Source organism: Rutidosis leptorrhynchoides, chromosome 7 (assembly GCF_046630445.1).
Source record: "Rutidosis leptorrhynchoides isolate AG116_Rl617_1_P2 chromosome 7, CSIRO_AGI_Rlap_v1, whole genome shotgun sequence".
NCBI lineage: Eukaryota > Viridiplantae > Streptophyta > Magnoliopsida > Asterales > Asteraceae > Rutidosis > Rutidosis leptorrhynchoides.
The window spans coordinates 93,817,157-93,889,245 of record NC_092339.1 but is presented as its reverse complement, the minus strand read 5'-3'; the positions used below and the strand labels follow the sequence as shown (position 1 = coordinate 93,889,245).

At 34.0% G+C, this 72,089-nt stretch overlaps 5 protein-coding genes across 7 annotated transcripts; 2 read left to right on the top strand and 3 right to left on the bottom strand.

The window, feature by feature from the left end:
* Positions 1–22,938: 22,938 nt before the first annotated feature.
* LOC139858771 (uncharacterized) lies at positions 22,939–24,418 on the top strand. 2 transcript variants are annotated; one of them, XR_011763079.1, is made up of 4 exons: positions 22,939–23,298; positions 23,393–23,617; positions 24,128–24,220; positions 24,320–24,418. XR_011763079.1 is itself a non-coding variant. In XM_071847607.1 (3 exons), exons 1-3 carry the CDS (start codon positions 23,053–23,055, stop codon positions 24,167–24,169), a joined length of 513 nt encoding a protein of 170 aa, XP_071703708.1. In that variant the 5' UTR covers positions 22,939–23,052; the 3' UTR covers positions 24,170–24,406. The 2 variants fall into 2 exon arrangements, 1 of the variants encoding a protein (XP_071703708.1); XM_071847607.1 differs by having other exon boundaries at positions 24,128–24,406.
* Positions 24,419–24,582: 164 nt separating this feature from the next.
* On the bottom strand, positions 24,583–26,995 carry LOC139858706 (uncharacterized). The gene is made up of 3 exons (XM_071847542.1): positions 26,546–26,995; positions 26,117–26,455; positions 24,583–25,346 (listed from the first exon to the last, which is right to left on the bottom strand). The coding sequence occupies exons 1-3, from the start codon at positions 26,831–26,833 to the stop codon at positions 24,855–24,857; spliced, it is 1,119 nt and encodes a 372-aa protein (XP_071703643.1). The 5' UTR covers positions 26,834–26,995; the 3' UTR covers positions 24,583–24,854.
* Positions 26,996–28,195: 1,200 nt separating this feature from the next.
* On the bottom strand, positions 28,196–31,150 carry LOC139859446 (uncharacterized). Its single transcript, XM_071848238.1, has 6 exons — positions 30,930–31,150; positions 30,697–30,825; positions 30,551–30,600; positions 30,273–30,370; positions 29,695–29,982; positions 28,196–28,675 (listed from the first exon to the last, which is right to left on the bottom strand). Exons 1-6 carry the CDS (start codon positions 31,148–31,150, stop codon positions 28,196–28,198), a joined length of 1,266 nt encoding a protein of 421 aa, XP_071704339.1.
* A 15,988-nt stretch (positions 31,151–47,138) lies between these two features.
* Positions 47,139–48,900, top strand: LOC139858012 (scarecrow-like protein 15). Its single transcript, XM_071846871.1, has one exon. It carries the CDS (start codon positions 47,208–47,210, stop codon positions 48,594–48,596), a length of 1,389 nt encoding a protein of 462 aa, XP_071702972.1. The 5' UTR covers positions 47,139–47,207; the 3' UTR covers positions 48,597–48,900.
* Positions 48,901–49,712: 812 nt separating this feature from the next.
* LOC139856923 (G-box-binding factor 1-like) lies at positions 49,713–55,985 on the bottom strand. Of its 2 annotated transcripts, none has more exons than XM_071845635.1 (12): positions 55,673–55,985; positions 55,050–55,199; positions 54,906–54,956; positions 54,752–54,832; positions 54,558–54,647; positions 53,297–53,463; positions 53,100–53,154; positions 52,922–52,970; positions 52,622–52,839; positions 52,147–52,224; positions 50,043–50,168; positions 49,713–49,929 (listed from the first exon to the last, which is right to left on the bottom strand). In XM_071845635.1, exons 2-12 carry the CDS (start codon positions 55,104–55,106, stop codon positions 49,867–49,869), a joined length of 1,035 nt encoding a protein of 344 aa, XP_071701736.1. In that variant the 5' UTR covers positions 55,107–55,199; positions 55,673–55,985; the 3' UTR covers positions 49,713–49,866. The 2 variants fall into 2 exon arrangements, with proteins under 2 accessions (XP_071701736.1, XP_071701735.1); XM_071845634.1 differs by having other exon boundaries at positions 52,147–52,227; positions 55,673–55,982.
* Positions 55,986–72,089: the final 16,104 nt, after the last annotated feature.

Genomic DNA, 72,089 nt, shown 5'->3' with positions numbered 1-72,089 from the left:
ATGGAAGTGGGTGGCATGGTGTTGTCCGGTTGTTCACGACAGAAACAAATCACATGAGCAGGAGTGATGGTCCATCGAATAAATATCGAAGAGAGAGAGAGTGGCGGTTTTTGGGGTGGTTTTAAGTGTTGACCGACGATGGTAGTTCCCGGTGATAGTATGGTGGTTCGTGATGCAGGGTGGCCGGAGGTGAAGATGGTTCCAGGTAGAGGTCAAGTTGTGAGCGTTGGATTGATCATGGTGGTTTCTCTCAACAATGGGTGGTGAAGCTATGATGGTGGTTTCAAATGAAGGTGGTGGCGACGGTTTCTTAATCAATATCGAAGAGAGAGATGGATGTAAGAGAGAGGATGTGAGATTGTTGTGGGTTCACGGTGGTGTTTGGTTATAATCAGAAAAAGAAACAAAAAATAGATATGAGAGATGGAGAGGATGAGAGAATAAAGGGTCTGAGATGATTGTGATTGCAGTTGGATGATGATGCAGGTGGGTCGTGGTGTATCTGTAAAACAGAAATAAAATACGGTGGTTAAAGGGGTAGATATCGGGGTTGATTCAAGGTTGGGTGACGGTTGTTCATGCCATAAAAAAATGATAGTCGTTGGTGTTTTATGTTTGAAGAGGGTGGTGTTTAAACCGGAAATTAATAGCTTGAAAAAAATTAACGGTGTTCATGGTGTTTGATTCAACATAAATCTAATAGTAATGGGTTGTGGTTTGAGATTTATCGGGCAAGAGGTAGTAGCACAGCAATTCGATGATGGGTTGAACAATAGACGAAAAATGATAGCGGTTCAAGGGTGTTCTTGTGTGGTTTATGATGTTCGTTGAAGGTGATGATGGTATACACTAGGCGTTTGAAGTAGCAAATGAGAGTTCATGTGAGTTTCCTTGGGAAGAATTAGAACAGAAATAAAATGGTGGCAGATCATCAATTATGTAATGTTGTATATGCATATATAATATATAAGAGATAGTTGTAGTAATATAATAACATGCCAGTTGTAATGAAATAGATAGATGGATTCTTTGAGTGAAAAGAACGGGTAACAGAAAGTAAAGAATCTCAATCTCATTCATTCAATAACAATATAATAATAACACCAATAGTAATTAAACACTCCTGTGACATTTAGTTTGTAGTATACTACCGACACTTTATGCCGGATGGCTATATCGTGTCCATTGCTAAACAGCTAATGTATAAAAGTGTTCAGAAAAATCCCAAACTTCTAGATTAAATATAATTAATTATTTCACTCATTAACTGTTTGAAACCTGATCAAAAAGATTCGATAATTATTTATTTTCTGTTCCAATTAATGTGTACGGAGTACTAATATTTAAACTTAAAAATGTAAAAATATTTTTAACAAATCTAAAATCTTCGTAATCAATTTACAATCCAACTTTTATTCAATCCTTCATAAACAAGTATAATACCTATATTAAAACTAACAAAACATCAACCGATGTTACTGACGTTTACTAATTAAGTTCGAAATCATTCATTTTCCATTTACTCTCTCTATATATATAATCAGTTTTAAATAACAAGTTTTATCACATAAATATATATATATATATATATATATATATATATATATATATATATATATATATATATATATATATATATATATATATATATATATATATATATATATATATATATATATATATATATATATATATATATATATATATCATATATTTTTAAACAAATAGATTTAATTTTATTTTATATATTTACAAGTAGTATTTATATACATATATATATATACATATTTATTTACAAACAATTGTTCGTGAATCGTCGAGCATAGTCAAAGGGTAATTGATTACATGAATATAGTTTCAAACTTTTCGAGACTCAACATTACAGATTTTTACTTATCGTGTCAAAATCAATTAAAGATCAAGTTTAAATTTGGTCGAAAATTTCCGGGTCTCTACAGTACCTACCCGTTAAAGAAATTTCGTCCTGAAATTTGATCGAGGTTGTCATGGCTAACTATAAAAATATTTTCATGACGAATATGAGTTGATAAATAGAGTTTTATCATTATTGAGTAATATATATAAAACACTTTGATTACGCGAAGAGTATAAGTGAAGCTATCGTAAGAGAGTGAAATGAGTAAACGTATATTCGTTTTAACCGATGACGTAATTATGATTGATTTCCGGAATTTAAGGGATTTAAAGAAAAATTTTGTAAAAAGATTTGGTTCTTCGGCGATTAAGGAAATCAAGATCTTCTTTGATTAAATACTATAATCTGTTTCGATTGCTCTGTCGGATATTTCACTATAAATCCACCCTCTTCTTTTCCTTATTTCCCATATCTCACATCTTCTATTCTTTCTCCTCAATTCATAATTTAAAACATTCGTTAATATGCTCCATCCCATTCTGATCCTTGATATTCTCTTAACTTTCATATCTGTCATTCTTCTCTTTCATCTACCGCCGGAAGATTCGATTTACTTCTACTATAATCTTGGATTTATAGTGTTTCTAGTTCTCTCGTGCCTTTATATTGCTATATGTATCGACATATACGGTTTATAATTTCTGGGTGGTTGTTGTGTTTTTATATCTTCCCTTATACTTCGATGTTCCTGCTTCTGTCTTCTATAATCATTGTCATTTCCAATTCAATGCTCTCTCCTATTTGCTGCGGTTTATACCCCCATTTACACTTCGAAAATTCATTCTTTCGTTTCCTCTTCTTGCCATTAAGCATCGCATGTAATGGTCCAGAATTTGTAGGTATGAAGTTTTGGATGAACATAGTTAATGTATTAAGAAGGGAATCGTAATGGCACGATCTTGATTTGGTAAATTACCAGAATATCCGAAAAGATAGAACTATTAATAAGATATGTTCTTAATATGCTTAGAGATTGGGTAGAATGTAAGAGTCGTGTAACATGGCACATGATGATGGTACTGTGAATCATCACATTCCATTAGAAACTCAGCATGAATTACTGATATAATCACGTTGATCAAATGTCATTATATTATACTAACTCATGCATCAGTTTCTAACACTACTTCAAAAACATTCATATTTTAAATTCGAAGGTTCGCAGAATATAGAAACTAAAACAGTTTCCTTTTATGATATAATACGGATAGCGCAGAGAGATAATTAATATCGAACGAGAATATTTATGAAGATATCTTCAGAAATATTGAGGATATTAGTAAAGAAAGGTACGATGCTATCTTAGGATTTCAGAATCAAATTGTGATGAAGAAATTCATTCACGATGATTTTGAGTGGTTAAGAAGTAAGGTATTCGCTAAAGATTTCATCAGAAACAGAATCATCAGGATTCTTAATGTACAAGTTTAGTCCTTGTGATTTGTTTAGAGACTCCTTCGTAGTTTGCTCAATCAGTTTTCAGTTTCAAACTTTTTATGAGCTTTGCCAACATACAATTCTTTATCATCAACTTTTGGCTGTTGAGGTCGTTTACAGTTTTTGTTGCTTCATTCAACATTTTTAAAATTCAGAGCATTAATTTGCAGACTGGGTGCTTTTCAGAATTTCAGAATGGAAGATCATAGTTCTAAGAGATGAATGTTATATGGATACATATAACTGTTGATGTAGAAATGTTGCGAGACTCACAATACAGATTTGCTGATTCCCGATAATTGGTATGGCAATTCTTGTTACAAGATGCGGATGAGTTCATGATAAGACTTCAATAGATAAATATAGTGTTTTGCCGAAGAGATTTAAGCCAAGGAGCAACGAGGTTACTGGTACGTCTGTTGGTAATATGATGGAATATAAAAGGTTCCCCGGTAACGATGACGAAAGGCGAACTTATATATCAAAGTTATAATAGAGTTCATTCGAATGAGAAGTCAAAGTTGATTTGCTGAAGCTGTGATGAAATTGGCTAATTTGAAAAGAAATTGCAAAGTTAATTTCGGTAATAAAATGCCAAAGGAGCTAGCACAGATACGTTTCAAACGTTTACTCAGATTTCGAGTGTTTTCAGGTGCATAACTATATGCATAAGTCTTTTCTTCCGTAGATGAAGTGCGGTTTGTTCATTCTCTCGATTGAGATGTTTTCAAGAATCATGAAAGGTTTGAACGTAGATTATAATTGTAAAGATTTAAACGAGGTTTAAGATGAAATCAAGTGGCAAACTTGAAGAATTGTTTAGTTTCATATGTTATAATCAATATTTTAATTCATTTTAATTGTCCAATGTTATTAGTCCTCAGTAGATAGTCCACAGTTGATAGTCCAATAATTCATATATAGTTTAATATATAATATTCGAATTAATTAATACATATCGTGACCCGTGTACATGTCTCAGACTCGATCACAACTCAAACTATATATATTATTGTAGAATCAACCTCAACCCTGTATAGAGAACTCGATCATTACTGCATATAGAGTGTCTATGGTTATTCCAAATAATATATATAGATGCGTCGATATGATATGTCAAAACCTTGTATACGTGTCCTGATATTTAAAGTGCGTAAAATAAATAACAGGAATTAAATGACGATAAATTATATGCGTAAAGTAAATAACAGAAATTAAATGACGATAAATAAAATTGCGATAATTAAATTGCGATAAATAAAAGGTAATACGGAATTAACAGTTAGCTAGGAACAGTTAGCTAGGATTTCGTTAGCGTGGATTCTTAACAAAATTTCTCATAGTTAATTTATTTGTTTCTAACAAATTTTATTTTGTCCAACGTTTTCTTCATTATGCCACTTGTTGGATTCTGATAGATCAAAATCCCAATATGAAATTTGAATGAAAATGGTCATTCTGTGGTGAACGAATACGTATGTCTGTGGATGTAAGTAGGATAGTAAATGACTGTTGAATCAGATTTGAAGAATGTACAATGTAACTTATTAATGTGAAATCTAAATATTCCTCGGATATTACCTACCCGTTAAAATATTTTCACCATTAACAGTTTGTACGAAAGAATTTTTAATTACAATCTTTATGAAAATATATATACATATATATTTTCTTCAGATATAATCGTGGATTTAATGAGTTAATATGATATTAATCTCATTTGATTTATCGTTAGAACTAGAACACATAATTTCTAAAACATTTAGAGATTACTTAATCGCCATGAAGAACGAAGATAATTGATGTAGAACGTCATGTAGAACGATGATTATACTCAAGGTATAGATTGAGATGTTGAGGCATGTGATATTGAAACTTGGGTTGTTAGTGGTACTGTTGGTGCCGGTGATTTGGATGAAGATGGTACGTTTTGCACCATATTTTCCAAGACTACAACTCGTGCGCGAAGTTCGTTAACTTCTTCTATTACACCGGGATGATTGTCGGTTCGGACGAGCGGATGAATGAGGTTTAGAATCTGAGATAGTATATGATCGTGATGAGATACTTTGGAAATGAGAGAGAAAATGGTGTTTCGAACAGGTTCGCCGGTAAACGTTTCAGGTTCATTGTCAAGAGGTGAATTCGGTTGGTGGAAGGGATCGCCTTCTTCGCGTCTCCATTGATTAAGTCGACTACGAACCCATCAGATGAATTGGGGATGGATGATTGGCTGATTCATTCTGGTGACGCTGCTTCCGGAGCTTAGGTGAATATCCATGTCGGAATAGCTGTCGGAATAACTATCGGAATAGCTATCGAAATCTGAGGGACTCGAACTGGTTGAGGGATTCATCTCGTACGATCAGATAAAGGACTTTCGATAAGAAATAGATTATAGGATGTAGATTAGTACCCTGCAATACATAATTTACATATGCATATATAATACTAAAATCCCATAAGTTACGGAGGAATCTACGGAAGCTATCAGACAAAGGTAACAATAACAGATACGCTAAGATATGAATTTATCTATACACAGTCTATGCAATAGAGGCAGTAAGACGTGTCGAGACTTTAAGAATGATAAGCAAATAATTTTCTACACTAAATGATAAGCAAAACTTTTGACATGCAGACACGGTCGAAGTCCAGACTCACTAACGCATCTAAACAACTACTACTTAGACACACTAATGCAAGACCTGGTTCGCTAAGACCACCGCTCTGATACCACATGTCATACCCCGTCCTAATCCGTCTGGACGAAGTCATCAACATCTGGTTCCATTGCGATGATCGACTCCAAATAATGTCTTTACAATGAGCAAATGCACAACGGAAGATTTCTTTCATACCTGAGAATAAACATGCTTTTAAGTGTCAACCAAAAGGTTGGTGAGTTCATACGTTTATCATAAAACAAAAAATCCATCATTTTGATAGACCACAAGATTTAAATCCTGCATGGTACAAATGGGCCCGAATCCTATACCCACTTGTAATGTACATGCGATATCTTCTAAATACAGTACACATTTCTCGTGTACGAAATCATCTTTCATAAATCTTAGTAACCGTACACATATCTTGTGTACAAAAATAACATACACATAACCTGTGTATAAAATTATTCTCTCGATACATAACATTCACTTCAATTGGTGGCAATTATCATGTCCACATAATTCAATGGTGGCAATTATCATGTCCACATAATTCAATGGTGGCAATTATCATGTCCACATAATTCAATAATAATCCGCAGAACTTCTGTCTGCATAATAATTCATTCGAGGAATGTTTTGCTTGTGTCTATCTCGTCAAACATTTATAAAAGCAGTTCATGTATTCGCAGTTCAAAATATATTTCAAAAGCATTTAATAAAGCAGTTGTAAAAAAAATAGCGCATGTATTCTCAGTCCCAAAAATGTAAAGAGTAAAAGGGAATCAAATGAACTCACGCATATAAATATTGTAAAACAGTTAATAAAGTATTTGCATGTATTCTCAGCCCAAAAATGAAATGCGTAAAAAGGGAGCAAATGAACTCACAATACTGTATTTTGTAGTAAAAATACATATGACAACATTGAACAAGTGCAGGGTTGGCCTCGGATTCACGAACCTATATCGTTTGTATATTTATTAATATACATAATTGTAATCGAACAAATATATATATATTAAAACATAGACTCGTAATCGAATAAATTTATTTATTATTAGAAATGTATTTGTTATATCAATAATTTATAAATTTTATTATTTATTTATATATTTTCATATATATATATATATATATATATATATATATATATATATAGGAATATTAATATAGTTAAGTTATGTAATTTAAATATATATTTGTATATAACAATCTTTATTTTTTTTCATACTTGTAATCATAACAACGTTATTAAAACTTTTATTAAAACTTTTATTTTTATATTCCTAGATCATTTTAATAATAATAATATTGATAATAATTATAATAATAATACTGATAGTTTTTATAATAACTTCAGTAAACTTTGATAGTAATGATAATAAAGTTTTAATAATAATAATACTCATGACGTTAATCATAATAATGTTAATGATAATATTAATGCTAATACTTATAACAATAATAATGATAAAGTCTATAATTCTTATAACTATGGTGATAAGTATAATACTAATAATAATAATAATCATAATAATAACCATAACAATAATAATCTATAATAATAATAATAATAATAATAATAATAATAATAATAATAATAATAACAATAATAATAATAATAATAATAATAATAATATTAATAATAATAATAATAATAATAATAATAATAATAATAAACATAATAAAAATAATAATTAATAATAATAATGATAGAAATAAGAATAAGAGTGTATACCCTCTTAAAAGAACTTTTCCTAAAAAGAAATGCCCTGGACCGGGCTCGAACCCGTGACCTCTCGCTCACCCACTAACACCCTCCACCATCTAACTGTCTGCTGTTTTTCCATTTTTTTTTTTTTACCATACTTATATTGATTTAACCCGTTACATTCGTCCTCCACAGAAAATGGAAGCTCAGCCCAAGTATAGCAATAGGTTCACGACCCATCTGACATTATTCGGCCCAAGTTCTTTGCAGGCTTATTTAACTGAATCATAAGCCCAAACATTACGGCCCGATTATAGAATCATATAGATTCATATGTATCTGTTAGCTATGCGTTTTTTTTATATCAATATATTCAACAGAGAATTACTTTATAGCTCATCTAATCTTATCAATAATATACCGTTTCATCTTTAACTTACTTCATCGTCTTCCTGTGATCATAACTTCATCATTGTTGTATCATCATCGTCGTCATCATCACGATATCAACCATCATCATATCACCACAGCATCATCGTTACCATCAATATTCATCATCAACTTCGTTATTTAATCACCCATGTAGCATCATAAGTTGCAGGTGTGGTGTTTTGTTTGGCCGGAAAAACAGAAACGTAGAATATAAATTAAAACAAGTTTTAGAGAGGGAAAGAGAGAGGTAGGTGACGGATTGAGGTGGCGATGTTGCCATGGTGGTTTACGGTGGTGAAGTGGTAACGGATGGAAGTGGGTGGCATGGTGTTGTCCGGTTGTTCACGACAGAAACAAATCACATGAGCAGGAGTGATGGTCCATCGAATAAATATCGAAGAGAGAGAGAGAGTGGCGGTTTTTGGGGTGGTTTTAAGTGTTGACCGGCGATGGTGGTTCCCGGTGATAGTATGGTGGTTCGTGATGCAGGGTGGACGGAGGTGAAGATGGTTCCAGGTGGAGGTCAAGTTGTGAGCTTTGGATTGATCATGGTGGTTTCCGTCAACAATGGGTGGTAAAGCTATGATGGTGGTTTCAAATGAAGGTGGTGGCGACGGTTTCTTAATCAATATCGAAGAGAGAGATGGATGTGAGAGAGAGGAGGTGAGATTGTTGTGGGTTCACGGTGGTGTTTGGTTATAATCAGAAAAAGAAACAAAAAATAGATATGAGAGATGGAGAGGATGAGAGAATAAAGGGTCTGAGATGATTGTGATTGCAGTTGGATGATGATGCAGGTGGGTCGTGGTGTATCTGTAAAACAGAAAGAAAATACGGTGGTTTAAGGGGTGGATATCGGGGTTGATTCAAGGTTAGGTGACGGTTGTTCATGCCATAAAAAAAATGATAGTCGTTGGTGTTTTATATTTGAAGAGGGTGGTGTTTAAACCGGAAATTAATAGCTTGAAAAAAATTAACGGTGTTCATGGTGTTTGATTCAACATAAATCTAATAGTAATGGGTTGTGGTTTGAGATTTATCGGGCAAGAGGTAGTAGTACAGCAATTTGATGATGGGTTGAACAATAGACGAAAAATGATAGCGGTTCAAGGGTGTTCTTGTGTGGTTTATGATGTTCGTTGAAGGTGATGATGGTATACACTAGGCATTTGAAGTAGCAAATGAGAGTTCATGTGAGTTTCCTTGGGAAGAATTAGAACAGAAATAAAATGGTGGCAGATCATCAATTATGTAATGTTGTATATGCATATATAATATATAAGAGATAGTTGTAGTAATATAATAACATGCCAGTTGTAATGAAATAGATAGATGGATTCTTTGAGTGAAAAGAACGGGTAACAGAAAGTAAAGAATCTCAATCTCATTCATTCAATAACAATATAATAATAACACCAATAGTAATTAAACACTCCCGTGACATTTAGTTTGTAGTATACTACCGACACTTTATCCCGGATGGCTATATCGTGTCCATTGCTAAACATCTAATGTATAAAAGTGTTCAGAAAAATCCCAAACTTCTAGATTAAATATAATTAATTATTTCAATCATTAACTGTTTGAAACCTGATCAAAAAGATTCGATAATTATTTATTTTTTGTTATAATTAATGTGTACGGAGTACTAATATTTAAACTTAAAAAATGTAAAAATATTTTTAACAAATCTAAAATCTTCATAATCAATTTACAATCCAACTTTTATTCAATCCTTCATAAACAAGTATAATATCTATATTAAAACTAACAAAATATCAACCGAGTGTTACTGACGTTTACTAATTAAGCTCGAAATCATTCATTTTCCATTTACTCTCTCTCTATATATAATCAGTTTTAAATAACAAGTTTTATCACATAAATATATATATATATATATATATATATATATATATATATATATATATATATATATATATATATATATATATATATATATATCATTTATTTTTTAAACAAATAGATTTAATATTATTTTATATATTTACAAGTAGTATTTATATACATATATATACATATTTATTTACAAACAATTGTTCGTGAATCGTCGAGCATAGTCAAAGGGTAATTGATTACATGAATATAGTTTCAAACTTTTTGAGACTCAACATTACAGATTTTTGCTTATCGTGTCAAAATCAATTAAAGATCAAGTTTAAATTTGGTCGAAAATTTCCGGGTCACTACATAAACCACCTGAAATACCTGTAATTTCTGATGACACTATTCCTACTCCACAAGAACCACAACCTGAGCAAGATAAGAAAAAAGAACCGGTAGTTGAAAATGTTAATGAAGATAACACAGTTAAGGCTAAACCTTATGTTAAACCATACCAACCACCACTTCCTTACCCGAGTAAAATGAGAAAAGAGAGACTTGAAGCCGAGCAATCCAAATTCTTGGATATGTTTAAATAAATAAATGTAAATCTTCCTTTCATCGATGTGATTTCAGGAATGCCAAGATATGCTAAATTCTTGAAAGATCTAATCACAAATAGAAAGAAAATGGAAGAACTCTGGGCTGTTACTATGAATGCTGATTGTTCTGCAGTGCTGTTAAATAAGATACCAGAAAAATTATCAGATCCAGGAAGTTTCACAATTCCATGTTTTCTGGGTAGTCTTAGTTCAATAGAAGCATTGGCAGACTTAGGTGCTAGTATAAATTTAATGTCGTATTCACTATACGCTAAATTAGACCTCGGAGAATTGAAACCAACACGAATAAGCATACAACTAGCAGATCGATCAGTAAAATATCCTAGAGGGATAATGGAGAACATGCTAGTTAAAGTTGGTACTTTAGTATTCCCAGTAGATTTTGTTATTCTGGACATGGAAGAAGATTCTCGAGTTCCTCTCATATTAGGAAGACCATTCTTAAACACAGCTAAAGCAATAATAGACGTGTTTGGTAAGAAACTGACCCTAAGTATAGAGGACGAGAGTGTTACCTTTTCTGTTGATAGAGCCATGCAACAACCGCAATCTGCAGATGATACATGTTATTATATTCAAACTATAGATTCACATGCAGAATTGTTAGAAGAATTTTCAGAATTACAAGGAACAGGAGAATGTTCTTTAGGAGAAGGAACTGAACCAATTGATGAAGCTGAAATGTTAGCTACACTCATGGCTAATGGATATGAACCAACAACAGAAGAAATTCAAATGTTAAAAGAGGAAGACATATATCGATATAAATCATCGATAGAAGAACCACCGACATTAGAGTTAAAGCCACTTCCAAACCATTTGAAATATGCTTATTTACATGGTGAATCTGAATTACCTGTAATAATATCGTCTTCTCTTACGGAAAATAAAAAATCTCAACTCATTTCTGTACTAAAAGCTCATAAACCAGCTATTGCATGGAAGATTCATGATATTAAAGGCATAAGTCCTTCGTATTGCACACATAAAATCCTTATGGAAGAAGGTCATAAAACGTATGTGCAACGCCAACGAAGACTAAATCCTAATATGCAAGATGTTGTTAAGAAAGAAATTATTAAAATGCTTGATGCAGGTTTAATTTATCTAATCTCTAATAGTCCATGGGTAAGCCCAGTTCAATGTGTACCTAAGAAGGGTGGCATGACTGTCATCACAAATGAGAAAAATGAGCTTATTCCTACTAGGACTGTAACAGGATGGCGTGTTTGTATTGATTATAGAAAATTAAATGACGCCACCAGAAAAGATCACTTTCCCTTACCTTTTATTGATCAAATGTTGGAAAGATTAGCCGGAAATAATTACTATTGTTTTCTTGACGGTTTTTCCGGATACTTTTAAATTCCAATAGCACCCGAAGATCACGAGAAAACCACATTCACATGCCCTTATGGTACTTTTGCTTACAAACGCATGCCATTTGGACTTTGCAATGCCCCTGCAACCTTTCAAATGTGCATGATGACAATTTTTCACGACATGATAGAAGAATGCATGGAAGTTTTCATGGATGACTTTTCAGTCTTCAGTGATACTTTTAAAACATGTTTAGTTAATCTTGAACGAATGCTTATTAGATGCGAACAATCAAATCTAGTTCTTAATTGGGAGAAATGCCATTTCATGGTTAAAGAAGGCATCGTTCTTGGACATAAAATTTCAAAGGAAGGAATTGAAGTGGATAGAGCTAAAGTAGATGTAATTGCTAAACTTCCACATCCCACCAATGTTAGAGGAGTTAGGAGTTTTCTAGGGGCATGTCGGTTTTTACCGACGTTTCATAAAAGATTTTTCTAAAATTGCCACTCCTATGAATAAACTCCTAGAAAAGGATGCTCCATTCATCTTTTCAGATGAATGCATCAAATCTTTTAATATTCTTAAAGAAAAACTCACTAATGCGCCAATCATGATAACTCCAAATTAGAATCTACCATTTGAACTCATGTGCGATGCAATTGATTTTGCAATGGGAGCCGTTTTAGGACAAAGAATTGAAAAACGATTCCAACCTATTTATTACGCTAGTAAGATGTTACAAGGAGCACAAACAAATTATACAACTACTGAAAAAGAACTCCTTGCTATCGTCTTTGCTTTTGACAAATTTCGTTCATATCTCGTTCTAGCTAAAACGGTGGTCTATACCGACCATTCTGCTCTTAGATATCTATTTTCAAAACAAGATGCCAAACCACAATTAATCCGTTGGATCTTACTCTTACAAGAGTTCGATATTGAAATCCGAGATAAAAAGGGAGCAGAAAATCTCGCGGCTGATCATCTTTCTCGTCTTGAAAATCCTGAATTAGAAGTTCTAAATGAATCGGCCATACAAGATAACTTTCCTGATGAATATCTATTGAAGATAGATTATAGTGAAATTCCATGGTTTGCAGACTATGCAAACTATTTAGTATGTGGATTCCTTGAAAAAGGATTATCGTACCAAAAATGAAAGAAATTATTTAGTGATATAAAACACTATTTCTGGGAAGATCCACATTTGTTTAAAAGTTGTCCCGATGGAATAATACGCCGATGTATATTCGGAGATGAAGCTAGTCAAATCTTAAACCATTGTCACACAGGACCAACAGGAGGGCATTATGGGCCTCAACTCACAGCAAGAAAAGTCTACGATGCTAGATTCTATTGGCCTACAATTTTCAAAGACGCACACCTTCTTTGCAAATCTTGTAATGCATGTCAAAGGGCCAAAAAAATAAGTCAACGTGATGAAATGCCACAAAATGTCATTCAAGTATGTGAAGTATTTGACGTTTGGGGTATTGACTTTATGGGTCCATTTCCAAAATCTCATAATAATCTCTACATTCTCGTTGTCATTGATTATGTATTTAAATGGGCGGAAGCACAAGCTCTCCCAACTAACGATGCACGAGTTGTAGTCAACTTTTTAAAACGTCTTTTTGCTAGGTTTGGAACACCGAAAGCTTTAATAAGTGATCGGGGTACTCATTTTTGTAATAATCAACTTGAGAAAGTTCTCAAAAGATATGGAGTAACTCATAAAATCTCAACCACTTATCATCCACAAACAAGTGGACAAGTTGAAAATACCAACCGAGCTTTAAAACGTATTCTAGAGAAAACCGTAGGATCAAATCCGAAGGAATGGTCCATGAAATTGGAGGATGCACTCTGGGCTTTTAGAACAGCCTACAAAACTCCAATTGGAATCACACCTTTTAAACTCGTTTACGGAAAAGCATGTCACCTTCCAGTAGAAATTGAGCAAAAAGCATTTTGGGCTTTGAAGACATGTAATCTTGATTTACATGAAGCGGGACATCTACGGTTAAGTCAACTAAACGAATTAGAAGAATTAAGACATGAAGCATATGAAAATTCGTTAATTTATAAAGAAAGAACGAAGAAATGGCATGATAAAAGAATCAGAAGTTTAAAAGAATTTAAAGAAGGGGACAGAGTTCTTCTTTTCAATTCACGATTCAAGCTATTTCCTTAAAAATTGAAATCAAGATGGTCTGGACCATTCATAGTCAAAAGAGTTTTCCCATACGGAACAGTAGAGTTAATAAATTCAAATGGGATTGAATTTAAAGTTAATGGTCACAGAGTTAAACATTACATAGATAATCTAATGGAAGTTGAAGATGAAGTTAATCACAATTTTGACACCACAGCTAACTAAGTGTGGGAAGGTTCGAATTTTTTAGGATAATATATATTTCTGTTTGAGTTAGATATTCTGTTTTCGTGTAGTTCTCGAGAATGGAATCCGAATGGTCTTTCCTTAGCAGACCCTAAAGAACTAGTCTTCTCCCCCCCATTCTGAATTTTTATTTTCTTTTAGGTTTTACGAGATGAAGAATTCCTTTGATTTGAACCATGGTCTAATGCTACATGCTATGATTACTAAACGTAATAATGACACCCTTCCGAGTGAACTGGTATCATTCATAAGAGGCAAAATGGACGGAGTAAGAAAAGAACTCAGAAAAGATCATCATAAGATACATTTTGGTAAAGGAAAATCAAAATCCGCAACAAAAAGAAGATCACGACACCTTGAAAGATGTTATAAATGCAGAAAATGGTCACACGAAGGTAAATGTTCAAACAATCAAACATATTCAAATACCGAATTTGTTACTCTATGCAGAGAAGGACCGTTTATATGTTTAGAAGAAAAGATATTGAAGAATCGAGGTTTCGCTTACGTAGCTATGGAAAATCAAATCACACGACTCTTCTATGAGTCGGCTAAAGCAGGTCTCTGAGAATTCTTTCTCACAGGTAAGTATGTACAGTTTTTATTTTTATTGCTTTTAACCTTTTGATAATAAATGCTGAATCGTTCGCTATAAAGTATTAAATTGGTATTCAATAAAATTAGGTATGCGTAACCGAAATTATTGATATCATACAAAAATTTATTACATCACTGCAAAATTTACCGTTTATTCTTAAGGTATAAATATCTTTAATCAATCAACCCAAAATATTTCAGAAATTCGTCAGGAGTAAAACTAGGTTATGGAACCGAAATTACTTTACCGAAAAGAGGGGCGTATATTTTTGATAATATTTGATTGATTAAAGTGGGATAAAAAGACTAAAAAGATTTTTAATTTTATTTTTACCTTGTTTTTAAAATTAATATATAAATATTAAATTAATATTGTAAATCTTTTTAAATTAATATATTTAAGTTTTTAAGTATTTTTAAAAATTAATATTTTTAATATAAGTTTGTATGTATAAAAACAAAAATATAATATAAGTTTGGTTTGAATTTTTAATTTTAATAATATAAATTTTTAATTTTATGCATTTTAAATTTAAGTTTGGTGTGAATTTAAAAACAAAAATTTACTTTATTTCATTAAGTTAAAAATGTGATTTCTAAAAATTCGTCGTGAGTTGAAAACTAGTTCGTTGAACCGTAATTGCTTTACCCAAGGGAGGGACGAGAAATTTTATTATCATTATTTTTAATCTTATTGAATTAAAGTATGCCAAAAATATTAAAAAACCTAAAAATCTTTGCTTTTAAAATGACGCTTAAAACGTAACAAAATTTAAAATTTTGTCGAGGGACGGACTAGGACATCGATCCGAAACTACCTCGTCCTAAATAACAAGGAAAACAAAATTTTAAATTTATTAATTTTTGTTTTATTAAGTAAAAGGATATATAAAAAATATATATATATCAGACCCCATGCGATCGCATAGGGTTCCTTTGTAAAAATCATGCGGTCACATGGGGACCAATTTCTGGTCAGAATCAAATACCCGGCGACCTGGTTCTCTGTTCTCACTCCACACTCATACACAAACACGAACACATACACACATACACTCTTCAAATCACCAATTTTCACCCAAATTTCACCAAATTTCTCACAAAACTTCGCTACAATCATGCCTAGGTTCGGATTTTTTTAGCAAGAAGGTAAAAATTATACCCTAAACTCTTAAATTTCTTAGTTTTTGTGATAATTACCAATATTTTACCTAATTTGATTTTGTTAATTTCTAGTATAATTAGAGTTAAATTGTTAGTATTTTATGCATGCATAACCTAGATTGATGCTATTTAACATGATTTGAAGCCAAAAACTTCAAAAAATTTAGAAATCTAGGGTTTGTGTTCTTGAGCAATTTGGGGCTTTTTGATATAAACAGGTTATGGCCGATTTTTGTCATGAATTATTGCTAAATTAAGTAGTGTAACATGTTTTGGTAGCTAAATGATCCAAACTTTGATCCTAAACATGATTTTTGAGAATTAAAGTGGACTTTTTAAGTCTAAAATTCATGAACTTGATTAAATTGATGTAAATGTCATTTGAAACTGGTTTAATTGCTAGTAATGGTTATTTTAACATGTTATTTGATTTGAATGCTTATGAACTTTGTAAACATTTTTATATATGCTTATTTGAAAAAGTGTAGAATTGTTAAAATAGTGAAAATGTATATAAGTTTAATTTTGATTGAACATTTTATTGTAATTGTTTCAAGTTGTTATTTTGCTAACACTAATGCATATTTGGATGCACAAATTTTGTGTTCAATGTGTTTTGCAGAGAAATACCGATACTAATGGTGCATCATCATCATCTAGGCAACCTGCTACAGAACCTGAACTAGAAATGCAATATGAGCCACAATATGAACCAGAACCTGAACAGGAACAACAACAGGAACAACAACAACCTGATCAACACGTACCATATTATGATCCGCAACAAGAATATGTTAATGCCTACGTAATTTTTCCTATTCATCCGATAATAGAACACCCAACGATTCATGAAGAATAGTTGCATCCTAATCTGAGATTTGATCGAAGCTGGAGAGATTACCCAACGTATCAAAGTAACAAATTCAAACTGGTAACGAAAAATGTAGAAGTGCCGAGGTTAATTGATTGGGAGCCTTTGGAAAGGGTCCAACTAGTTAACTCAGTTAGACAGCATTTGATCCAAAGGTATAGCAGCTCTTCTTTTCCCGATTGGGAACGTTTATTCACTATTCGTAGGCCTGTATATAAGGAATGGTGTGTTGAGCTTATGAGTACTATTTCACTTAATGCGGATTTAGTTAGGTTAGATGATAGAAGTTTTCTTAGATTTTTATTTTGCCGTAGGATGTACAGGATGTCCATGCTGGACATGGCCAGGGCTTTACAGATTTACACTCCTGGTGAATTACTACTACCCAATTGTACAAATTTGATTTATCATGGGGAGCGGGTAGATAGGAATTTTGACGCGGACGCCATCTGGAGGCGTATGTCAAATTATAATGTTTTTTTGCTGGGAGGAAGACACTCCTATTTAGATATTAACAAAGCAGAGCTACGTATTATACATAAATTTTTAGCTAATTCGATTACACAAAGAGGTAAAAACAAGGAGAAGATGACCTTACACGACTTATTTTACCTTAAGTGTATTCGAAACACTAGAAGCTTTGTTAATATCCCCTACTGTGTTGGTTTTTATCTGTCCAAAGTAGTGGCAGGAATACAGGACGAGGGAATAATAGGAGGAGGTATTTTTGTTACTCTCATTGGTGAGTATTTGGGTGTAGATAGGGATCAAGGGGGTCCACTTATGGTATGTAGAGAATAAGATGATACTTTAGGATTGAATGTCTATCAGGGTGCTAAGGTATTAAAGAGCAGACGCAATCAGGCAGTACCATATGATGGTAATCATCCACAGGTAGAGAGAGGTTCAGATGAGGAAATGGAGGAAGCGGATGACATTAGGGATATCATTAGGGAGGCTATGACTGACGTCTACCAGCGTATAGATGAGGTAGAAATGACAAACCAGGATAGACATAGTCGGTACGAGCAGTGGCACGCCCAGGATGTGTACGAGCATTCTAGGCAACGACAGCATGATAGATGGCACTATCATCAGCATCAGATCATGAGCCAGCTATCACCTCAGGTATCAAATAACTACGTATCGACCCGACCTGCTTACTATCCTCCACACCAGCCCGATATGCGACCACCATTTACTCTCTACGACCCTAACCAGGCCTATCAGTACACCTATAACCAACCGTGGAACCCGCTCGATGACATGAACTGGAACCCCTATCCAGATTGATACAGTTTCTGTTGGTGATTTTTATCTTTTATTATTTTTATTTATTTATGTTTAAACATATAATATTGTGATACTTTTATGTAAGTTTTAATATTTTTATTATGTTGTACTAATATTTCATATTTGATTTGAAAGTGGGATTTTAAGTCTCATTTCAAATTACCATGCATGTTATTATTTGTATGTATGTATATTGTCATGTACACAACAGGGTAAAACAGCTCATTTTCAAAGACTGTCATTAAGTTCAGCAAAAGCTACTAATTTTGACGACAAAACTAAAAACAAATGTGATGTAACAACAAGACGGAATGAACAAATGATGTGCACCATTTATCATTCAACAAACAAACGCCAATATGTTTGGAAACTTTGGTAAAATTTAATCATTTTTCTACGCTAATCACCCTCAATAATTTAAATTGTACTGATTTCTTGCAAATGAGGGCATTGCAAGATCTTAAGTGTGGGAAGGGGTTAAATTCTTTCGGATTTTTAAAATTTTAACTTATACACTTGGTTACCATTAAAAATACTAGTAACGCAGTAGTTGTATTAGAATCTAGTGCTCTCTGATAATAAAGAACAGCTCTAGTCTTATATACTGACTACCCAATTCTAGTAAAAAATTTTAAAATTTTGAATTAAATGAACTCAAAATCATGTTTATACATATTTATGAGCGATAAAACTAGGTGTTAACACCGAAATTATTGTTACCTCGGAAAGGACATAAATTGATAAACAACCTAAAATGTTAGAATTCATTTAAAATGGAATAGAGGAAAATAAAAAGGCAAAGAAAGGAAAATAAAAGGCAAGTGTGGAAAAAATTTACCAAGTTATTTAGAACATATGTCACATATTTTTGTACAAATAATTGAAGATACTTTTGTTTTGGACAAAATTATCTGTTTTACCCGGTAAATTGTAATATATTTGAAAGAAAGATGGATCTACATGATGAATCAATTCCATCATTAAAAGGAAGTAAAGTCTTCCGAAAAAGACACGCGCTTCTTGATTTAGGTCAAGAAGTTGTCGTCCAGACCAGTTGTAGAGTCTACGAAAAACCTTGAAAAGTTTTCTCGAAAATCAACTGGAAATTCACGGACCTCAGCATCAAACAGGGTCGCCAAGTGGTCAGACTTATCCTAACCATGAGAGGATCTGTCTCGTACAATGGGGGCACCATGCAAATTAGCTTATAAGACTAATGAATCAGATCCCCAGAAAGGATAATCTCCTTAAAAGATCAAAAATCAGCTTTTAAGACTGATATTACTCAATCTTTGAGATTGACCTTAAAGATTGAGAATTACAAACTCATGAAATTCGATGATATCTAAACTCGAGCTTGAACGAGAAAATATTTTGATCAAAAATTACAAACCGATTTGTTTTCTGAAAACCCATTTTTAATGCGTTCATTACCATTGAATGTAAAATCCTAGGAATTCACCTGGAATTCATTAGGTCACCTGAACCAAATCGGGTGTCAACCGTAAGAACGGCGGTTACATAGCATGGTCGAAGACAGGACCTTGTGCCAGACCGAAAAACTATAGGGTAATCTTTACTATTGCTCCTACAAATGATAGTAATTGCATCCGACATGATATAGACCATAATTAAAAACATGTCACGGGACATTGCCTTAACAGTTGCTTGTTCAACGCTTTCCTTTACAACCGGACGGTAGTTTACCGAAAGGTAATATACGGAGCAAGTATACTGGACGTGTTGCTTTCCCAATACAAGGTTAGCAAGTGGGTGACACAAAATCGCAAGTTTTGAGCTAAAATTTTCAAATCTGAAACCCACAAAACCCACAAAAAGATTTTGCAAACACCGGTGAAGGGTTATTCCGGAAAACCTATCTAGGGTAAAAGCTAGATTTTATTTTTGAAAGATCAAATGTTTTCATAAAGATCCAATTTCCCTAAAGGATCTAAATTTTCATAGTCATGTGGGACTGTAAACCACATCGTTACTACCATTGTTCATACCGCCGTATAGAAATCACTGATGTACAAAGTGTGAAGAATAAAGAAGTGATTCTAGTATTTTTTATTTCAAGACTATATTGCTTGAGGACAAGCAACGCTCACGTGTGGGAATATTTGATAATGCTAAAAACGAACATATATTTCATAGCATTATCCCTCAAGAAAGACAAGCTTTTAGTTGCAATTGTTCTATTTACAAGTGATATTCGTTTAAATAATAAAATGTGAAGACAAAAGACAGATTCGACGATTTGAAGACGCAAACGACCAAAAAACTAAAAAGTACAAAGTACAATCAAAGTGGTTCAAATTATTGATGAGAAACGTCTCAAAATTACAAGAGTACAATACGCAAAAACGCAAAGTACAAGATATTAAATAGTACGAAAGGACGTTCGAAAATCCGGAACCGGGACCAGAGTCAACTCTCAATGCTCGACGCAACGGACTAAAAATTACAAGTCAACTATGCACATAAATATAATATAATATATAAATAATTCTTAAAATTATATATATATTATATTATATATATAAACCGTCGGCAAATAAACAAACAAAAGCATGTGAGCTGTAAAAGAAGGCCATGCGATCGCATGGCCAGAAGGCACAAATTCCATGCGATCGCATGGTGAACAGTATCAGGCCACATCCTATAAAAAGCAACGAATTCAGTCGAATGTTGTACACCTTTTTCTCTCTATCTCTCACGTAATATATATATATATATATATATATATATATATATATATATATATATATATATATTATAATTTTAATTTTAATTTAATAATAATAAGGGTATGTTAGCGAATGTTGTAAGTGTGTAAGTCGAAATTCTGTCCGTGTAACGCTACGCTATTATTAATCATTGTAAGCTATGTTCAACCTTTTTAAATTAATGTCTCGTAGCTAAGTTATTATTATGCTTATTTAAGCCGAAGTAATCGTGATGTTGGGCTAAATATTAAAATTGAGTAATTGGGCTTATGGGCTTTGTACCATAATTGGGGTTTGGACAAAAGAACGACACTTGTGGAAATTGGATTATGGGCTATTAATGGGCTTTATATTTGTTTAATTGAATGATAGTTCGTTAATTTAATATAAAGATTTACAATTGGATGTACCTATAAATAACCATATACACTCGATCGGACACGGTGGGCAGGATACTTATAAGTACTAATAATCGTTCAATTAACCGGACACGGGAATGGATTAATAGTTAATGGATTTATTAAAACAGGGGTGAATTGCATACAAGAAAAATTGGTGTAATTATAGTTTAAGTCCCCAATTAGTTGAAATATTTGACTTCGGATATAAGGATAATTTGACGAGGACACTCGCACTTTATATTTATGACTGATGGACTGTTATGGACAAAAACCAGATAGACATATCGAATAATCCAGGACAAAGGACAATTAACCCATGGTAATAAACTAAAATCAACACGTCAAACATCATGATTACGGAAGTTTAAATAGGCATAATTCCTTTATTTCATATTTTATCGCACTTTTATTTACTGTCATTTTATTTAATTGCACTTTTAATTATCGTACTTTTTAATTATCGCAATTTTATTTATTGTCATTTTATTTATCGCACTTTAATTTATCGCACTTTAATTATTGTCATTTACTTTACGCTTTAAATTAAGTTATATTTATTTTTAATATTTTACATTAGGTTTTAACTGCGACTAAAGTTTTAAAATCGACAAACCGGTCATTAAACGGTAAAAACCCCATTTTATAATAATAATACTACTTCTATATATATATTTATATATAAATATGGTTTTAAAAATATAGCGTTAAATTTGGCTAGATCCCTGTGGAACGAACCGGACTTACTAAAAACTACACTACTATACGATTTGTTATGTATTGTAAACTTTTGATTTTGTACAAATCAACATTTATTAACGGTATCTTATAATATACTTCATTCATATCACTATAAGGGTTCACAATATCATTTGAGATGTTATATTTCAAGTGTTTACTTTGTATTTCAATTAATTAGAAAAAATTATTGTGAAACAGAAGACATCTGATTAATGCAGAATAAGATTAGTGAAATTTTGTAAAACTATATTTAAAAAGTGAGTAGATATTTGTAGAGACATAGACTGCTCCTAACCGTTCGTCGATTACCTTTCGTCAGTCCATGTGTCAAAAATTGACGAAAACTGACAAATTTTAACGAAGCGTCAGTTTTCATAAGTTTGGGGCGTCAGTTGGGCCATTGACGCAAAAGAATTGTCACTTTTGCTTTCAACCAATCAAATTTTTTCCTAATTTAATAAATATATATTTTTTATAATTAATTTATTTTTTTCCACTCAATTTTTAATCAAATTTTACCACATCACGTTATTCAATATTTGACACAAGAAACTGTCACAATAATAGTTTTAAAATGTCAGAAGTTTTTGACCAAAAAAATCCATAAACTGCTCGGTTGTGAGCTAATGGTACACAACCAAATCAAATTCCTTAACTCCGCCACATGGTAGCAATAATAAGATTCGTTTATTGCCGACTACGTAATACGTAAATAGTAGTGCATCTCAACACACTTTTGACATCGTCCCCAACTACACACTACCATCTCTGTATCTCATTATTTAAAAATTATTTTGTTGAAGTAATTGTAATAATCATAATTTCATATACAGTATAAATTGGTTATCCAATCTAACTAAAAGAAGAACAAGGAATAAAATGAAAGATGATGAACCTCTGCCAATATCATCACCAACAATATTAATCTCCAGTAAAAAAGAAACCCTAGATTGGACTATAACTAAACGCCGTTACAAATTTTGGGCATTTACCGCCATTATTCTTCTCGCTTTCTGGTCAATGCTTTCCGGCACCGTCAGTCTCCGTTTCTCCGCCGGCAACCTCAACGGCTTATCAGATGACGTCGCCGGTGGTTCACTTGTTCTCTATGATCTCGATGCTATTGTCCGTACTGCTTAATTAATTATATATTATAGTAATTTTACTGTATATATGTATAGCTGGTAACTGATCTGATTAATTTAGGGTTTTGTGACAGGAATTGGAGGAAAGGGAGAAGATTGTGCAGCATATGTGGGATGTGTATAGTAATGGTAGGTCATCATTGATTAAATTACCTCTATTTTGGCGGGAAGCATTTGTAGCTGCATATGAGGATTTAAGTAGTGATTTAATTGAAGTTAGAGAAGCTGCAATATCGGAGATTGCTAAAATGTCTGTGAATTCGATTAATCTCGATCCTTCGGCTTCCGAAAAATCAATGGTTTGTATTGTTATTATCTGATCTGACTGTTGATATTTCGTCTGCAAATTATAGCATGATGAGTTGCATACTTGTAGAACATGATTAAGTACTTGACATAATTGTAAATATAACTACCCTAATTGTAATCACATTACAGCTAATAACAGTACTAATGGATGATAGCGATATTAGCCCCTACTGCAATAAACATTGTGCGTCGCAGAATAAATTCTTAAATTATACATTGAAAGATATCTTTTAGTGTCATAGGTGCAATTTAAAGAATGAGTCCAAATAGAGATTGCACATGGTTAAATATCCGGAAGAGCTATTAGAACAGCATCTACAACTACTTTTGTTTGATTAGTTTGCTGCAGTAGTTTGCCATGGGCGAATAAATACGATATTAAGCATTAATGGAACCTCAATGCTTTTTAATTTACATTATATTTATCCTTCTTCATGATTAAGTTGTATGCCTTTAAAACTTTAAAGATACTGACACATCTTTTTTATTCTTTGCAACAGAATTTAAGAGGATTGAGTTCACATAGTACTAGATTATCTTGAAGCAAGCAGGAGATTAAAGGCAAAGAAGAACATCCCTATTCTTTTATACAGGTTGGATTCATCCAAAAGTTTTTCAATTTAGTATGTTGTATACTACTATACTATACACGACAACATTTTTAGTTGTTTATTTAGGTCTTGATCTTGCAGTTACATTGTCATTACCGAATTTTGCTTGCTGTTAGAACCGAATTTTTACAATTTATGAGATGAAGTTGCATGATTGGTCTACAGTTTACCATTGCTCCCTCACCCCCCATATGTTTTTTGTTCTCCCCTGCTGCTTGCATGTTGCCTTCATTGTGTTAGAAACTTAGAATAGCAAAACAAGTTATATATGCTGTTCAAAGCATAAAAAAAAAACATAAAAATCATCAATTGACTCTTAAATTCTAACAATTAACGTTGCTTTTAGAAAACAAAATCAAACATAATAGAACTCATAAATGTGTCATCTTTAAATAAACCATCTTTGTCTTTAAGCATAGAATAACTTAGAACTCCGTGGAAGTCAGACGCTCAAACCAGTAGATGGTAAATCTAAAAGGTCAAATTCTCAGACCAAATTATGGCACTTGATAAAATGCCTTGATCTGATTGACTTTCCTAAATTGACTCGTCACATATTGTCTTCATAAGCATCTATTTTCCATATTTACATAATAGCCCATTATCACATTTGCACTTAAGCCGTTTTCCCCTCTTTTGTGACTTCAGGAGGCGGCTTAAAGAACTCGTTGTTCAATCCCCAAACATTAAAATGAACCTCCTCAATATTCCATTTTTCTTCAAGCTCCCTTTTATGATTAGATGACTGTTCTCCGTATCTGAAAATCGTAACAGAAGTTTTCCCACTATGTGCGACATTTACACCCTCAACATACCTATAATCCTCGATTACCGATTCTGTGCTGGTTTCCCAGAATATCCCTTCCCCATTTTCACTGTTCACAGTTAGCAACCTTGAATCCTCAAACTTGACTAAAAGACCCGATCTTTGGCTAAAGTATCCCCAAATTGTGTGATGTATGATCTCGTACTTGGAATTGGCTTGTGCCTCGAGATCTGATTGACTCGTATCAAGCTTTAGGATAAAGCATTCTTCATCATTGATGATCTTTTCACCTATGCATACTGCTTGAAGAAACAAATCTCCTGTGGACCTTGGGTCCAAACCCTACAGATTACATGTCAAAAAAGAAAGTATCAAAATTTGCATCATATTCATATACGTTATTCACTTATGTATTGACCCGCTTGCATCCCACTATTTAGCGAACAAATGATCACACTGTGCCTGCAGTTTCGACCCATTTGTACTTCAACCAACGTAATTTCATTTTAATCTGTATAACTTTCATGTTGGCGCTAAAGACTTTTCAATCTTAGGGTGCGTTTGATTACCTCTTAATTGAATGGTTTGACGCTAAATGGTTCGACTCTGAATGGCATATGGTGCTGAATGGCTCAACATTCAGTGTTAAACATTCAGAGTTGAAATACTCTCTTAACCATTAAGTACCTAATTTTTATGTAATATTCTCTTTAATTTATATCAAGAATACAAACTAAATGACGATATTGTTTTTTATTTATGCAAAAGTTTAATATGGTAATTTTACATCATTTACATTACACGTTCAACATAATTATTAAACATGCTATTGTCATGCAGAACCAACTTCACTAACCTTTGAATCATTCCGATTATGAACCATTCAGTGCTTAATCATTTAGTTTTATCAAATGCACTCTTAGTATCTTTAGTATCTATATGAGAATGTCAAATCTCTCTTTTTGATTAGTTTGCAATATTATAATCTGCTAATAATTTATGATTACTTCGATCTAATAATTTATGTTGTGAAAAAGTTCTGTATGTTATTGGTAATCTGGTTAAACTAGGGTTTAAATTAATAGATAATAGTGTTGACAAATGAATAGTACCTGAAGAAACCGTCGTAGAGGACGAGGAGGACCTTTGGTCATAGGTCTTAGTTGGTTTGAAGTTTGTCTCCATGAAATCTTGCCATTGCTTCCTGATATAACCTTACAACCCGAAACTAGTAACTCTAAGCACCATAAATCTGGATTCTTTTGCCAAATAACGAACCCTCCCGTCTCCTCTTTCATTTGGGCCTTGACCGCTTCATCACCTTGGTGAAAGTCCGACGCACTCATTTTCAGTTGACCAATCGCACATAAACTCTGTACCGAATTCAAAGCCGGTTGTCCTCCTATTGCAGCCATGTATTGTTGCACTATATATTTCGCTGTCGATGCTTCCTATAAAACACAAACATTTCACACATGTTTAATATACACTGCATAAGGAGAATGATAATTGCATTGATAAGGTAGTGTTAGTTTTGTTACAATAGAAGAGTTACGGATGGAGCGAGTGGCTGAATCGTCTAGTTGAATTTGAAGGGGAAGAAGAGGACATCCAAGTGTGTAAAGCAAAAAACTTAGCTCGTTATAACGATTAGCTATAACGGGAGAAGACCATTTATCCAAAGTTTGAGCCCTCATCCATGTTGCCATGTTTTGCCATCGTAAAGCGACAGTGGTCCCCATGGCCGTAAACATCTCTTCTGGTATTGGTACGTCGAGAACGGTTTCCAATGCATCTTCTCGGTCCACATTCGGACAAAGCACCCTCATTGGTAGTATTTTGATTAGGGGGGATGTTTACTGGTTATTTATTTTGTTTGAATTATGAAATTTTAAAGAGAAGGAAACCTTAAGTTTTCTTTGGCTGTTTTTCAATGATGTTGAAGGTGTTAAGTGGTTTGCGATGACGATGGCAAGGTGAAGGTGTAATGGTTAAATCGCATTTGTCTAATATCTGCCCTTGATTGTAGTGGTATTTGTGGGCATTATTTTAGTTTTGAGTTTTTTGTGGGCAAATATGTGGCCAATATTTTAGTTATGACTGATCCAATCTTATGTATTCTCAATCATAATTACCTATTTATATATATTTTTAATTTAAAATTTCTAATACATGTTATTTATAAAAACCATATCATTTAATTTAAGTAACTCACTATATATTAATTATACTTGTATTTTACATCCACATAAGTTTTACAAAAACTTGTTTACAACTTTACACAATGATGTGACCCAATGAATTAAAGAAACAATAATTGAATATGTAGCATTTAATTCTCCATTTTGTGAAACTTTTTCTGTAAATTTTATGTGAATGTAGCATCTCTTGTATCTATTACGGAGTATTAGTTTTGTAATAACAATAAAAAAGCAACATAAAGTGTGATACACCAATGATGTTTTTTATGTCCAAGCTTATGCTTATGCTTATAAATGGTTGCATATTTTTTAAGTTATTGTGTTGTATGTAGCAAAAGGGCATTTGTCTTGTCTAGCTGTATCGAGGTGGCCCGTTCAATTTTTGGATTGTGGGTTTGAGTATAATGGTGGTCTGGAATGTATATATCTTGGGAAATATTGTGTAAAGTGTGCGAGTTTTGCCGTTAAAAATATTATTACTGTGTTTGTATTAGGCCTTAAAATGATTAGTTGGTCAAATTAAGTTAAAATCTTAACATATGTATAATGTCCTTAACATATCTATAATGTCCTTAAAAATTAAGTTCAACTGAAAAATGTAGTAATTCCAACCCACAATCTGATCATATAAGAAACTCGAAAATCGAAAAATGAACCCAAACAAAGCTTTTACCCTGATTCCTCTTTGGGTCAGACGTGAAATTCGAAAAATGAACCCAAACAAAGCGTTTATCCTGATTCCTATTTGGGTCAGACGGATTATTTGGGTTCACCTGAAAACTATATCACTGTTTCACAAGACCACAGCTTTCAATTTTATACATATTACATATTACATATAACAATAATGACAAAGAAGAATTTGTTGACGATTACAATAATGCATATCTATAGGTACTTCATTTTGCCTAATATATTGTTGGTTCCATAACCATATTGAGCATCTAGTTTCGACCCGTTACCTATCCTGCCCATTTTACCACTCTGTGTTTATTCATCTCTAATGCTATGGACATGATTCTTTCTGAGTCCAACTTCCATAAGCAAAGTTAACAAAGCCTCACACACTTGAGAAGCATCTGCTTCCAAAGGCTCATCTTTAGTTGAAGAGTAAACCATCCATGCATGATCCAACTTCCGTTTGGGCCGGACCACTACTGAGCCCGGTACCTCTGCGTCCCGACGGGTCACGAGCCCATCACTCTTCTCACCGTATCTGGATTGTAGCAGCTGAGCACATGCAGCCAATGTGGCGCCAAGTGGCATTACGATAGGTAGTATAGGGGCCGATAAAGGGGCTAATGTTGGAAGCTCTGCGTGTGCAACGCGTGAAAGAGTTGCTAAAACGGATGGCGAGATGTTGGCTTCTGTATGAAAAGAGACTACTGGAAGTTCTTTAGGCAAACGGTGCGCCTTTAGGAACTCTTTTCGCTTATCGTAAGTTAAATCTTCGAGTGCTTGCAAATCACCCTTCAAAACAACATTATCAAATCTTAGAACCCAAGGTAGCGAAAAGAATCTTGTAACGGGTCAAAATTAATTGGTCATATGGGCCATGTTCTAGTGTCAACACTTATTGGGCCCAATTTTTTTGATTATATGTAGTTAATATCGAATATTAGGGTCAGTGGCAGAACTTGAACCCGATCACATATGGGGCGGATTTAAAATTTTATAAAAAAAATTCAATGATAGCTGGGGCGAACGCTAAAAAAAACCTTATTTCTTAGTAAAATTTTTATTTTTTTTACTGTAAATTTTCTTTTAAAAAAAATCCAGCTGGGGCGGGTGCCCCGCCCCGTCTCCACAATGTTCCGCCACTGATTAGGGTGCATGGTACATAACTGGACCAAACTAGTTCGGTTGGTTAGAGTCCCAATTTGTAGCATAAAGTCAGACCAAGGATCAGACCATATATTTTGTTTCGGTTTGGTCAGATTCAGTTTGGTCCGGTTCGATTAATTTTGGTGTTATTTTCGGGTTTAGTCCGGACCGAAGACCGAAAATCTGGCAAAATGTGGACAGAGGACCGTGCCAAAATAGCTCAGTTCGGTTCAGGATCGGCTCGGTTCCTTGGTTTTTCCCGCAATATGCACACCCGTATCGAATATGTTTATATGAATTAAATTAGTATACAAACTTATATGCATTAGACATGCATTTCGTGTGAATGTCGACCCATTTAACCCATGACCCACTTGAACCGTTTCCTTTAAAATTTATTTTCAAGATATAGTAGGCAGGCTCATAACCAAATTAACCATTTATGGGCACATGGGTCAAAATAACCACCTATTTCAACTTTCAAGATATCAGAAGAAGAAAAGGTACCGAACAATGAATGCAAAAAAAAAGAGGGGGGGGGGGGGCGTATACAATACTTAAAAATACTTAAAAGGAAGAAGCATGAATGAAGACAATAAAAAAACATCAAAATGCAACTAACTATAAAGACAAAATCAGAAAAGGAAGGTGAAATAGGAATGTACCTTTATCACTTTACAGATCAATATTTCCATAAGTTTTCGAACATTGATATAATCCCCAATTTGCCCTTCTCTCAGAATATCGGAAGCTATTGGGCTACCACCATACGGGCTTTGTGCTAAAGCCAGGCCCGCAACTTTATCTTTTAAATCGGGCCAATACATTGATAAAGCAGCAGCTGCATCTATTCCCCCTTTACTATGCCCAAGAAGAAATACACGTTTCTTCGATCCCCAATGGAACTCTTCGATGAACTCTTTTATTTCTCTCGCATTCTTTTCCACCGAAGCCTGAAGTATTAGTTGTTAATCATACAACCTTTAAAACCAACATGTTGAAAAGAAATTGGGATAATAATCACTGGACGTGACAATTTCAATCCATATACCGACAAATGGGTCAGATGGATAAAAGCAAATTTTCATGTATACAAACTCACAAGTGTTAATTGCTATATTCAAAAACTAACATCGTTATCCTAATAATGTTGCTTATGTAATCATAACTAGCTCTAAATCAATAACATTAACAATTAACAATCATAATCATATCATAATCATAATAATAACAGTAACATTACCTCACTATGGATCTTTGCAATGTGACATGTCAATCCCAATTTTGAAAAAGTTGCTTTCGTGCTAGTAAAATATAACGGTCCGTGATTGCTAAAAAGACCTCCATGTCAACCAACACACGAAACATCATAATAAACCAAAACTATAACATTTAATACTCTCAATACAACTTTCGTATAAATAATATTGCCCAACAACTTCTGCTTCTCAATAATGTTTTATTTCCTAAAAGTATGATATCATGATGAATAGGAAATAGGAATATTTATATTTATATTACCTGGAACCAAGAGATACACCATTGAGCTTGGCAACATGTGCACACCTTCCCTGATGCACATTGTAGATAGTAACTTTAGAAAAACAAAATCAATATAATATAAACACAAGATAATACGGAGTAGCTTAAAAAAATTAATTAGTTACCTGATAATATCGAGTATGTTAGTAAAACGTTCAGTCATATCTTCAACAGGAGGCATATCTGGAGCACATTGTAGCCATCCAATGTCATCAGATGAGCCACGAACTGTCGTTCGAACCTTCTCAATAAGCCTGAACAATAACTTCACATCACACAATTATCTATCAAGTATCAAAGCATGTTTTTTTTAAATAGAAGAATTAAGCTATAATGTGTATACATAGATTACCATTACCCTTGAAAAATTGGAACTCGGCTTTTTTTGGTGCGATGATCAGATTGTGAACCTTCATCATCTGAATTACTTGCTATTTCATTACGAACAAGTTGTAACGATGATCCAGAATGCACAGAATTATTTTCACTATTACTTAACAAAGGTTCTCTAATATCTTTTGAAGCAAATGCAATGATTTCCCGCCCCTCGGGACCCAGGCCTGAATCTGAATTTTCCATTATTCCTCAAAGTAAGTTACTTATTGTAAGTCGATTAATCCTTAATTTTTCAATATATGTGTTTGTAGCATCCATAGTTGCACCAGCTGCTAGAAAACACAAACATACACAAAATTAATTAATAATAGTATATATATATATATACTTTTATGTGACTGAATATGAACAATAAAACTGCAGATACTGACTGAAAACCATTCTACCCAAACAAAAAGTATTTATTATAATTACATAATTAGATTAGATAATTAGATAGATAACAATTTCTGTTAAACATTACTGATTACAATATAAAAAAAGCATATACAGAATTATCAATATTTTTATTAGCGTTTCTAGCAATGGATATTCATTTATCTCAAAATGTCTCTGGGAAATTACCTAACATCTTAATTTAATTAATTATAATTAATTACATCAAAAAACGAGAAAACGAAGTAAAAAGGAGCAAATGTAAACGTGAATAAGAGGATTAATTGTCTTACCGCGGTGAATTAATAAGATTGAATCGGTTTTTCGAAGAATTTAAATATAGGAATAATCAATGGGGGATTGATCAAATATGTTCTTAACGGTCAGGCTAGGAGATGCCACGAGCTTTACGCTGTCGTTTTGTTGATTTACCCGGGCTCATGTTTGTTGATACAATGCGGACCCAAACTGAATATGATCCATCCAGGGCCCAAATTGAATACAAAGTCCCCAGCCCAATGTTTAAATGTTTGTTACCAAATTCTAATTGGGAAATTGGTCAAAATGCCCCCATTTTCATAATTATTTGACAATATGCCTTTAAATTACGGTACTTGTAAAAATGCCCTCTGATCACGCATGACGCGTGTAACTTGGTGCGTGATGCGTGATCAGCGAGCATCTTTGGTGGATATAGTAGTTTACCACTCAACACGCATCACACATTGAGTACCATGCACAGTGTGTGCTGGTTCATGTGTGGTGCGTGTTGAACATAATAATGATAGGATATTCAAGATAATCCTGATATTTTTTCGATTATCAATATCTTAAAAGAAAACTGGGGTCCCGAATATACTTTTTTCTGATTCGGAAATAGAAATAATTATAACGTACACAAAGTGCTCGACGAAATGTATGCAACAAATAGTGAATCAAACCAATGAAATCTTGAATTTACCTGACTGTTTGACATCGTAGGTGATGTGCCAATGTTCACTTTTTTGATTAACTACTTTAATAAGTCGTATTTGATGAATTTTCACTGGATCAACAAATTAAAGAGGGATGCGAGTTTTTTGGTGTGTGCTTGCGTCTTAAAAGGGTGTGAAGGGGGTTAATCACTGTTGTAGGTTGAAGTTTAACTATAATTGACTGACAAGCAAAAACTAGTGATGAACTGAACGATTGGTGGAAAATCGCCTTTTGGTGTGTATATTGACGGTGTTTGGTGCGTGTGAGGTTTAAAACTGAAATGTGCACCTTATGAAACGATAAACACGCACCATGCGTGTTACCGGTTGATTAGTGTGTGTATCCCTTACCAAGTGCTTGTTTGCCTTTGTGTTCAGTCTTCGTGCATCAAACACCAATGTACGTATCATGAGTGGTGCGTGATGCGTGATCAAAGGGCATTATTGCAATATTCAAATTTTATGGGCATATTGTCAAACAATTTCGAAAATGAGAGTATTTTGACCAATTTCCCATTCTAATTTAATAGCTCAAAATTCATACCAAATTAGCAAATTCCATTAATTAAACTACTATATGTCTATATTCTGTACGGGTTTTTCTAACGTCGACATGCCGTTAACATGCATAAGTATATTTTAGATATTGGTTATTTGACTTTTTAATTATGATTATTCAAAGCTACAATATATTTATAAACTTTGCGGATTTATACTTTAGTATATTTATGCATTAGTATATTGCATGAGTATATTGTACAATATAAAGAGGAGGAACGCCTATACACGTTTATAACTATATTGTAGAGTTTTTTTTTTTTTTTTTTTTGCGTCGGTGGTCCCTCGTTTATATATCAATTCACATGCTTTGGTTTTATAAATGTTGCTGTGGTGGTCCTTGTCTTTAGCTCCGGTGGTCCTTGTCAAACAATATAAAGAGGAGGAACGCCTACAATCAGGGCCGGCCCTAGCATAGGGCATGAGGTGCGGCGGCACTGGGCATCAGATTTTTTCTGGTCGAATTTCAGTTTCATACTTTGTTAGGAAGAAAAATTAAGAATTTGGGGTTTTCTATAAGAGAAAATTGCGCGGATAGTCCCTGTGGTTTGTAGCACCCAGCGTGGAGAGACATACTTGTCAATTTGAGCAAGGATAGTCATTCTGGTGTGTTTCTTGAGCAAGGATAACCCAGTTCACTAACACTGTTAAATTTTTTATTAAAATCTAGACATGTGCTATGCATGTGAGGGTATTTTCGTCATTTACCATTTCTGATCACAATTTATTTCGTATTACAGATCTAAAGTAGAAAATAAATTCAGATTCAGAGACTTATGAACTGCTACAGTACAAGTTCTTCTTTCATAAGCTTCGAAAACATCAAATCTTCAAACGATGATAACAACAAATTGAATACAGATAAGTGATGCTTACATGATTCCCAAACCTCGTTCATAATCAGATTACAACAATAACAACAAAATCATTAAGTTTGATCTCGTGTTCTCCGTATAGCAAAAACGTACTCAAGCACACTCTTAAAAATCATACAATATAAACAACACAAATAAATCAACAAATTAACAAGCATCAATCGAAATTAATGAATTTAAAATGAATAACCAAAAAACGTTAAACCCATCACCACCACCACGATGGATCTGAAAATCGGATCTGCAACTTCGAAAAAAACGGATATGCAAATTGGATGAGTGGTCATTATTCTTGATTTGTGATTGGTTGAAGTTTTTGGGTTTATTTTTTGTTCGATTTTGGCATCCGCTAAGTTGTGGTGTCCAATCAGACCACCAACACCGTTAAATCCGGTCACAACAACGATGTTGTCGGAATTAAAACCTGAAGGTGCTGGAACTATGGATTTATGATTTCCAGATCTCGTTTTCACGAATCATCGAATCCACGTGTATATCCAAACTCCGATTTCACGTGAAGATTGCAACGATGTTGATGAGGTGGCTGCGGAGGTACTCTAGGTTTTCTCTTTTTAATATAATACCTTCTCAAATCGAAATAATCATTCAGATGCTTTAATATTCAAGGTAATATTTTCAAGTTTTCTTAATTTAATAAAATAATTTATATTAGATGAAGAAGTAGGTGTGAATGAATCTGGAAATGTGCAAAGGGATTTATTTGATTGGTGAGAAAACTTGATTTGATGAAACTGATTTATCGAGCTCGTCGATTAAGAGTTAGTGATAATGCATTTGCTACCCTTTTTTATTCAAAAACTCAGTAAGTGAAAAACAATAAATGACAAAAAATACCCTCACATGCTTGGCACGTGATTCAGTTTTAACGGAAAATGTTAATAGTGTTAGTGAACTGGACTATCATTGCTCCACTTTTAAGTCACAGGGATTATCCACACTCAAATCACCAACTTTGTCTATCCACGCTGGGTGCTACAAACCACATGGACTATCGGCCCAATTTTCTCTTTCTATAATGGTAAAAAAGTTGAAAGTTGTTTGTGGAAGAAGGAGACTTATTTTCTCTTTCTTATTAATCGTTTCATTTATTGAAAACTATATTATTAGTCCTTGAGAATTTCACAAATATAGTTTTAAGCCTTTATTATTTTACAATTTGAATTTAATTAATGTAACAATAATCTAACTATCTCTCTTCTTATTAAATTAAAAGTCAAAATAAGTAATATTGTTTTCAATTAAACAATCTTGACCATTCATTTATTCTCATAACTTGATTTCAACCCTTGGATTAAAATATGAAATGATTATTACTTAATACAAATTTCATTTTAATTAGAGATTACAACACTACCCCTATTAATTTAAAATTCTTTTAACAAATACTCCGTATACAACAAAATAGGAAAATTGACAATTATTTAAGGAAACACGTTTTTAGGCGGCTGTTGCGATCATACAATTCATATCCGTCATTTACTCTGATCATCTTCAAAATTATTTCTCCCAAACGCCTACAAAACAATCATCGTCATTAACCCTAATGTATATATCGGACGATCAACCGAATTCCTTATGAACATATGTTAGTTCCATTACAACGTCTTCGATCGAGCATCAGGTATCAACAGAATTAAAACATATATGTTGTCGATTCATATTTAGACGGTATGTTATTTGTTAATTAGGTGATTAATGTTAAATGTTTGTGTTTATTAGTTTATGATTCATGTTTAGATGTTACATGCTTCGTTAAGTTTATTTGTTTATGATTCATGTTTAGATGTTACATGCTTTTTATAAGTTTATAAGAAGAATCATAATTTATCTTTTTGTTATTATGTGATTCATTTATCATTTATAATACTGAACAAATCATATAAAATTGCTTCTCACCACAACAACAACAACAATACTCAATCCAACGAAAGTGGGGTATGGGGGAGGTGAGTGTAGACAATCATTCCTCGTACCCTAGATTAGAAGGAAGTCACTACTCCACCCGCGGGTATAGAACCCGCGCCTAGATAAGGTCGTCCCTCCCTCTACTCTAGCGCAAAAGAGATTGCTTCCTAAAGGACCTCCGGCCCGAAGAGCTCATAAGAACGAAATAGAGAGGGCAAATGATATGTACCTGTACGAGTAATGAGCGCCTAGCAAGAAGCAACCATACACAGTAACCATAAAGGGGACACATATAGCAGTAATGCACAACAGTAGGACAAAGAGCATGAATAAAATAGTGCACATAACCATTTAATTTCAGGTAGACATACAGACAAACAAAATATATACATATACATATATATATATATATATATATATATATATATATATATATATATATATATATATATATATATATATATATATATATACCCACCCACACAGACACACACATCGATATATATATACCCACCCACACAGACACACACATCGATATATATATACCACACGAAAGCATGAAAAAAAAAAAAAAAAAACAAAAAACAAAAAACAACTCGTGCTTAAACATAAATACATATTAGATTAAATTTAGACATTAACTCATTAACGATTAACTTCAGTTTTACAATTCAACTAATGCACTCCAGGTGTTTGATGATATACATCACTTGATTTGTAAAATGCGGCATGCCATACGTATTGATCTAGAATGTTTTTCTTATCCTATATGTTTCTGTATCTGTTTCTATATATCATCTATAAATTAGGTTAAATTTTCATCATGCTCCTTATTACACGTAGATAAAAATCATGCTCCTGTATCTGTTTCATCATCCTCCTTATCGTGTTCCTATGTATGTTTCTGTATTTGTTACATGCGGCATGCCAAAGGTATTGATTTATAATGTTTGTCCTATTCTATATGGTTTGCTTTATATTTTATGAATTGGTTCCTTATTTTTGTTATAGGTTTTGAAGTTTGATGTAAAAGCTGGCTTGACATTTCCCAACTTTGCTACATATTATTTATCATCAATAGTTTACTGACATGGAAGAATGCGAGCAATAATTGGAGGAGCTAGAGCAAAATAAAGCATCGAATCATGATGGATACTTATACAACAACCTGCATTTTCAATGAATACTTAGCATGTAAAAGATGATTACAAAAGTTATCTTTTTAGCTTCAATATGAAGAAATGCTATAAAAAACCGAGGTGCTTGGTAAATATTTCTTAAAATATACTTTTAAAGAATAGAAGTAGGTTTTATGTGTACGTAGTATTCGAATTGAAGGTGCATAGCAGTCGAGTTGTACATTGTAACGACCCGACCAAAACCGTTATTGACGGCGTCGTTAACTTAGGTCCCGTTGCGTGGTCGTAGTCCCTATATGAGACTCATTTGACCAAAATTATGTCGCGTTCATTTGAAAGGTACAAAGTTTAGTTTAACAAACGGATCGACAATAAGTTTAAGTTTACAAAGTTATAAAGTATGAACGAAATAACTTGCGACATAATTAGTTTGAAACCACAGTTGCTATAAATAGCGTAAGTAAGTAGACAAAAGTTTGAATCCAAAAATGCTATCCCTAGCGTATGCATGCATGGTAGACTCCAATCAAGTAATCAAAGAGTGCGGAAGCGTGTAACAAATAGCCATGTGAAAACCTGAGAAAACATAGAAGAATCTGTCAACGCAAAAACGTTGGTGAAATCATAGGTTTGAGTAAGTGAGTAAAAGTAAAGTAAGTCGAACCACAAGATTTGCAAAGTTGAATAATAGTACATTCTAAAAGTTAATATTCACGAGCACCCAATTATCAAAACTTAACATTCCGTCCGTTGAATACCCCATCAATAGTGCTAGAACAAACACTGATTCTCGAAAATATATTTCATCTGTAAACGGTAGCGAACCGTCAAAGATGAGGGTTGTCAAACCCATATGGCCATATAACATAAGTTCTCGCTTACACCATCTGATGTAACTAATGATAATCGGATTGAGGATTTTCGTTCTAAACTCGTATGTAGAATGTTTGTTTTCCCATTCTTGTGTTCACTTAGTTCAAAAGAATCGTTTATGTTTTCTCATCCCAAAAGTAAGTTCAAAAGAGTAAAAAGTGGGACTATGATCTCACCTCGAGTGCACGAGTATAAAAGTACTTCGCAAAGTAAACGTGTGCATGAAAGTTGCTTAGCCTTGACCTAAACAAATAGGTTGTATCAATAACGATAGTCACGAAGGGTCAAAGATGTTCAATTAGTCCTATGGCTCGTTACGACTCGATTAATATAGCATGTGAATCAATTTGTCAAGTTTCATGCACGATACAAGTAGTTAAGCATGTTAGAACGATTGTATAATCGTTTGGTTAAGTTTGACTAAAAGTCAAACTTGGTCAAAGTCAAAGTCAACGGGGTCGGGTCGGGTATCCGACAATTTTCCCAAGAAGAGAAGTCATATAAGAGCCTAATAGTCAAGTTTCATGTTAAACGGAGTTTTAGTTAAGCGGAAACATTTTTGTGACATTTAAAAACAAAAGAGAGTGGCCTGGGGCTTTTGCGCGGCGCGCACTGGGTTGCGCGGCGCGCACCCAAGTGCAATTTCTGGTCAGAACTCAACCAAGAAGGCAAACATCTGGGATCTCTGATTCTGCGCGGCGCGCAATACCTGGGAATCATGCAGTTTGCAGAAAAATGGTCCAAGTCACGAACCAAAATACAAACAATCACATTTTATGATCTGCAAACAATTAGAACATGTATCTTATATCATCGGAAAGGTATTTTTACAAGGAATACAACTAAACACAATTCATCAATCACAAACATCATTTAAAATAGCCGAAATCTCATCAAGTGATCAATAAAAGTCCATTTTCAAAGTTTCAAGTTCATCAATCGCATTTTAAGTTTCGGGAATCCAATTCACACATATGATATGCCGTTTTGAGGGTAATGAAGCATACATTACTACTAAACACTAACAATTAACATTTCATGGCATTCAAGCATCAAAAGTTCATGTCAAGAACTATCAAACCCTAGTCAAACATCACAAAATCATTAATCGGGTTTTTGAAGTTTTCTTAATCAACCTACACATCAAAATGTGACTAATGATACTAGTAACACAATTAAAACATGCACTTTAACAATCTAACAACATTAACTCATCCAAAATCAAGGATTAAGCAAACCCATTTCAAAAACTCAAACTAGTTACTCCAAACCACAAATCGAGCAAACAAAACATATATTCATGTTACACACGAGCCATAGACACTAACTAACACAATTTCAAGTATATAAAACGAATTTAGAGAAATTTAGTGTTTTAGAAATGTTACCCAAACTTGATGAAATTGGTATCAAAATGTAGAGGATGAAGAGAGGATCACGAATATGTAATTTGTTTTGAAGTTTGCTTCCCGATCCGAATTTAGATGATGAATTTGTGATTTTGGTGTTTATGTTCATAAAAGAGAAGTAGAGAGAAAAAGAGGAAGAAATGTGGAAGGTGTTGGTGGAAATGAATGGAGGAGGTGAAGTGGTTGACTAGTTGACCTAGTCACCACTTTGCCCACTTGTCAACTTAAGTCCCTCGTGTTTCAAAGCGGGTGCGGGAATTAACCAAACGAATATTTTGAAAATGCTCGAGTAAACGGGTGATGTCAAAATTAAATAGCGGGAATATAATGAACGTTACTCACGGAAACTATTAATTTAAATACGAAAGATTATGTTTAAAAAAAAAAAAAAAGATGGTGTTAAAATTAAATTTAACGGAAAAACGCGGGATGTTACATTATCCACGCCTCAAAAGAAATTTCGTCCCGAAATTTAGTTGGAAGTAGTAGTTGTTGAATCTTTCTCGAGATCTTGCGTTGCCAATTCTACGAGTGAGGGAGAAGTACGTCCTAGGGTATTTCAACGAATTTTGACGGTCGGGATCATATGTTGTTTTAAGGTTTGGCTTCACGATTTATGGTTTCAACCGGTCCTCCTAGGAAGTGAGGGTTATCGTCGATAGTGAGTTCATCAAAGGAGATAACAAGTTCTCGTTTCGCAAAACACGTCTTTGAGTTGATACATCGAATGTAGGATAAACGGAGACCCAAAATGAGTCGGAAAAATCTAGACGGCTAGCGACGGGTCCAAAACACCCCAAGAATTTAAAGGATCGAAATATAGCGGATTTAGCTTCCTACGTTTCCCGAAACGGATTGCACCTTTCCAAGGTGCGACTCTTAACGTGACGCGGTTTCCCACGTGGAATTTGAAATGTTTACGTCTAACATCGGCGTAGCTCTTGGTGATTACGAGTCGCGTAGGGTTTTACCTGAATATGAATAAATTTTCTCGGTTGCTCATGAATAACCTCGGCCCCGGTGAATTGATCATCGTTTACTTGGTTCGACAAAGGAGAATGACGTTTCCGGTCACATGTGGTTTCAAAAGGAGTGACGTTAAAACTCGAATGAAAATCATTGTAGTACGAGGATTCGGTTAAAGGAAAATACTTTTCTCAAGTAAATTTGAAGTTGGTAATACAAATTCGTATTATGGTTTTCAAGACTTAAATCGTATGTTTGTTCGGTCCGTCGGGTTGTGGATGGTACGCGGTACTCATGTCTAAACGCGGTCCCGAGGCTTTTTGTAAGGTACTCCAAAATCTAGAAGTGAAACGAGGATCTCGATCCGAAACGGGGTACATTTCCCTAAGGCATATTGAACAAGTTTGCTAGGAATTGAAAACGTTAGCTAGGACAAGTTTCTCAAGAAAATTCGCGTCGCGGAAGATTTATCGGTTTCCAAAAACGTTCGTCGGGGCAAGTTCTTATCGGGTTTTGAAAACGATTGTTAGGACTATCCACCCTCGCGGCGAATACTTGTATGACGTGAAGAGTCGCTCTCCATTGAGAATTTAGAATAAGGACCTCCTGAACCGGAAGTACGAGGGTGATGCAAGAGAAGTTTCCGCCCCGATGTGAGCATAACGAGTAAATTGTAGTTAGTCAATAAGACTGCGCGGGGACGAGCTAGTATACCCGTGCGACATACGGTTGAAGTCGAATGGAATCGGTAATTCATTCGGAAGCATAAATATAATTTGACAATAATTGAAGGTGTGTCCCCGGTATGGTTGTTATAAATATTCTCGGAGTTTTCGGATGTCCAAACCTGAAAAGGTGAAGTCATGTACATGGCACATGGTGGTGTTTAGGTTGATCGAGTCTAACCACCATCACGCGTCACTAGAACTTTGGTATGTCTTACCGTAATATAACTACGTTGATCGAGTGTAGTTATATTACGCTAACTCATACTTCCATTCCCACATCACTCCATAGTTTCAAGTTCGTGTCATCGCGAAAATCTAAAATGAACAAAATGTAACGACGTTTCAAACGTGACTCGTATTAAATTGAAAGAGTTTCTACAACTCTAAAGAAGCGTTTCCCCGTGGGAAGTGTATAAATGATTGTTCACGTCAAATCGGTTCGATTCAAACAATAATGTATTTAGGTACGAAAAGAGTAACGAGTCATGATAACGAGTAGTACGCAACCGTAGCGATAAACAGTGATGACGATACTCATCTAGAGTAGTGACGGTGACTTTACAATACTTATGAATAGTAAGATGAGACGGGGTGAATAACAACCATGGAGTCAGAGTTCCCGAACCAAGGTGGCAGAATACGAGCTCGTATGATGAAGGTTGGGTACCATTAAAAATTCTTCCTAAGAATGATTCAAGTATAATGCACAGGTAGTCAAGTAAGTGCTATCTATAGCAAATGTATGTCAGAATGCAATGGCTAACTATCCGGTTGTAGTCTAGACTCACTAATGCGTCCTAACGACTCTGTCAGACACACTAATGCACGCCCTAGTTCCCTACAACCAACGCTCTGATACCACTTGTAACGACCCGACCAAAACCGTTATTGACGGCGTCGTTAACTTAGGTCCCGTTGCGTGGTCGTAGTCCCTATATGAGACTCGTTTGACCAAAATTATGTCGCGTTCATTTGAAAGGTACAAAGTTTAGTTTAACAAACGGATCGACAATAAGTTTAAGTTTACAAAGTTATAAAGTATGAACGAAATAACTTGCGACATAATTAGTTTGAAACCACAGTTGCTATAAATAGCGTAAGTAAGTAGACAAAAGTTTGAATCCAAAAATGCTATCCCTAGCGTATGCATGCATGGTAGACTCCAATCAAGTAATCAAAGAGTGCGGAAGCGTGTAACAAATAGCCATGTGAAAACCTGAGAAAACATAGAAGAATCTGTCAACGCAAAAACGTTGGTGAAATCATAGGTTTGAGTAAGTGAGTAAAAGTAAAGTAAGTCGAACCACAAGATTTGCAAAGTTGAATAATAGTACATTCTAAAAGTTAATATTCACGAGCACCCAATTATCAAAACTTAACATTCCGTCCGTTGAATACCCCATCAATAGTGCTAGAACAAACACTGATTCTCGAAAATATATTTCATCCGTAAACGGTAGCGAACCGTCAAAGATGAGGGTTGTCAAACCCATATGGCCATATAACAGAAGTTCTCGCTTACACCATCTGATGTAACTAATGATAATCAGATTGAGGATTTTCGTTCTAAACTCGTATGTAGAATGTTTGTTTTCCCATTCTTGTGTTCACTTAGTTCAAAAGAATCGTTTATGTTTTCTCATCCCAAAAGTAAGTTCAAAAGAGTAAAAAGTGGGACTATGATCTCACCTCGAGTGCACGAGTATAAAAGTACTTCGCAAAGTAAACGTGTGCATGAAAGTTGCTTAGCCTTGACCTAAACAAATAGGTTGTATCAATAACGATAGTCACGAAGGGTCAAAGATGTTCAATTAGTCCTATGGCTCGTTACGACTCGATTAATATAGCATGTGAATCAATTTGTCAAGTTTCATGCACGATACAAGTAGTTAAGCATGTTAGAACGATTGTATAATCGTTTGGTTAAGTTTGACTAAAAGTCAAACTTGGTCAAAGTCAAAGTCAACGGGGTCGGGTCGGGTATCCGACAATTTTCCCAAGACGAGAAGTCATATAAGAGCCTAATAGTCAAGTTTCATGTTAAACGGAGTTTTAGTTAAGTGGAAACATTTTTGTGACATTTAAAAACAAAAGAGAGTGGCCTGGGGCTTTTGCGCGGCGCGCACTGGGTTGCGCGGCGCGCACCCAAGTGCAATTTCTGGTCAGAACTCAACCAAGAAGGCAAACATCTGGGATCTCTGATTCTGCGCGGCGCGCGGGTAAATGCGCGGCGCGCAATACCTGGGAATCATGCAGTTTGCAGAAAAATGGTCCAAGTCACGAACCAAAATACAAACAATCACATTTTATGATCCGCAAACAATTAGAACATGTATCTTATATCATCGGAAAGGTATTTTTACAAGGAATACAACTAAACACAATTCATCAATCACAAACATCATTTACAATAGCCGAAATCTCATCAAGTGATCAATAAAAGTCCATTTTCAAAGTTTCAAGTTCATCAATCGCATTTTAAGTTTCGGGAATCCAATTCACACATATGATATGCCGTTTTGAGGGTAATGAAGCATACATTACTACTAAACACTAACAATTAACATTTCATGGCATTCAAGCATCAAAAGTTCATGTCAAGAACTATCAAACCCTAGTCAAACATCACAAAATCATTAATCGGGTTTTTGAAGTTTTCTTAATCAACCTACACATCAAAATGTGACTAATGATACTAGTAACACAATTAGAACATGCACTTTAACAATCTAACAACATTAACTCATCCAAAATCAAGGATTAAGCAAACCCATTTCAAAAACTCAAACTAGTTACTCCAAACCACAAATCGAGCAAACAAAACATATATTCATGTTACACACGAGCCATAGACACTAACTAACACAATTTCAAGTATATAAAACGAATTTAGAGAAATTTAGTGTTTTAGAAATGTTACCCAAACTTGATGAAATTGGTATCAAAATGTAGAGGATGAAGAGAGGATCACGAATATGTAATTTGTTTTGAAGTTTGCTTCCCGATCCGAATTTAGATGATGAATTTGTGATTTTGGTGTTTATGTTCATAAAAGAGAAGTAGAGAGAAAAAGAGGAAGAAATGTGGAAGGTGTTGGTGGAAATGAATGGAGGAGGTGAAGTGGTTGACTAGTTGACCTAGTCACCACTTTGCCCACTTGTCAACTTAAGTCCCTCATGTTTCAAAGCGGGTGCGGGAATTAACCAAACGAATATTTTGAAAACGCTCGAGTAAACGGGTGATGTCAAAATTAAATAGCGGGAATATAATGAACGTTACTCACGGAAACTATTAATTTAAATACGAAAGATTATGTTTAAAAAAAAAAAAAGACGGTGTTAAAATTAAATTTAACGGAAAAACGCGGGATGTTACATACATTATTTCCCAAAGAAGTGTGTTTGTATTCCTAAACTTAAGCATTTGTTAAAATTTATAATCAGTCATGCTATACTGCTATGCTCATACATAAATAAGCATATCTGAACAGGTTTGGGATCAGTTCTTGACATATATGGACGGAATATATATGACCAGATTTCAAGCATGAAGTTTCGCTGCAAGGTGAAGAAGAACTCATTTGGAGGTACCACTAAACCATATGTAATACAGTATGTAAGGTTAATCTTTCCATATATCTATATTGTAGCAACTCAAGATCAGGTTCGAAATATCAGCGTATTTATAAGGAGTCGTCTTGGGTTAATGCCAACGGGTCAAAAGCGTATAACTTAACACATATCAGGTTAAACCAGCCTAAGAATAGTTTTTGTAATCATATTTATGAGCAGGTTAGAGTCGATACATCTGCGTATTTACAAGCTGTTGTGAGCTTTTAATACATCAGTTCAGCCGGCTAAAGAATGGAATGGACCACCCAATGGCTTTAGTTTGGTTTCTTTTGGTGACATTATATCCGAAATTATATTTACGTAATATTATGTAAATATAGATTAAATTAATCTATATATATTAATTAATTATTTTCAGGAAAGTCTAGCAGCGGGTTGTTGTATTATCACAGGTATTAACTTACTAAGGCTTTTTATGAATATTTGATTCTTTAAACTTACATCCCAGAATATATGGCTTATATAAATATTTGATTGTTTTCTATATGTATTAACCTTTTAACCCTTTTTAACCCATAATGTCATGTGTTTCTTTTTTGGTTTGACTAATACAGGGATCTATATATCCTATACATGCTCTGCCAGAAGTAGGTGATAGCTTCTCAGAGAATTCTCCCCTTGCACTTGAAGAACTTATCAAATAAGATTTCATTAACAGTTAAAGCTATTCCGTACAAGTGGTAATTTCAACTCATTTACTTCTGAATGAGCCGATTTTGGTTGTGTTTTATTCAGGTCAGTTGGGTCTGAAAGGGTTTAAAGTTGGCCATTCTATTTTAATGCATTTTAATTCATATATGTACACTTATTATTCTTATCAAAAAAATGTAAGGTTAGTTTGCAGTTGTAATCAACACATTTGATGCTTACTAAAATATGTACAGAAGTGTTTTTCTGTAAGCCACTCAGCCAGATCCTGCAAGTTTCGACCTAAACTAAAAAGTACTTGACGGCACATACAGTATGCCACCTCTACTCTTATCTTATGGATCCTTTTGAAAATGAAGTCTCGAGTTACTTTAGTAACTGAGCTATAATCAGCAATTGAAACAATTGGCTGATGATATTCGCCAATAATTGGTTTACGATGTTCAAGAAATTGTGCGCCAATGCAAATAATTCCTCATATACAAGCCCGTAACAAAATTCATAAAATAATTTCACTTACTATAAAAAAATTCTTAAAATTCACTAGTTTACTCCCATATCAAAGTAAATAAAGTAGTAGTACTCTGTACTCTGTATCTGACACATTGGAATTAATGGCTCATACAAATATAAAAAAATTTTGGGAAGTCTCGAACTTCATTTTACTACGTATTTGTTTTGAAAAAAGTTAACACTTAACATGGTGAATGCTTTTAATATGGTTATTTAGAGCTTATAATTTTTGAAGTTGTAAATAAGTTGTCATGTATGATTGACCCAATACTCTATTATATTATATATGATTTTAAATTCAAATTAGTTGTATATTTTCATGAATTATATAAATATAAATAGATTATAATAAAAAATAAAATTTCTGTATACATTTAATATTAAAAATAAATTTCTATATACATTTAATATTGTATGCATGTAATATAAAAAGCTAATTAAATAATAAAACGTACAACTGTAAAGTTAACAAAATGTATAATGTTATAATTATACTTCTTAAACTACGTAATATTTGTCTTGTGATGATATAATGAAATAGATGGTACATTGAGATAAGATTACTACGGAGTACTTATTAGTGTGTTGTCTTAAACAAATTAGTGACTTTCTAATTAAATAAATAAATAAAAAATACTGATTGATTCAATAGTTAACAACGTATAATAAGGGCATATTTTTTATTAGTCGCACTGGTCATCAAAAACATTAGGACCGGCCCTGCCTACAATATATTTATATACCCAGTATATTTTTTTTAGCTCCGGTGATCCCTTGATTTTATAAATGTTGCTTTGGGTCTTTAGAGTTGATCAATATTGCGTTGACATTTGTGAGACATTTGTGATACGAACCTCTCTATCGATCTATCTATACAAGAATAAATAGACAACATGACTTTATTTTAAAGGATGTCGACTTATACATCTGTAAGTTCCCCTCTGCTTACGCCTCGTCCCCATGTTATCGGTGTCATCTTTTTCGTATATATTCTTCTATATCATCTCCTGTTTTGTAGATGTCTTATGATTCGTATCCAAGATTACTACCATTTCTTTTATCTTATTTGTCTTCTTCACACATTTCCAAGAAAATGCTAGAACATAATACTACATGTGTATATAGTTATATTGCCTATATATAGACTAATATACATATACATATATATGTGTATATATGTAAATTATTTTCATTATTAAAACTTTTATGATCAATTCTAGACATCTATGAATGTGTGATTGGGATGAATGTAATGTTCAATATTGGCTAAACGTCAAATTAAATATTGCAAATAAGCAACTATAAAAAGATAAAGATTAAAGAATCAAATAAAGTACAAACAAACATGTAAAGCGAGAGCAATTTATATAAATTCCTTACTTCACTAACAAGTTTCATCGATATGGCCCAAAAACACTCAGTCCCCACTCATCGTTCACCATCGCCCTATGTTTTATATTTTATATTTTATATTTTATATATTATATATTATTTTTTAGAAAATAATCTCCAAAAGCACCCAACCCACTTCTTTTTTTCCTAAAAGCTTGAAAATTCAACTACAAGTGTAGAAAAACAAAAGAAAAGTTTTAGTTGCGTAACTACAGCATTAACTTTTTGAGTGATGAAATTGCCCTTTGCTTCAAACCAAAACATTCCTTATGAACCCAAACCAGTTGTCGAAATCGATCAAAAATCGACTGATGATCCTTTGCCATTTGAAGAATGGGATTCTCTCATGACTGAATTCGGCCTTCAAGACGACGATGATCCCACAAAATCTTCGAACCACTCCCAAATGATCGCCCCAACCATGTCCTTATTCTTACCCTCAGAATTCGACAACCCGAATTCAATTCATTTCATGAACCCGTATCATGCTGATCATACTAATGACCCTAACGAAACAAGTCAAACAGCCGGTTTAGATTTTGTAGACGAGTTAATTCGTATAGCTGAGTGTTTAGAAACTCAGTCTTTTCAGCTAGCGCAAGTGATATTGGCGCGGCTCAATCACCGGCTCCCTGTTCCAAACGGGAAGCCGCTTCAACGAGCCGCGTTTTATTTTAAAGAAGCGATTCAGAATCTACTCACCGGTTCAACCCGTCCAACCGGTTCATCTGAAATCATACAAACGATCAAGGCATACAAAACGTTCTCGACTATTTCACCTATTCCGATGTTCGCTAACTTTACTGCGAATCAAGCGATCCTGGAGGCGGTTGACGGTGCGATGATCGTCCACGTCATCGATTTCGACATCCACGTCAGCATGGGCGGGCATTGGGCGTCGTTCATGAAAGAGATTGCGGAAAAAGCTGAATTAAGAAAAGTTAACTCACCTGCTTTTAGGATCACAGCAATTGTATTAGAAGAACACGAATTAGAATCTAGATTGATCAGCGACAACTTACGTCAGTTCGCTCGTGATCTGAAACTACGATTCGATATCGAATTCGTAACCGTTGAAACGTTCCGGAACCTTTCGTTTAAATCGGTGAAGTTTTACGATGGCGAGCGGATTGCGATTTTGTTGAGTCCGGTGATATTTCAGCGAATTGGTGTTCGATTCATTGATGATATGCGAGGAATTGCTCCGCACGTGATCGTGCACGTGGACGGAGAAGGAATGAGTGGTGGAACGACGTCGTTTAGGCAGACGGTGATTGAGGGTTTGGAGTTTTATTCGACGGTTTTGGAATCATTAGAAGCGGTGAATGTTGGTATTGGAATGGGAGGTGGTGATTGGATGAGGAAGATTGAGGTATTTGTGTTGTTGCCGAAGATAACGGCGGTGGTGGAAGGTGCCGGCCACCGTGTGACGCCGTGGAAGGAGGTGTTTGGTAGGGCCGGGATGAGGTTGGTTGGGCAGAGTCAATTTGCTGATTTTCAAGCTGAGTGTTTACTGAGGAGGATACAAGTTAGGGGATTCCACGTGGCAAAACAACAAGGGGAGATGGTGCTTTGTTGGCATGATAGGCCACTTGTGTCCACGTCAGCATGGAGGTGTTAGCCAATTCTATTTTTATTTGAATTTGAAGTATATATATAAAAAAAAACACTTAACATTTTTAAAATAAGAAGAAAAAAATGTATATGAATGAACGATCATAATGTTTGCTAATGAAGGTCATTTGCAGTTTCTCGTGGCATAAATATGAAAAAATTATGTTTATTAACATGAGTTTACCTTAACAATAATCTCGATACGACAATAATGAGATTAGGGAGGAATAATGTAAGGTTAGGTTTCGAGCATATAATGCTTAAGGATGTATTTTTTTCTGCTTTATATTTTGCAGTTGTATCATTTGAATTCTTATAGTTAATCGGAAAAAAGGTGTTAAAAGTATGTTTTTTTTGCACACTTTATCATGTATGTTACCTTAACTAATTGCGACATTTGATGTATTAAGTGATTAAAATGTACATTAACTTAAGCAATTGTGACATTTGATGTATTAAGTGATTAAATTGCAGTACCTTGACTATCGTGTAGATCTAATCAAGAAAATTAAGTACTTATAATTGACGGGGGAATCTCTCATGTTTGTTCCAGCTGAACTAAACATTCATAGTACTTGCGTGAAGCTGATAAAGGTTTGATCTTATATTTATACGGATTGAAACGATTCTTGATTAAATGCATTTGGTCAATTCTGTATCAACTTTAACCACGTTTATCTGTTAACAATTTTGTGACTGTGTGTATATAAAAGTAAAAACTAACATAACCGTATTAAAGTAAGATCTACAACTCACTTGTTGATAATCAATTGTTCTTATGACAAGATATAGAGTACAAATTTCGATTGTTTACTTTTAATTAATTCCACCCTCTTGATAATAATAATATAATAACTGAGCATTAAACATCTTTTCAGATTTTATAAAAAAATAAAAATAAAAAAATTACTGACTGTCATGGGTTTAAGCAACCAAAACCTTCATAAAAAGTAAACTCATACCAAAAACTGAAAACAGCATAAAACATGTAATCCGCAGATTCTTTTACTTGTACAACAAACGCCAAACAGATGGTCTGTATATATTAAGGATAGATGATTATGAAGAAAAAGAGGGTTACAGTTACAAGTATATCATTATCATGTATGAATATGAATATGAATAAACATAATATTGAAGTAACAACAAGCTCAGTTACAAGTAACAACCAATATGAGTTCCCGTCATCAATCCTAACGTCAGTTTCCCGTGCTCAGAAAAGATGTCCTAATTTTATAACTTAAAAATCACTAACCTGTTTGCCTATCGCATATTTCTCAACTGTTACCTTCATCAAGCTGTGACACTGCCTCAGGTCCACAAACCCTAGTCAACTCATCCTGTTGAACCGAACATTCAAACGTAACCATAATATTGAAGTTTTATTGTTTTATTTTATGTTTTGTATGAGTGAAGGGGTATAGATTATTAAGATATAGCAGATTGTGTATACCTTTATGGAATTATTTTCAGATGTAAGCTTCTCGCATTCCTCCGAGAGCCTCTGTAATTCATCTCTGAGTGAATTATTCTCGCTGCTTAGTACTTCTACTCTTGCTTGTAGCTCTTCACACTCGGCCTACCAAAAACAAGTGTATGTTAGTCATAAATATATAGAGTTCCTTAGTAAGATAATTTAATTCACTAACTAGTCTACAGACTTTCAGGGGACTTTTATCGGGTTTTATTAGTAATATTGTTTGATAGGTTTAATTTTATCACGTCATAAGCCCATATAAACAAGCCTGTTAGAGCTGATAGAGACCAAGACATCTATTTCTCGAATTTCTGAACCAAGTTTCATCCTTTTTATAAGTATAATGCTAGTAACACGTTGAATAACTACGCAAACAGTTTTTTAATACTCATGGCTAATTTCTAGCACCAGCCTTTTGTGGCTATCGAAAATACAAGTTATGAAAACACTAAATGTCATTATTGCTGAGATGACCTAAGTATAGGATATATAAAATATCGAAATTGATTGATTCAACTAACTGAAGGAAAGAGCATATTTGTTTTCTCTTGTTAGTAATACACAGCTACAAACAGACAACTGTTAAGAGAATCTTTTAAGTCGTGCTTCTAGAATCTATACAGGAATGGCTATTTTAGCATGTTAATAGATAAATGGGTCAATTTGGGCCGTTTTTATTTTCACAATGATCAAATAATAAGAAGCTTTGAGCTCACATTTTTAACTAAAATTGAAGCGAGTCAGAAAGTCGGCCAAAAGGTAATTAATGCAGAGTCTCCTAAATGTACTAAAATAAAGAGAGAATATCATAAACATCAAGATTACATATTTTCCCAAATAAACACTCTAATATCATGTATCCCCAACTCAAACCTCAAGACTCAAATTTATTCATTTTCGAGATCTAATCATAGTTACAACATTTAAATGCCTATATTCTAAGTTCAGTTACCATTATACCCTTCTCTTAGGGTCTAACAAATATATGGTTAGTAATATGCTTTCGTGTGCAATCATTGTGTAAGCATGTTCTTTCGGTTTATTTGCAATATGTTATAATTTATATTTTATGAATATGGATTTTTAAACAATCAGTAATAAGATAAGATATCCAAAAAATAGGTCATGAAAAGAATAGAAAATTACATGTTCCTGGCAGTTAAATTCAAATAGCTTCAAATGAAAATAGAAATGTAACTTTTTCCAGAAAAGTAATGAACAATCATCAATACGATTTATCATCTTAAACTAGAATGTACATGATGATTAGATCAAATCAGCATGTGGTAATAATTTGATTAATCACGAACGTGAACATCCTTCCTTTTCATTCCTTTTTTACTTGGTTTTGATTTTGCTAACCTAAAAGAGAAAGAGTATCATAGTAGTAACCTTTATTCTTCCTACATATATAAGTAATAAGAAATAATTATGATAAAATCGGATAAATGGTATATTAGAAAGATTTAGGGTTTAGTTTGGGGATATGATATTAAGGTGTTTAGTTGGAGAAATGTGTAATTTTGATGTTTAAACAGAGGATTTATGATATTCTCCATAAAATAAAATAAAGAACAAGTAGTTTAGGTTATCATATTTCAAAGATAGACTATGTGTAGAATTCAGAAAAGATAAAAGACAAACAAATGTAATATTGCGTACATGTTAAAAACCCGGCACAACCTCTTTGAACTTAACCTTTAAACTACCTTTTATACTGTTACCGAACCCCATTAGACCCTGCATCGTTCTCGTTCTATTTCTGAAGCATATTTATATTTAAAGTGTTTTTTAAAAGAAAAAATTGATCAGGATACCCTTTTTCTAGGTTCTACCATTCTAGCATCTATTTCTTAGTTCAAGATCCTCTTGCAACTGGCTAACTGAAATCAAAGAATAGCAGATCTGTTCCACACAAAATGGTAACGGGCCTATGCATTGATAAAATAAAAGTTTGTAACTAATTTCATGTAATACCATACCTTAGCTAATAAATATCTTATTAATTCTTCTAGCTGTTCCTTCTTAAAAGCTAGCTGAGATGCTATGAGATTCACATCAGATATAAAGTATTTGATACCTGTTTGCGCAATCTCGATCTCCTAGCAGATTCTCGATTAGACTGCTTCCTCTTTTGTCTCTTCAGTTCCCGCTCATCCTGCTGTTATAATTATTAATAGTTGCAATAGTTAACATTTCTGTAAACATACTATGTGTTTAAAAAATTAACTTAATTTAGAAACCGTAGATACAATTAATCAAATTTTATGTAAAAATATGCCAGGAGACATGAAAGATGCTAAGACAGGTAAAGACTATATCTGGAGTCACATCATGCGCCAGCTCTAAAACCACTTAGGGAGGTAGATGACTATAAAAGTCATTGTATCAATTTTAATTAAGAATTAAGATTAATATATATATATACTACATACTTCTACTATCATTACAGTAATATAAACTAAATTGTTGAAATAATTTATGAAGTTATATTCATTAACTACCAAAATTGCCAACTGTAAATAAACTACTACGGAAATAAAATTTGTTCATACCTGACCCCACTGATCAGGCATCATTCCATCCCGCCCCATCATTGGTGATGGCACGGCTGTCCGAGAAGGATTCGGTCGCATTTTCATGGCCCCACTTGCAGCAGATGGATTCCATAAGTCCATCCCCATATTAAGATTAGTTCCAGCCATAGAAACTACAGGGTTCCCAGTAACTGCCGTATGAGCATTTGACCCAGAATTGTTGTTCTGTGCATTGGCTGAAGATGAAATAATGATTTGATATTATTACAAGGACTCACATAAGCATAGAGATAAAAGGTGAAAGTTTGAAAAAATTACCATCTGCAAGCATCTGATTGAAGCTTCCTTTCTTGCCTCCTGAATATTCCTGGAGGTGTTATTTATATTTTGTTAATACATAAGGAAACAAAACCGATATAAAAGAAAAATCACATATCACATACTGTCATGAAAATTCGAATAGAAATCAAATTAGCATGGAAATAGAGATATATACATGTTGATCATTATTATCACTTCCATCTGATGAACCATCACTTCCACTTTCAGCGCTGTTTAATTTAATAATTATGTACCAAGAGTTAGTTTATATTGTATAACTAAGAAAGATTAACTATAAGTAAGAAAGATTAACTTCATACATCAAGTTAAATCAGAAAGAAAAATGAAGGTTGAATTTGTATGGCTAAAAACCTTTGGGTGGCATTATCATTCCCAGAACTTGAAGCTTCCTTCCCACTCTCTCCGGTTCTCGCATTTCCGTTTCCCGAAGTTCCCTTCGACTTCTTATTAGTTGTCCTTTCCTTGCCTTCATAGGTCTTTATTTCCGTTTCGGCATTTGGTGGTGCAGTATTTGGGGTCTGTAAGAAAATGAGACTTGGGTTACATTTTTATAGATATACACACACATAAGCCTTTAACTGCGCATCGCAAAGAAAGCACATGTGTATGCATATACAATCAAAACCCAAGTTACATACACATGTATGGAACAACTACACTAAACTTCTAAATAAAGCTGCACCGTTTTACATTCACGCGTGCGCACACACACATGCATGTATGCATAGATGTATCACACACACACACACATACATATATATACATACAAGGTTGCAAAACTCGCTATTCGGGAGTACTCAGTTGGGACTTTGAAAGGAGTAATCGGCAATTCGAGGATTAATCGAATTAAACTTTTTATACATTTAAATAATAAATTTCAAAATTAGATGTGTAAATAGAGGAAACAACTATAAACTTAAACTTTAACAAAATTGTCTAGAAACATGAACAAAATCGTCCATTTGTTCAAAAACTCTTAAATTCTAGTTTGAGTTGAAATACATATTAAACTGTTCAGCAATTTTGAATTTGACTGACTTTGACCAACAAATCTGATTTTGACCCATTAACCAACGTTGACCGATTTGAATTTGACCAACAAATCTGATTTTGACCCACTAACCAACGTTGACCGATTAATTAAATGGATTTTGGAATATCGGATCGTTATGTTCTTAATAAGGAGCAATAGGGGATTAATCCGGAGTAATCGAGGTTTCTTACAACAGTGTATACATATATATGTGTGTGTAATATATAGATATGTGTGTGTGTATATATATACACATATATGTGTGTGTAGATAGATAGATTGATATGGGTATATGTATATGTCGTACATATGAGTCATTTATAAATGGATACATGTACATACATTAACTGTATGTATACATGTGTAGACGTATATATCTATATCTATATATGTAATATTTGTGTGAGTATTTATATTGAAGTGTCTAAGGAAATAAGGATTGATAAGGTATCTTAGATCCACGTATCGTGATACGTATGGTGATATCCAAGAGGCCAACCAAAGAGTGTTGTGTCATCTAAATGCATCCTAAACAAAGTCTCATATACTCAACAGTATAAAAGGAAAAATGGTGATCACCATAGGAATACTAGGATGTGCATAAACTCCTGCAGGTGGATATAAAGCAGGATATGGAGCTGGAGTCCCATATGGTGACATCATAGGATGCTGAAACAATTCACACATTTGAAAATAACCAAAAGACTGGTCAGTTATCATTTGCTGCATGAATCTCATAAATTTTCAAAGTTGACTTGAAAGTTCATGATTACCTGACCTCCCCACATGTACGGATGAGGAGTTGGAGACGGAACAGTTGAGGCGAAAAAAGGAGGAGTGCCACCATAATAAGCCTAGACATAAATATTGTAAACTAATTCAGGAATTAAAATCTGTAAGTAGTTCAAATCAATATCTATATCACACCTGCATTGAGTTTGACCAATCAGCATATGAAGGTGGAGGCACTTGCGCTTCCTGTAGGTAATGAGTAAGATACGTTTCATGACAGAGAAAACTATACAACACAAAAAAAAAAAAAAAAAAAAAAAAAAAAAGAATGTGCAAAACCTGGGTTGAAGCTGGTTTGGGATGCTTAGCAGGTGAGCTTTCTTCCCCAGCCCCCATGAAATCTACCGTAAAATCTAAGTACGCAGCCTTTAGGGTTTAGCTTCTACCAGTTCGACTTTTATGAATCCTAGAAGTATAATCAACAAGCACCTTAATACACTTAAAAAGTGATGTTCAGCCACTAATGAATGACGGAGTTGGTTAAGTTACATGCCACCATGTAACAAAAATGGAAGATAACATGTGCATGACATATATACACATATAGAGCATAGCAATTTTCAGATTCAATAACATAGAGTATGCTTACTAAATTCTGATTCTGATCTATAATAAATTAAATTCTTTTTTGATTAGAAGTTAGGCTTAATAGAGATGATGTAATATATAATGAAGAATTTCAATACTGACAAAAATTATTAAATAAATGACATATAAAATAACGCAATTATCAGATCTGGCAACTTAATTCAAATAAATATTCATTAAACTAGCTAACTAGAATAAAAAATTTCTAAATCTGTCTAATTATGCTAAGATGTACTCCGTAATAGCTAAGATCATGAATTTTGTGTAAAAAGTGTGAACATGCAAATATAGAAATTAAAAGTCAGAAATAGTACCGAGAGAGTGAATTATTGAGCTGGCAGCTACGAAAGGAAATTGAAAGCAGCTTAGATATTAGGGTTTGTTCTTTATTTCTTCTTCTGGATAACTTTTTTAAGAGCAGCCGCAACAACAACGTAACCGTTTGGAATTTAGATATTAAGTATGGTCAAAGTGAGGAATTGGTGTCGGTGAGATACGGCGGTGGCGGAGGAAGGAGAAACCGCCGGTGAGATTGGGGGTAGGGTTAGAGAGGGGATGATGACATGTGAAGGTGAGGGTTAGAAGGATCCAGCTGTTAAATGGAGAGTGGACGGGTGGGTATGACAAGGCAATGACTCGTAACTGTATTTGCTACTACTTTTTATTTTCACTAGTTAAAAGATTTGCAATTTCGTGAGTTTTATTGAATCATAATAGTTAAGACAATCTTCAATAACAATAACAAAAATAAACGTTAAAACATTTCAAAAGTTTAAATGGTGGATCCCTTATGACATAAAGCTGATGTGAATATGGTGATCTCTGAAATTTAATTTTAAGTGTTCCTCCTTGCTAAAAGAGAGCACCATAACAAACACAAATGTCGGTGCAATCTTAGAAAACCTGGTAAAGAGACGATCCACCTATTAAATTAAACCCAAAAGCAACAAACTAACACACTTCAACTTTTTTTAGAACTATAGTATCGGCATCATCCAGGGGACTAAACCACATTCGTGATTATATGTCGCCTACACAAGCGTTAGGAACAAACCTAAATCGCAACAACCCGGTCAGCACGATTGAAGGTTAGGAAAACCCCATCCGCAAAGCTAATTGCAAGCAGTAACAATTAGATCCCGGCCCGTGAAATCAAACATGCGTCTAATCGTGGAGGACAAACAAGCCGCCCCCTCGTACACAACTCAGGCAATGCCTCAGTAGTATCACAGACACTTCAATTACAGACCAAGAGTAGGACAAATCAAAAATAGTAAAATAAAAAACAGAATAAGAACAAAAAAACTACAAAGTAAAACAAAAAAAAAAATCAAGTTAACATAATGCAACTATACACCATCGGGCTGAAAACTTTGTTGGTTGGTTAAGACATGTACACGAAAACTGCTACTACTGCTAACTGGTATCTGTTTATTATTATTAATATTATTACTAGTTCAGTGACCCGTAAATTTACGGGTTTGATAAAAATATGTATTTCATAATAAATTTGACAAATTATGTACCGAAGATTCATAGTTAATCGACGGTAAATTTACGCGTCCATGTATTTTAAGTTGCCACTATAGATATGCGTGGTAGAATTTAAGAGAATTTATAGTAAAAAAAGATGATATATACGCATCAAGAGAAAGAAAAAGAAAATTAAATAAATGTCTTCTATCATTCATATTCATATACAAACTGAATTAAGAATCAAAACTCAACATTATAACTCAATAACTATCAAACCATACAACAACATAGTAACATAACAAAACGAGAGAGAGAGAGAGAGAGAGAGAGAGAGAGAGAGAGAGAGAGAGAGAGAGAGAGAGAGAGAGAGAGAGAGAGAGAGAGAGAGAGAGAGAGAGAGAGAGAGAGAGATTATAACTTATAACTATTATTAACTCTATTATTTACTGCTATAAGTTACAACAATAACAACATAAAACAAAGCAAAACAGAGATGGCTAATCCCATCAAACTTGTAAAAATGAGTACATGACCCCGAACAGATAACCATCGTACCATTATCAAGCTGACAATATAATCTTACTACAACTCCTTAGTATTACACAAACAACAACACCAAAACCTTCTAATGAAATCTGAATAACAACTAAGATAATCACCTTGTTGGATTCAAATTCCATGCATCCACCTCATTAAGCAATTTTCAAAGACATTGAGCCTGATATGTTCAAAGTGGTAGGCGGAAAGTTATCAAGATTCCAAATAAGCACCTTGTTGGATTCAAATTCCATACATCCACCATTAGGACTACCGATCTTAGTGGTCACAAAATATGTTCCAGCATCATAACACCTACATCATCAAGCATAATGCAATCATCGATAACACACATAACCATGTTAAAAGTATTCCAAAACAACAATATGTTCACCTCAAGTCAACCCATTTACAAAAAGGAATGCAACCATTAGGATTACCAGTCTTAGTGCTTGCATCAGATGTCCCCACCAAGTTCATGCGCATATCAACAACCCTACACAAATATTCGAAAAAATAAAGCTTGTATCCTAAATTATTCGATTCAAGTTAAAAAGACACCAACTACTCCCAAGTTGCAGTCAGTGTAATTAAATAGATAACTTCTTCTAATGAAATGATTTTAAATTTTCAATAGCATTAACCCACTAAAACTTGGTAAATTTAACTGAACTTACACCATAAATATTTACAGCCAATAACATAAATGCACATTCCATTAACTTCATCCAAATTAAAAATGCAGTAAGTAGATATTGTTTCAAGTATATGAACCTATTCTTCATAACCCATATCTCAAAATCATGAATTGGTCATTGAATAAGAAATTAAAAATCAAACTCATAATGTATCATATTATTTATGTAACGACCCTGGATTTTCCAACTTATATTATTAATATTTATTATTAATACTTGTGCTTTAATAAAAGTATTTTTATACATTTACTTGTTATCGTAATTGACTTTACATGTCCCGACTTGTCTTTGTGACACACATACTTTTCACGAATAATATTTAGAATATTATTTACGTTCATGATTAATTATTATTGATCATTTTTAATTAACTAATGTAACTAGTTAATTACTTGGGCTATACTTATTTAATTTGTTTCTTACTTGGACTTGGGCCTTTATTAATGGTTATGGACTTGGAAGCCCACCCTACATGTGACGCCCCGTACAAAATCATCGTGTACGGTATATCAACAACAGGATCTTTACAAGGTCAAACACTAAATGCTGTTTGAAAACCAGTTTTGCATTCGTGAACAGATAACGTTTTACAAAAGATGAATAGGAAACATTAACATGAGTACATGAAACTAAGGTCATTACAAAGTTATTGTTTTGAAAATAACATAAGTTGCGAATGCAAAGTAAAAGTTCCATGCTTGAGACATCTCTAAGTAATGCAGCGGAAGTCTAACACAGCAAGTCTGTAACAGCAAGTCTATACACCGAGACTAGAACAGCAAGGCTAATAGCGGAAGCAACAACGTCTAAACACCTGAGAAATACATGCTTAAAAAGCCAACACGAATGTTGGTGAGCTATAGTTTGTTTGTATTCGGTAATGTAATGTAGGCCACGAGATTTCAGTGCTTCAAACAAGCGTTTCAAATCAGTAATTCAAATCAGTATGATAAAGTATATGTATAACCGTGGGCACCCGATAACTAGACTTAACGTTTATAACCCCCTGAAAGTACACTTGGCGAGTGTGTATGTTCACGAAGTATTAAACACCCGTTAAATGCTAGCGCGACTAGCCCGAGTGGGGATGTCAAACCCTATGGATCCATATCTAAGATTCGCGTTCACCGGTTCAAAGACCAATGACTAAACATTACCGTGCTAAAGGGAATGTTTATGCCGTTGTATAACCCACACACATATAAAGTTTAAGTACTCGTGCCTAGTACGTAAAACGTAAAAGCGCATGTATTCTCAGTCCCAAAAATAGTAAAAGTAGTAAAAAGGGATGCTATAACTCACAGTGAATAAGCAATACAAGTTGATACGAAAGTGTGCAAGTAGTAAGTCGGTCCGAAAGGTCGTCAACCTAAATCAAAGGTTACTAGGTCAGTAGGTTGTCTTTATAAATTCTAATAGTGCATAAAATAAGTTTAAGTGTCATCATCATCATCATTCATCATCATAAAAGCTAAGTAAGTTCGACAAGAATAGAGATCGAAACAATAGGCTAACTTTGGTCAGCTGCTACGACCTCTACGTAAATCGAAAAGACGCATAGTCAGTGCCTATGGCTCCGTATATGAGTCCCCTAACAGCTGACCAATTTTCAGAACCTAACTCGTCTTCGTTTGACCGTGGCGACGGTTTAAGTGCGAGTAGGCCAGAAATTTCAGCACAACGTTAATAGGGTGTAGTGACTCTCGGAGGGCCATAAATCCTAAACCGTAACTCGGATTAAGACGAGGCCAAAACGGAAAATCATCTACTCGAACCGAACTAACTGAAAATCAACTTTCCAGTAGCCCAGGTGTGACGATCGCTCCAAATCCATATGGACGAACACGTCATTCATCGATTTCATTGCGAGGTATTTGACCTCTATATGATATGTTTTGTAAACATTGCATTCTTTTGAAAAGGCACACCATAAATGAATATTTAAATCAGAGGTTTTCGACATTTGATGATTTCTACATATAGACAATCACCGTAAATAATAGTTTACAATAGTACTTCCATTGACAATGCAGTCAAAATAAGATACACGGTGATGATTTTTGGTGAATGCAACGTTTCCTTGATAAACATGTCATGTAAGACTCCATGCACATAGCTTGTCTAACATATAAGCAAATAGCAGAAGACTTCTAGGGAACCTGAGAATAAACATGCTAACAAGTGTCAACACAAATGTTGGTGAGTTCATAGTTTTAATGTTTTGTATAATCTGTATATAAAGGTGGATCACAAGATTTCAGTTGTTTCATCCAGAAACGTTTATCAAAATATTCTACAAGATTGAGCACCCTGGTAACTAAACTTAACGTATATATCATTTGTACCCTTTGTATAATCATCTTAATAATACACGCAAACCAACGTGTACGCTTCTCAAATAGCATACGTCCGTTAAAAGTCTAGTGCTCTAGCTCGGACGGGGATATCAAGCCCTATGGATCCATATATAACTACTCGCGCCCACCAGTTCTTATAACTGGCAGTTACTAGTTACCAAAGCTAAGGGATTTTCGGTTCAAACTCGGTGTAGAATTTAGTATGTACTTGTATCCATTGCGGTTAAAATAAAGTGCATGTATTCTCAGCCTAAAAATATAGATTGCAAAAGCAATTAAAAAGGGAGCAAATGAAACTCACCTTAGCAGCATATAAAGTCGTTCACCAAAATGTGATCGAAACACGGATTACCAAATAGTCGTAGATCTCAACCTAGAGAACATATGTTGGTCAATAAATGTCTATCAAGCTAGGTCAGGTTATAGTGTATCACAATCCTAATGCTCGATATTGACATACAAAAGTTATCCAATGTTGTTTCAAAAAGTCAATTTTGACAATAGTTTAACAAAACGAGACGTACCTTATATAAGGATTCATTTACTCGGTTGGTAATATTCAAAAATTCAATTTATCAATCTCGTAAACAAGTTGTTTAAATCTTAATTGTAGATTCAAAAGCAATTTCAATTAACTTCAATCATAATTCAGTTGCTCACATCTTTTAATCCGTTCATCGAAATTATTCGATATCTAAATGAAAAGTTATTGATTTTTCGTCAGCTTTCTAAAAACATATATATCATATACCTTTTACCAGTAATATATGTATTTAATTTGTGGTACATCATAAACTATTTAACAAGGAAATTTAGCATACAAGCATGTATAAATATACATACTCGAGCACTAGACATGGATACACAATTATTATATAAAAGATAAAATATAAGTACTTACATATCAATATTGAGATTCAATATTGTAGAAAAGTACGTAGACGTAACGGAGATGATAACACTAGGTTTGACTTGCAAATAATACCCATGAATATTACCCATAACCTCCTTGGCAATAACCCATAATTTCCTTAGCTTTATCCGGCTCATAAAACTATTTTGAAAGTGACACGCTCATCACCTCGTCGTAGTATTTTATGTATAATACTAATAATAATACAAATACTACTAATAATAATAAGATTAATAATAATATTAATCTTAATAATAATAATAATAATAATAATAATAATATAATTAATAAATATAATACGGAGTAATTTTTAAATTAAAACAGAGGCAGATATCTCGAGCTTTATAGGTGTGGCCTGTCCAGGACTGCCATGCGATCGCATGGCCTCCAAGACCATTTCCCATGCGATCGCATGGGATGGATTTCCAGCTCATGATCTTTTAACTTCTAGTTTGTCGACATATTTTTTAATTATTAATATAATATATTTAATTTATATAATTAATTATATATTATATTAAATTCACATGCATAGTTGACTTGTAATTTTCGTTCCGATAAGTCGTACGTCGTCACTCGACTTATGTCCCAGTTCCGATTTTTCGAACGTCCTATCGTATACTGAGAAAACTTGTACTTTACGTTTCGTGAATAGTACTTTTGTCAAAATATAGTCTTAAATCATCCATAAACTATACCACTGTAGCAAAGTTACTGTAGCAAAGTCATTTTTACTGTAGCAATTCACTGTAGCAAATAGTGATTTTCAAAAACACTGTAGCATTTTGGGTACTGTAGCAATTTGAAAATGTTACTATCGTTTACTAAATAACTTGAAATTATATATATGTATATATCTTTTTTAATATACATAAATCAGTTTTTAAATACACATTGGAAGTTATTTATAAATAAATTTTAATAATAAATATTTCAACTTATCATATATATTCAAATAGATATTTAAACCAATAAGTTTAATGTACGGTATCAAATAATTAATACATTGTTACATTTTCAAGTTATAGTATATACGTATCTATTTACATATAATTGTTCGCGAATCGTCGAAAACAACCGAAGGGTATTTAAATATATAAAAGTAGTTCAAAAATTTTGAGATTCAGTTTTACAGACTTTGCTTATCGTGTCGGAAATGTTAATCATACAAAGATTAAGTTTAAATTTGGTCAGAAATTTCCGGGTCATCACACCAGGTGGCCTGATCAGATACGAAAATCAGTGGACAAGTGCTCCGGTGGGGTTCTTGGTGCTTGATGCTAATCACGGTTCTCATCCTTGATGCTTGTAGCTTCAAGTGTACAACTCGTTGATGGTTTAGCATCACTTTTGACCAAGATTCTACCATCAATACACAATATGTTAAGACCAAGTGGTAACACAACTCATTTAAGAGTCTTAGATGGATGATGAACCAAGGTTACATTATATCCTTAGTCTTGACACAATTACAAGTCCTATTTACAACAAAGTTACAAACTTTACATCAATCAAACAAATATGAACATGATCTAAGTCAAATGAGGTGATGGAACCCTAAGCTAGAGAGCTTGGATTCTAATCACACAAGTTACAAGGTTGCAAAGCTAGAAAGCTTGAACCTTTATTGTTCTTGAAGTTCTTGAAGCATAAAGCTTGGATCTTTAAGATATATGAAGATAGCAAACACAAGTTTGAATCCTTTTTAACAAAATAACAAGATCATAAGTTAGAAAACTTAGATCCATTAATAAGATATGAAGATTCAAGCTAGAAAGCTTGCATCTTGGTTGTTCTTGAAGATCTTGAAGCATAAAGCTTGGATCTTGAAGATACATGAAGATTATAAACAAAAGTTTGAATCTTTATCATAAAATAACAAGATTAAAGCATAAAAGAAGTAGATCTACAAAGTTGGTGAAGATTCAAAGCTAGAAAGCTTGAATCTTCCATGTTCTTGAAGGATTCATGCTTGAATCAACAAGATATAATCAAGATCAAGTTAAAGGAACTTGATCTCCATGAAAGAATGATGATGATCATGAAATTGAAAAGAAGAAGGAAGAAGAAAAGAAAACTTATAAGAATACTAGAAAGGAAAGAAAGAAAAGAGCAAGTGTGTGTGAAAACCAAATGAGAGCAAGTGTTGAATGGGAGGAAAATGGCTAGTATTTATAGGCAAAAATTGACAAGGATTGGTGACTTGGAAGGCCTATAGGCCGTAGGTTTTGAGGGAGGGGAGGGGAGACACCATTTTGCTTTTTGGTTAGTGGTTGTCTAAAGCATGTACTTATGCTAGAATCCCATGTGACAAAGTTGATAATCCTTATCCATTATGCTAGTATGACTCATTAATTATTTATTTATTTATTTATTTATTATTATGGGTCACTGGTAATAATACTTGGGCTAATTAATTGGGTCACTAGCTAGTGTAGGGTGGGCTTGAGCCCAACAAGGTGGAAAGTCCAACAAGACTAACTATTGGGCTTTAGCAATTAAATAAATAAAATTAAGCATCCAAAGGCCCAAGTAATTATTATTATAAAATAATAATTAATATTTCGCTGTCCAAATATTCCGGTTCCGACAAAAGTCAAACGTGCGCGCAGTCCGCGGTTTATTCGAAACGTTAAATAACACTAACGGTTATAAAAACATCCGGTGAACAAGTTAAGTATCCTACGTACTCTAAGGCACGTTTTAACATATAATTGGAAGTAAACCACGTATATCAAGTTCCAGAGTATAAAGTAACACAGTACGCACAGATACGCAGTTTCGCTAAAATACAAGGCACAAAAGCAAGTCGAAAAAGTCGGGTCGTTACATTACCCACCTGTTAATGGAAAATTTCGTCCCGAAATTTAAGGAGTGACTAAAAATGGTACCGTATTTAAATAAGAAGTAGCGTATCAAAGTTCCGAAAGATTCGGGGGCTAAAAAGTGAGCTATTTACCTTGAAAGGTACTCGGGCGTATAAAAGTAAGAATAGGTATATGCTATTAATTAAGTCTCTTGTCCTAAGAGATCAACAAATTGATTTCGTTTCTGGTTAACATGAGTATGTTGTCTGAATATATCTACAAAAGGAAAGATGATGTTTTTAGCCTTACAGGCATCTTTAGTAAGCTGGATGCATGAAATACATCATGAATGTTACTAAACTCATCTAAAACATTGAGTGCTTATGTCGCAATACAAAGCTGACATGTAGGATGGAAAAGGTGGTGATCATAACCATGCGATTTGATGTCTGGATAGTGTTACCCACGGATTTTACTAACCCCTTGATTTCGGAAGGAGACCATAGGCATAAAGAACTCGATATTTAAGAACGTTTCATTTGACTATATGAATTGAAACTTTTGCTGAAAGTGAATAATCGGACTTATATGCAATGCAAGCCATAATTATCTATAGTGCCTTCAGGACGGTCTGAACGAACAATGAAGGATATCACCCAGTTTACCATACTGCAGGTGAACTTATCCTTAGATGGAATGAAAGAACAGTTCCATAATGTAACTTTATCCTTTTAGTTACATGTTGAAGTTAGGGTTAACATTAACTAGAACAACATCTAGTTGCAACCAACGAAGGAAGGAATGTGTAGAGTAACCATATCCGTATTACAGACGTTTTAAGCAGTCCCTTCCAAGAGGATAACAAGATTCATAGATTCCTAAAGTATGTTACTTTACATTTTCGAAAGTGAATCACACGAAAGGTGTGATCTTTGAACCAGGGTGAACTCTTCGAGCGGTTTGTTCTGAATTTATCCTTATACTTAAGGAGATGCGCGGACAAGAAGATACATGGACCCTTGGTAGTAAAGAACGGTTTACTCTAAGTGAAGAGAATCTCAAAACGATTCCTTGTACCTCAACCTACTGATTCATAGAGATGATGTTTACGAGGATGTTGCGATTAGCCGTGAAATATTGAGAATAGAAACCCACCTAGTGCCCTTCCTACAATGGGGTGACCATTGAGTGTACCTCAGAAAACTGATTTATCGGCCCGCGATTTTGCCATGTATAACCTTAAAAGGAACATTTTTCGAGTACAAAGACTTCCTAACAAATTTTTATAAATCTGCCACCCAAAGTGGCTCAAGCTTTTTTAACAAGGATTTTAATAGTAAGCTTCATCCCTAACGGAGGGCGAGAAGAAGTGGGATCCATACATGGTGTAGTCTAATACGAAAACCTTTAGTAACACCAAGGAAGTTTTGAAAAATCTTTAAACGTTTGATGTGATAACATAAACGGAATGAAGTTCTTAGTAAATTTAGAAGTATGTACAATGTGTACCATTTTGCACAAAACTATTTGACTTAAGTTAAATAACTCGATAAATGAGCGATTTTTAAGTTATTTGGAGGTATAACTTTGTATGTACTAATCAAATTAAGTGAAGGTAAATTTATTAACTTAATTACGTACATACATATATGGTTTTATAAATCGCATAAGTGACAGAAAAGTTTTTAGTACTTTCATTTATCCATAAATCTCGTGAGGACTGCACAAATAAGCAACGTGTAAAATCAATGTGTAAAAATTTTGATAAACATAGTTTTTCGCATTTCAGAGGTTATGAGTTGAAAAAGATTGAGTGAAAAATCTTTGAATCATTGGGTGACGCATTACTAGGTAATGAAAACTAATGAATTAAATGTAGTTTTGATAACATAAGTCTTTGGGCAAAAATGTTCACGTGTGAAGCCGTTGCTAAAAAGTGAGGTACGAAGGATAAAGCGTGAGGATGAGAAGTTAATCGCTTCTTGACTTTGCAAAATGCCAAACAGGTTATGGACAATATTAAAGTCAGAGTACTGATGATGTTAATATCACTAGATGAGAATCCCTTGGAATAAGTCAGGACTTAGAGTTATGTATGAAAGAGCATCGCTCCAACGGGTGTGGCAAATAAGATCCTTGGGGTAACGCAAAAATTTTGAATGGTTTAAGTTTTAGTGGATGCTCGTAGGCTCTGCATGACGTGGTAGTAAGTGCCTTTATCACATACACACATGAATCTCTAGATTTCGACGGTTGTAAAGTCTTCATGATGACTTGGATACGAATAAGCAACGAAAAATTTTATATAATCAGCAACACAAATTTTATAGAAATCGTTTAAGGTGACAATGTAAGAAAAGAAACGAAGTTCTTAGTAAACTGGGGTTATGTACAACATGTACTGTTCTAAGTAAAATATCTTTTGAATAAAAGATTTGATTTGTAAAAGTAATAGTAAAATTTCATATGTATTTGTCAAAAATAAGTAATCATTTACTTTATTTTGTATAGCATATACGATTTCAAAAATTTGCACGAATGACTAATAAAATAATTTACCTTTATAAAACTTTGAGAGGATCGTACCGTAAAATAGTGTGTGAAAAATTTTGGCAAACAAAATTTTCGTATTTTGGAGGTTACAAATTGGAAAAAGATTAATGAGAATCGAGTAAAAGACTTTTGAAACTTTCGGGTGATATTTGAGCAAAAATGTTACGAGGTAATGAAAACTGTTGAATTTAAATGTGGTTGATGACTATTAGTAGGGCATAAGTCCTTCGACTAAAAATGCTTAAGTGTGAAGTTGTTGCTTATAAGTGAGATACGAATGGGAGAGTATGAGGATGGGAATTAACCACCCATTGATTTTGGAAAATTTCGAACTTGTATGGCTAATATCGAAGTAAGAAGGATGATGGTGTGATTATCACCGAACAAGGAATCTCTCGAAATAAGTTAGGATTTAGAGTTGTGTAAGAATGAGCATCAAATAAGATTCTTGGGTAGTATAGAATATGAATTGCTGAAGTGACGGGATACAATTTCCTTTATGTATCGTTGTCCATTGTATCGGTTTCTTTCATGGTTAGAAAGTGAGCAGATTTGGTGAGGCGGTCAACGATGATCCAGATAGTGTAATAACTGCCTATTGTTTTTGGTAGCCTCGGGATGAAATCCATCGTCATCCCTTCCCGTTTCCATTGTGGGATTTCGGGTTGTTGAAGTAACCCAGATGGCTTTTGGCTCACCATTATCGCGAGGTATACGAATAATCTTCTTACTATAAATAACTTTCGCTTTCATCCTTGAAAGTCAGTCTGTTCCAACTATTTCCTCACAGCTTCCTAACTCGATGAGTATTAGGTTAATCTTAAGGTCCATTCCAACCAAATCTTATTATACTGCTGTGAAAATTTTTATCAACCTTCTCAAATAACATCTGCTTATGCACAGGTAACTAATCCTTTCCAACTACTACTATAAAACTTCCAAGTTTTGTTGGCATGAGGTCATCTCCAAATGACCCACCTGTTAATTTTTAAGGTACTATCTTAAATTACTCCTCTATCTCTGCCAACTTACCATTAGCTTGTCCTATAGAATACTTAACTCTCATGGTTGTTAATGGCTTATTAGTCATCACACTAGGATTCTTAGATATAAGGTTTCTATCACTCTAGTATTAAACAATTCCGAGACGATAAATCGTTGTGAAGAAACGTACCCTAACTAAAATCAGGATCCATGCGAGTCTCCATAGCTGAGATAACGATTGCTCAATTGTATGTGAGTCCAAAGTTTTTCATATTTGAGAACTTTTTCCTTAAGTATCCAGGGTGTCTATATCTATAACAAATTTTCGGGTTACCAATTCTGCAGTCCAGACCCTTCTCGTACAGTATCTAGACTAAGTGGTTATTCCTGCCTTTATCAGACCATAATGCGTATACTCAAGTGGTTCCTACCAAAATTTCCTTTGAATCGCTTCATATTCCTTATGTAGTAACATTGGGACTTCTGCATGATTCACTTCAATATAATTACGCTGGCCTGGTGTCATTATATTGTACTAAATCGTACGTTCATTCCAATATCACTCCATATGGTCAATGTAACGTGATCACTTTCAGTTCTACTCAATTTCATCCAACGGTGCTTTATCTATGCTATCTCAAAACAAAATCTACATAATTAATCTCACGGTTTCTCGGTGTGGGTGCGTAAGTTTCGTAGGTCATGCACCAATGCCTAAATGTCTCGAAATTTCTTCAAAATGTTCAGGTTCAGGTAACGTCGTTAGGTTCCTTTCTAGAAATTCAAGCTGGGTCTCGTGTTGAGTTGTACGTGTAGCAAGTAGTAATATGATATGTCTTGAGGTGACTCCCAAGTCTTCGGGTATGGCTGAGCATCAGTGGAAGGCACTCTGACCTTGTGAAAGGAGATGTCCTCCCGACTTCTCCAATGCCTAAGAGTGTTAGGGACCTAAGTCCAGAAGTGTCGTTAGATCGTCGAGTAGTGGTGGAGAATGGAAGAGATAAGTGACGGTCACGAAAATGTACGGGATACGGGTCATCTTGCAGAAACTGAACATCCTTCGAATGTTCATACGTTGTACGTGGCTAATTAGGGTGAGCTCGGGGTGCGGTTACTCCGACAAATCCTCCAATATCTCCTCCTTCGAGGATCAACTTTAGTGGGCGTGTAATCCGAGGGGTACTCCTCCTAGATTGCGTGAAGTAATGCTTCGATCTCTGGAACGGTGGAACAGTAGTAACAGGTGGATTACAATACTAATCCTTAGGGTTAGACGTGTGGGAAATGGGTTCAGAAGAACATCTAAACTAGGAAAGGTAAGTTTTTCCAAGTCGGTGCAGCGAATAGCAGGCATGATGCAAGCACGTAATCAGGCACTACAGCAACCTAGCTCGTTTACAGCAGTATATAGCATGGCAATATTAACAGTACTAAACAGAAGTAACATGCAATCGAAAGCAGATAGTAGCATGCAGTAGCTAGAATAATGTAACGACCCGTCAAAATCGCTATTGACGCGGCACGTTAATCATTGATTCCACAGTGAGGTTTTGACCTCTATATGATACGTTTTGATAAAATATTGCATTCATTAAAATAAGTGACTTTCTAAACATAGAAAGTTATAAACATGTGGGCGAGTGCTTAGGTATAAGCAAAACCCCGAAATACATAAGTCTTTAATTTACAGGTTGACATCACAGTCCAATTATTTATTACACAACGCAGTTTTATTTTGAATGCAATAAACTTTGTACAAAGCATGAGAGACTCCATGCAGGCAACAAGCACATCACAGCGGAAGCATTCTAAGTACCTGAGAATAAAACATGCTAAAAAGTCAACACGAATGTTGGTGAGTTATAGGTTTAATTGCTCGAGTCATAAACATATATAAAGATAGACCACAAGATTTCATCAAAAGTTTATCAATAGATTCTACGTAACAGAGCACCCTTGTAACTAAACTTAACGCTATAGTGATAATTACCCCATTCGTTTTAATACACGCAAACCAACGTGTCTTAAACTCAAATAACATACGTCCGTTAAAAGGCTAGCGCTCTAGCTCGGACGGGGATGTCAAGCCCTATGGATCCATATACAATTATTCGCGCCCGCCAGTCCATATCCTATGTACTGGCAGCTACTAGTTACCAAAGCTAAAGGATTTTCGGTTTAACTCAGTGTAGAATTTAGTATGTACTTGTGTCTTATCGCGTTTAAAATAAATTGCATGTATTCTCAGCCCAAAAATATTTAAAGTATTTAAAAAGGGAGACTATAAACTCACAGTTCAATATTGCGATTCAATATTGTAGGTAAATTGCGTAGACGTAATGATGGTAGACGACTGTATGGTTGGCCTTGGATTCAAGAACAATACCCCGAACAATACCCAATATTTCCTTAGCTTAAAGCGGTTTGAAACCCGAATTAAAACACCCTCGTATATACTTTATTATTATTAAACTTAAATTAAAATTATAATTATAATTATAAATATAAATTTAAATTTACAGAAGAAAGAAAAAGTGATTATATTTCGTCGAGTAAGCTGGCCTTTTATAGGCATGTTTCATGATTTTGGTCCCCATGCGATCGCATGGATTTTCAGTGCTTTTGCCATGCGATCGCATGGCCGCCTGAACCCCTTTTGTTTGCTAGTTTGTCGACATCAAATAGTGTTTACTGCAGCCCATGCGATCGCATGGGTTTTCAATGTTTTTGCCATGCGATCGCATGGCCGTCTTTTCCGTTTTTGTTTGCTAGTTCGTCGACATCAAATAGTTCGTTTTCACTGTAGCACTGTAGCAAAATACGGTTTCACTGTATCACTGTAGCAAAATACGGTTTCACTGTAGCAAATAGTGTTTTATTGTAGCAAATAGTGTTTTATTGTAGCAAATAGTGTTTTACTGTAGCAAATAGTGTTTTACTTGTACATCTTATAATATATATATATATATATATATATATATATATATATATATATATATATATATATATATATATATATATATATATATTACATAATATTAAATCATATAGAGAATTGGTTTAAATTAGTCGAAATTTTTCGGGTCATCATAAATAAGCAAAAGCATGCAGCGAGTTTACATAACAGTAAAAGGAAACGGAAGCATGCATCAAGTTCATACGGTAGTAAAAGTAAGCAGTGGCATGCAGTAGTGGTAAGCAGTAACATGTAGTAATATAACACAGTAGCATGCAGCAGGTTCCGCAGAAACAAGTAAACTAGCAAGTTGTAGATTAGTCCTATTAGTGAATCCTACTCGGGTCGGTCCTAGACTCACTAATGCAACCTAATTCCCTACAACCAATGCTCTGATACCAACTGTGACGCCCCGTACAAAATCATCGTGTACGGTACATCAACAACAGGATCTTTACAAGGTCAAACACTATATGCTGTTTGAAAACCAGTTTTGCATTCATGAACAGATAACGTTTTACAAAAGATGAATAGGAAACATTAACATGAGTACATGAAACTAAGGTCATTACAAAGCTATTGTTTTGAAAATAACATAAGTTGCGAATGCAAAGTAAAAGTTCCATGCTTGAGACATCTCTAAGTAATGCAGCGGAAGTCTAACACAGCAAGTCTATACACCGAGACTAGAACAGCAAGGCTAATAGCGGAAGCAACAACGTCTAAACACCTGAGAAATACATGCTTAAAAAGTCAACACGAATGTTGGTGAGCTATAGTTTGTTTGTATTCGGTAATGTAATGTAGGCCACGAGATTTCAGTGCTTCAAATAAGCGTTTCAAATCAGTAATTCAAATCAGTATGATAAAGTATATGTATAACCGTGGGCACCCGGTAACTAGACTTAACGTTTATAACCCCCTGAAAGTACACTTGGCGAGTGCGTATGTTCACGAAGTATTAAACACCCGTTAAATGCTAGCGCGACTAGCCCGAGTGGGGATGTCAAACCCTATGGATCCATATCTAAGATTCGCGTTCACCGGTTCAAAGACCAATGACTAAACGTTACCGTGCTAAAGGGAATGTTTATGTCGTTGTATAACCCACACACATATAAAGTTTAAGTACTCGTGCCTAGTATGTAAAACGTAAAAGCGCATGTATTCTCAGTCCCAAAAATAGTAAAAGTAGTAAAAAGGGATGCTATAACTCACAGTGAATAAGCAATACAAGTTGATACGAAAGTGTGCAAGTAGTAAGTCGGTCCGAAAGGTCGTCAACCTAAATCAAAGGTTACTAGGTCAGTAGGTTGTCTTTATAAATTCTAATAGTACATAAAATAAGTTTAAGTGTCATCATCATCATCATTCATCATCATAAAAGCTAAGTAAGTTCGACAAGAATAGAGATCGAAACAATAGGCTGACTTTGGTCAGCTGCTACGAC

Excerpts from the sequence above, each read along its gene's own strand:
- LOC139858771 (XM_071847607.1), top strand. The coding sequence starts at position 23,053 with ATGAAAGATGATGAACCTCTGCCAATATCATCACCAACAATATTAATC. Across the intron at positions 23,299-23,392 it reads TCTATGATCTCGATGCTATT|GAATTGGAGGAAAGGGAGAA; the intron begins GTCCGTACTGCT and ends GTTTTGTGACAG. Across the intron at positions 23,618-24,127 it reads CGGCTTCCGAAAAATCAATG|AATTTAAGAGGATTGAGTTC; the intron begins GTTTGTATTGTT and ends TCTTTGCAACAG.
- LOC139858706 (XM_071847542.1), bottom strand. The coding sequence starts at position 26,833 with ATGAGGGTGCTTTGTCCGAATGTGGACCGAGAAGATGCATTGGAAACC. Across the intron at positions 26,456-26,545 it reads CCATCCGTAACTCTTCTATT|GAAGCATCGACAGCGAAATA; the intron begins GTAACAAAACTA and ends TGTGTTTTATAG. Across the intron at positions 25,347-26,116 it reads CTCTACGACGGTTTCTTCAG|GGTTTGGACCCAAGGTCCAC; the intron begins GTACTATTCATT and ends TGTAATCTGTAG.
- LOC139859446 (XM_071848238.1), bottom strand. The coding sequence starts at position 31,150 with ATGGAAAATTCAGATTCAGGCCTGGGTCCCGAGGGGCGGGAAATCATT. Across the intron at positions 30,601-30,696 it reads AACATACTCGATATTATCAG|GGAAGGTGTGCACATGTTGC; the intron begins GTAACTAATTAA and ends AATGTGCATCAG. Across the intron at positions 30,371-30,550 it reads GGTGTATCTCTTGGTTCCAG|GTCTTTTTAGCAATCACGGA; the intron begins GTAATATAAATA and ends GTTGACATGGAG.
- LOC139858012 (XM_071846871.1), top strand. The coding sequence starts at position 47,208 with ATGAAATTGCCCTTTGCTTCAAACCAAAACATTCCTTATGAACCCAAA.
- LOC139856923 (XM_071845634.1), bottom strand. The coding sequence starts at position 55,106 with ATGGGGGCTGGGGAAGAAAGCTCACCTGCTAAGCATCCCAAACCAGCT. Across the intron at positions 53,464-54,557 it reads CACATCCTAGTATTCCTATG|ACCCCAAATACTGCACCACC; the intron begins GTGATCACCATT and ends ATTTTCTTACAG. Across the intron at positions 50,169-52,146 it reads GATCGAGATTGCGCAAACAG|GCCGAGTGTGAAGAGCTACA; the intron begins GTATCAAATACT and ends TGTTTTTGGTAG.